This window comes from Emydura macquarii, unplaced genomic scaffold (assembly GCF_026122565.2).
Source record: "Emydura macquarii macquarii isolate MOO-44397 ecotype Brisbane River unplaced genomic scaffold, CSIRO-AGI_Emac_v2 contig_3080, whole genome shotgun sequence".
In the NCBI taxonomy this organism is placed as follows: domain Eukaryota; kingdom Metazoa; phylum Chordata; order Testudines; family Chelidae; genus Emydura; species Emydura macquarii.
In genome coordinates, this window is record NW_027133217.1 from 1,660,119 (window position 1) to 1,732,207 (window position 72,089).

General features: G+C 42.5%; 2 long non-coding RNA genes across 2 annotated transcripts; both read left to right on the forward strand.

Moving 5' to 3' along the window:
* Positions 1-7,796: 7,796 nt before the first annotated feature.
* LOC137141554 (uncharacterized) lies at positions 7,797-11,529 on the forward strand. The gene is made up of 2 exons (XR_010916666.1): positions 7,797-7,972; positions 9,940-11,529. It is a non-coding gene; the product is annotated as an uncharacterized lncRNA (long non-coding RNA).
* A 7,988-nt stretch (positions 11,530-19,517) lies between these two features.
* Positions 19,518-38,892, forward strand: LOC137141553 (uncharacterized). The gene is made up of 3 exons (XR_010916665.1): positions 19,518-19,850; positions 33,391-33,448; positions 38,493-38,892. It is a non-coding gene; the product is annotated as an uncharacterized lncRNA (long non-coding RNA).
* Positions 38,893-72,089: the final 33,197 nt, after the last annotated feature.

Below are 72,089 nucleotides of genomic sequence, written 5' to 3' on the forward strand. Positions count from 1 at the left end.
AAAACCAAACTAACAATTACAAAGCAAGTACAAAAACCAGATATTCCAACAATCACAATCACTCCTGGAATACAAGTAGAATTATTGCTAATTTTACATTCACATTCACTACTCACCACATACAGAGATGAACTCAGCTGCAGCAAAACAACAAATATTTTATGACCTGGTCTTTTTATTTAGAGCTCTATTTTTCATCCCGGTGGCACCTCTATCGTATTCGCACCTAGGGGATTTTCATCCAGGTGGAACCTCTATCGTATTCGCACCCAGGTTAGCATCCACAGGACAAGTCCCAATGGGTTATCATCCCAATTACAATGGGCTGGAGAGAGGCAGGATGGCTTATCAGACCCTCTTGCAGGCACGATTCTGGTGTACCTCTTGGGGAGGCTGGGTGGTCCTCATGACAAGGCTCCCTAATTTTTGCTTTGTCTGACAACCCTTTTATCTCCACTCCAGCCTATATGTCCGCCAAATCAATTATGGGCATTTTCTACGACACTTTGTCGGTCCCTCCTTGAGGAGTCCCTAGGCCAGGAGTTTATCCTTGACCAGGTGTAATTTAGCAAATAAAAGTTACAGTGTCTGCAAACTTCCAAATATGGGCCCGGAACTGCTGAATTCACAAGTCCCCCTTATTTCAAGTTTAATCGGTCATTTTTTGGTCAGGCCAGGGTTCTTTGCTGCCTTTGAGTTTTCTCCCCCATGTGGCTCATAACTCATACTTCCTTATCTCAAAACTAACAACTTCCCCTTATCTATTATAAGAAGAACAAGAAACAACTACAAAAATAATTGGTTACAAAACCTTGAAGCACAATTAACAACCTTCAATAAATTTCTTCATTTATCACATATAAATTGATTACTTGTTCCTTTCTCAACCTGGACTTGGGGCACCCACATAATACAATGATTTTAACCCGTTACGAAGTTTCCCACAGTAGTTATATTCCAAAATGAGAATAAGTTCTGGGGAAAAAAATCTGAAAGAAAGTGCATTGACAAATGCAAAAGAAGGCTTAATTTGATGAACCAGAGGATATGTGCAGTATGAGACCACAGGGAGGGAGATGCATGGTGGAAATTACCGTTGTCTTCTAGATCTCATCATTACATCAGAGAACTGTCATGACAAACACCATTGTACATGATCGTCAGACCTGAGAAACAGGATGCAGTGAGTAGCAATTTGCATCAGTCAGTGGCAGATGTGCTTAATTATATTCCACTGAATTGCAGCAGGCCCTGCTCTTTGACTACTTCAGAGTTCAGTGAATACATTCCCCCTGGTGTCTCAGCAAGTCTATGTTATTCCACACCATGGGATGTAATCATAGGCACAGTCCCCTCAAGATTTGGAGGAGAGTGAATTTAAATTTAAAAGGATAAAAAGGATGTGGGATAAATATTTCTAAGTAAATGCATCCATCCCTGCACTCTTAAATTCCAGTAATGGGAAGCTGAGGTTTTAGCATGTGTGTTTAGCATGAGAACATATTACTTTTGTGTAGCATAGTGCACTGGAAATGATTACTGCCGTGAACATTCCTATGAGAGAACAAAGAAACTGCTACACTGTGTTCTAATGCCACCCACAGCCAAACACGCAAAGGAACAAAGCTGGAAAAATCTCAGGGCATCCAGACGGCGACAACAAACACCTTGCAGAAATGTGAACTCGTTCAACTTCTTAACAGTGTTCTTTTGTCCCCTGTAATGCAAACTTTCACCAAAAATCCAAGGGGCCAAATTCTCCTCTCGCTTACGCTGGTGTATATCAGGACTGACACCAAAGCCAAAACACTGGTATAAAAACAGTGTGAGGTTCCAATCCAGTAAAGCCCTTAAGCACATGTTTAAACTTTTTGCTGAATCTGAGCCTATGTGAGAGGAAGACTCATCACTAGCATATCCACATCTGTATTCTATTGTAGATAGAGAGAGAGCGATAATTAATGCAATGTAGAGCTGATCGGAAAATGGGATTTTTTTTTTCCTGTGGAAAACTTCAGTGAAAACGGAAGCAAAATTGTTCCATGGAAAAGTTTGACTTTTGGGCAAAATGTCCAAAACAGAAGTATTATGTCCAAGAACTGAAATATTTCAATTCTAAAATGACACCTTGGTTCCTCGTGGGAGTTGTTGTTTAGGTGTTTCGGGCCCTCATTCTCCTTTATAGACCAAATTTCCTGACATGGTGGCATTGATTACACTCAGGTTACATACATTCATAGACTGTAAATCCAGAAGGACCTACCAGTCTGTCATCATCTAGTCTGATCTCCTGTTTAACACAAGCTAGAGGACTTCCTTGATTAATTGCTGTTTGAATTAGAGCATAGCTTTTAGCAAAACATCCAATCTTGATTTAAAAACTGCCAGTGTCTGAGAATCCACCCACAATTCCTGGAAAATTATTCCAGTGATTAATTACCCTTGCTGTTAAAAAATTGATCACTATTTCCAGTCTGAATTTGTCTAGCTTAAACTACCGGTCCTTGGGTCTTGTTAGACCTTTGTCTGCTCAACGAAGAGCCTGTTGTTGAATTTCTGTTCACCAGGTAGATACTAATAGGCTGTTATCAAGTCATCTTAGTCTTCTCTTTGTTAATGTTAGGGGACTGTTGGTCCCTTACTGAAACTTAATGGGTTTTTTTGGTTGGCCGTCTCCCAGTACCAAACGAAAGGGGAAGGGTCGATGAGAAATCAAGATCCTGAGACTGACGGTCCCCAGGGCCAGATGGGGACAGGCCAACTCTCCAGGTCAGCCCGATTGGACCAGTGAGGTAGTCAGGAACCCGGGGTCCTGTCCTCCACTGGAACTGCCTGGGCAGGGCAAAGATGAAAGCATCTGTCTGAGTTGGCCAGAGCAGAGCAGCAGCAGCCAGAACCAGATGGGCCAGGGAAGCAGCCCAGAGAGCAGAGCTGAGCTGGGAGCAGAGCAGCGCAGACCAGCTGCACCGACGGCGAGCCAGGGTTGAGCTGAAGTTAGGAGCTGAGGGCCCAGTGCTGGGGAGTGGATGTCCACTGTGCAAGTAACACCAGAGCCGAGTACGGTGAGCAGCTGCGCAGAGTGAGAGGGGACCCTGGACAGTAAGGGCCCAGCATAGGGAGACGCCACCAGACAAGAGATCTTGCAGGCTGGACTTGGAGGAAGGTTGTAACCTTGACAAGAGGGCTGACGCTGAGGAAAAGGGTCCTGCCTCCTAAAGTCAGAGGGCATGCGGCAGAGCAAGTGTCTGACCCACAGTATCACTGCAGTACAGCCAGGACCTGGGAAGCGGGCCTGGGACATGTGAGAAATAGACTGTGAACTTTCCTTACATCCCAGAGACTGCTGTTTGTGGTTTCCCCATGCCCAAAGGACAGGTTTACCTATTTCCTTTAACCATTTCCATTTTTCCCTTTTTTTAATAAATTGTATTTGCTTTTAACTATATGTAATGATCAGTGGGTCAGGGAAGCGTCTTAGGGTTACCCCCTCCCTGTTTTTTTATGTATTTGCCAGTTGCCAGAAAAATAATTTAATTTGTTGGGGTTTTTTTTATATGGGTCTAACAGATTTGCATTATTATCACAATACACTGGGATAGCTACTGTTAAGTTTCTGTGCCCAGATAAAGATGCTGCAGTGTTCCCACTTCTGCAGTTTAAGCGATAACAGATCAAAACTGTTGAAAATACAGCAGATGTCTGCCCACCAACACGCAAGTGTACTGAGCATGTGTGTGAGAAAGGGAGGAGATGTGCAAGGCATATTAAATAATGGAAGATCAGAGCGATGGTGTGAGTGATCCTACTACACCCCTGGAAAAAAAACCTGGCAACAGGAACTGCACATTCAATGACAAATGGCTAAACGAAACAGACGACAAAGACTAGCAGGCAAAATGTGCTGATAAAATAAACATCCGTTTGTTATCATTAATGTTATCAATCTTATTTATATGTGTTATTTCTCTAGATACTATAAATGGCTTTCGGGGGGGGGGGGGGGGGGGGGGGTTGCAGAGTTGCCTTGTTGCAGTGATGGCGGGCTTGCCTTATGGAGGTGGGGTGCTAGTATTTTTGCATTTCAAAGATGGTAATACTATGTCTGTTGCTAAGAGAGTACCCCGGAGTGGGGACACCACAGCCCCTGTCTTAAGTGATCGTAACAAGACTGGAGGGTAAGGCTCCCAGGAATTCTGGGCCCAGCCTTGTTGTGGTTATGACTCTGCTGTATGGAAGAGTAGAAGGGGAGCCCTTGAGGTCAGGCAGGCCTCTGGGTAAAAGGAGTGGGAGCAAGGACTCAGATTCTTTCGAAATCCGATTCCACCGGGGCAGTGTATAAGTCAGGAAAGTGCCCCACAATAGTAGGACTATTCCCCTGCTTACATTAAAGTAGAAAGATTAAGCTCCTTGAGCCTGTCATTTAAAGATGTTTTCCACTTCTTTAATCATTCTCCTGCCTCTTCTCTGAACCCTTTCCAATTCATCAACCTTCTTCTTAAATTGTGACATCAGAACTGAACATAGTATTCCACTAAGAATCATCCCACCACCAAATACACAGGTAATATAACCTCCCGGCACCCACCTGATATTCCCTTGTTTATACATCCGAGGATCACACCATCTTTTCTGGTCATAGAGTCGCAAAGGAAGCTCATGTTCAGCTGATTATCCACCTTTATCCAAGTCTTTTTCAGAGCCATTGCTTCCCAGGGTAGAGTTCCCTGTCCTGTAAGTATGGCCTGTAGTCTTTGTTCCTAGATGTATAACTACATTTAGCTGTATTTAAAAGCACATTGTTTGCTTGTGTCCAATTTACCAAGTGATGCAGATCACTCTGTATCAGTAACCTGGCCGCTTCGTTATTTACCACGTTTTCTTCACAACCACGAGGACTAGAAACATGGCATCATCATGTGAGTCTAGGAGCGGGTGCGCTCAGTCTTTGGTGCCTGTGCTTTAATCCATCACAGGCCAGTTCATCTCAGTTTAAAATTTCTGTAGATCTGAGAAATTGAAAGTGATCAAATGTTATAAATTACTGTGAGCATTAATAGATGTTTCTATGGCGCTCAAAAGAAACACAGCATAAGACTTAGGAAATGTGAGTTTCTTTATATTTCTTTCCCATGAAAGGAAAACTCCAGTTTCCATGCATATGGTAATAAACTCAAATGATCAGACTGAGCCTGTGACCTGAGAATGCTCCTCTTCATCTCAGGTGGGAAGTGTTCCCATAATGTTCTTCACATTCTGTGCCTCATTAGACCTGTTAACACTAAAGACTCAGCACTGTGATCTCTGCACATTTCACACATCTGCCATCTAATAGGATGAGCTGATATGTTTACCCAAAATGCTTTGATGTAGTATCGTGCACATTTTGTTCTTTTCTCTGCCTAATAAGGAGTTTTTAAAAGGGTAATTATGAAACTATGTTAGCAAATGAGTTGTAGTGGTTACTCATTAAATGAGAAAATAAAGTCCTAACCCCTAAACCCAACACATTGGCATGTGAAGCCTGAATACCAGCTCATCCGCAGCCTCGTAGCTGTATAATTTATTTATATTCTATTGTCTTGGTAGAAGTCATATAGAAACATTTGTCTTTGGAGAAAGAAAGAGAGCAGGGCCACCGCACTTTCACAATCAAATCCAGAACACATTTACGAGGACATTTTTTTAGGATCACGAAATATTCAAACAAAAGACAAAAATACATTGTTCAGTTTTGTCTTCTGCCAGATGTTGGCCCAACAACAACACACGCATATGTAGTAACCCTGCTCCGGCACTTGTGCCTGTTGCATTTTGTGTATTGAGCTGCTACTAGTGATACAGCAGCCTGGAATGCTGTCCTGGGAAGAGAACAGCCAATAACAAAATAGCTCCAGCTGGGTGAGGGGCTGGATGATGCTGGAAGGGGGGGGGGGTAACTGTTGGAGGAAAAGCTGTTGGACAAAAAGAAGGGAATGAAAAGAATCTAGAGTTAGCTGATGAACCAGAGCTGGAGGAAGAGGTGAGAACAGGAAAATAAAAATAGGAGATGGGGAAGTGCAAAGCAGGAAAAAAAAGGGAAAATGGGAAAGGTTTCAGGGCAGGAAAAGCAGAAAAGAAATAGAACTGGATATAACAGCAGACACTATTAGAACAGGGAAGTACGTGGAACTAAAATCTACAGAGGAACCAGATAGAGAGTATCAAGGAGAGAGGAAAAAATGGAAAGGAAATATAATTGGTAAAAAAGGGAATTGACTGAAAAGCTGAGTTAGATGAAAATTATATTTCATATAAAATACTGACAACAGTCAATGAGAAGCACAACTGCAAAGCACCTGAACTTTATGAACAGAGAGACAATGACTGTTTGAACATTTATTGAAGGAATCCAGTTCAATGGCACCTAAGGGCCAGTAGGTGAAGAAACACTGCTTGTGGATAAATTTAATGAAAAAAGACACAGTCCCAGGAACATGGAATCTAAGGAGCATGACGCACCCAAAAGAAGCAAAGGATAGGACTGCAAGAGTGGATGTACAGCCAAGGAGAGGAAAAGTTCTTCTCTGAAGTGACACAGAATACTGTTGATGAATTTCTTTTGTTCTTGTCAATAACAATGCATACAACATTAACTGCACAAAGCAAGGAAGAGTAGTATGAACAAGCTTACAATGGTGAATGAGTTGGTAATTTAGAGTTTATTATTATAAGTAGTATGTACTTGGTAATATTCAATATTATTTATATTCCTGCTGTATTTTTGGGGTTTTCCCGTAGAAAGTTATAAAAATTTCAAATGAACCTTTTTGTCTTCATTTGCTTCTGTTTCTCTTCATAGTTGGCCTAGCCTGGGTCAATGCACATATATCTAGTAGAAGAAAATGTATTTCCAGTAATTTGACATCCTAAAATGGGTTTATTATGTAACATGGAACAGGTGTCATTTCACAGATTTGAAGGCCAGAAAAGACCATGACGATCATCTAGTCCGACCGCCTTCATCACACAGACTAGAGAACCTCATCCAGTTTTTCTGCAGCAAGCCCCTAACTTCTGTTTGTGCCATAACATAACTCTTAGAGAGCTACCAGGTCCTGATTTAAAGTCTTCAAGTGATGGAGATTCCACCACCCCTTGGTAAATTGTTCAATGGTACTTTCCCTGTTAAAACATTGTGAGTTTTTTCTTGTCGATGTGTCTAGCTTCAGCTTCCAATCACTGGATCTCATTGTGCCTTTTTCTCATTCACTCTAGAAAAGAACACCTCTGATTCTGCTGATAGGTACTTGACTTCTTTTCTCACTCCAGACATTGTTCGTGACACACAGTGCTCATCCTGTTGGACTGTTTGTTCTTGTTATACATGACAAGTTCTACTTGATAGAGCCATATATCTTGGAGAAACATTCTATAGTTGGAAAACCATTTTTTTTTTTTTTTTTTGAATGATGAAATGAAGAACTGGGGCAATTCAGGTGTCCCAGACGAAGTTACTGGGATACCAGATGAAAAATTGGGACTAGTAAAAGTAGGACAATGAGCAGATGCTAAAAATAAATATTTTAATGAAAACTGAGATTCTGAAGGATAAGATGCTGGACTAAAAAGGTAACAGGTCATCTCACCTGGTGTGATCTGTCCAAGTTTGATCCCTGGTACTGTCCAGTTTACCCATCCCTATTAACAGCGGTGCCAGTGTTACAAATCAAACAACTCAACTTGCACATATGTCTTTTCTTCCCCACAATTTTCAGATGACAATTTTTTCTTTTCAAAGTAATTTGTCCTACAGAACAAAGAAAGAGGAGCAGCGGGAGCAACAGCGGCTGCCTGGTTAAGCTTTTCAAACCTGGAATGATAGCTAGCCTCGCTGTACGTGGAAAAAACCCTTCAAAGTGCTTTCGACTTCATGTGTCTAATTCTCTTTCTCCACTAAGGGCACTTATACTCCAAACCCATCTCCACTGCAACAGTAAGTGCCTATATTTATTTTCAAGATGTCCTTGTCATTTTCACACTCTTCATGTGATGCATGAAAAACAATTTGCTTCTTTATTGCTAGATGTCAACACATCCTTCCCATCTGTCTCTATAAGCAGTGGTAAAAGAAGAGTGAGGGCAATGTTCCTGTATTATACATCTATATAATTTCTAAATGTGAGTGAGTTCACTGCTCAGAATGAGGAGATTAATGGCACTGGCTTTAGCTAAGCATAATATCTGATGTTGCTGTGCTTCCTCCATGCAGCTCTGCCAGCCAAGTTCCTCACTTAGAAACGAGTATTTGAATTTTGCAGGTTTGAAATTTTCTTCCTTCTACTCCTTTTTTTGCACACCTCCCCCCACCTCATGGCACCATGAAGAGGCTGAAATAACAGACGTGCTAAACTTGTTACCTAATTGTTGCTATTTTAGCAACTGAAATACCACAAGGAGACCGGATTTCGTTCTCTTAGCCCCATCGATCACTCCTCCTTGCAGTCTTTTTGAGAAGCCAATGGGTGACAGGGCAGCCTGCCCCTTTAAGACCTTTTTAAGCCCTGCCCCACCACATCTGGGCAGTGTGTGGGACTTTCACGGAAGAAAGCCCAGCTGTAGGAGGCTGATTAGGGAGTAGTGTGGACTGATCACTTCTTCCTGAAGCCCAGAAGCCAGTGAGAGGGTTTTCCTGGGACTCTTGTAGATCCCTGACGTCAGGAGGACTGTTCACAGACCCTAGTCAGAGGGCTCCAGAGCAGTGTTTCTTAATGGCCAGTTCGTGGACTGATGCTGGTCCCTGAGATCACCCTGACACAGTTTAGGCAGGCAGCAAGCCGGTCCCTGGTATCAAAAAGGTTGAGAAACTCTGCACTAGAGGACCCGGCACCCAAGGAGAAGAAAGAAGGTGGTGTGTCCTGATGCAAGGGAGGAAGAAATATTTGCAGGCTGTAGTGTACGGCCTGCAGACACTGGTGTCCCAGGAGAGGTGGGAACACATATGGCTCTGATGGAGGGGTAAGCAACCTGGAAGGCATTGGCGGGCTGGGCAGAGAGGCCAAAGACCAAGGGGATAGCAAGAGAAAGCTGCTGCAACACCCCACTGGCTCGTGAGGGGGCACCCCAGGACGGTGTCTCTCAGAACCGTGGGAAACAAACACCTGCGAGGCCCTGGTGTAAGTTCTTAGCAGCAGCAAGCTCCGCTATTCCACTTGCAGACCGGGCACCTCCCAGTGAAACACAGCAGAGGCCAGATTTGGGACTTATTCTGCACCACTGACGTCAATGGGAGTTTTGCTATTGCCTTCAGTGGGTCAGGATCAAGCCCTTTGTGAACTGCACAAGTGGGGCCTGGAACGAGATTGACAAATTTATTTTCACCTGGGACATATCAGGATTTGAATCTAGTTCACCAGAAACACCTCTTGCACTCTTTAGTTTTTGTTTTGGTAATAGGTAGCATTATGTACATATTTGATCATAAATATCAGTAATGTACATTATTTGGGAGGTGACAGAGCCTTTCTTTTATTTTTTTTATTTATTATATATATTATGCTGGTGTCTGGAGGCCTCATCCCTGTAATGGCCCCATTATGCTGGGCCCTACACAAACACATAATAGAGAACAGTCCCCCTGAGTCCCTGCACCAAAGAGCTTTAGGAAGTGTCGTCATCATTACAGAAAACCATACCTGCATATAGGCTAGAGATACAGTAATGTATTTTTCTTTTCTGTAATGAACAGAATATTATAGTAAATATTCTATATATATATATAGTAAATATCAACCATATCATTAGCACATACAGTAAATGGTGAAAAGTAAATTAGAGCGCAGATACTCAGCTAATGTAAATTGGCATAGCTTCATTGAAGTCTGGCCTGAGATTCTTAATTTTATTTTTGGTTTTAATGAGCTAACCTGTTGTTATTGACATGTGTCGGTTTTATCTTCACAGTGGCACCTTAGTGGCTTCAGATTTTGGGACAAGTCTTCTTCTGAGGTTACTCCATTAAAGACAGAGGAATTAGGCCAACAGAAAACTGTGAGCTTGTTGCCGGGCTAGGTGGGTGAAATTCTATGTCCTGTGTAATGCAGGACAGTGGACTAGAGGATCTTCATGGCTCCCTGTGGTCTTAAAATCTATGACGCCATTCATTTTACTCATCATTACTGTAAAATATTTCTGTTCTCCTTTGAACTGGTCTTAAACAATTGCGCCGTAGCTTGAAGTTCTCATGCATGTGTATCTGCTATTGAGGCCAGGGGGAATTTGATGTGCAAAAAGTTTCTAGGTTCAAGCCTTACCCTAATAAAAATGACACACTTTTTTGGAGGCAATCACCCCAATTCCTGCTGTATTGCTGTTGTAATATGTAGGGCCTGATTCTCTGTTTCACCAACACCCCTTTGCATTCACTCGGGTTGGTCAAAATGTTTCTCTTGAACATGCTTTTGGATGGAGAATTGGGCTTTTGAGTAAAAGACCTCACCCAGAATATGCAGTGACACTCAAACAGCTTTTCCAGGCAGTAGGGTTTATATGTCAACTGGAAAACAGCATAGGAAGCCCTTAGGTTAGCACAGAAAAATGAATGCTGATCAGCCCACAGCTTCAGCCAAGCTAAGGTGAACTCCATTTTCAGGCTCTCTCACTGTTTCTCTGACTTCCTTCCTTAGTTTCTGGGTGACAGACCCTGCTCCTTCCAGAAGCCAACCCTTTATTCCCCCACCTCATACATTCCAGTCTTTCGTTTGTGAGCTGGGAATTTCGTGCTGAGCAGTGGAAATATGAGTCATTGGAGCTTGCATTGTCTTGCTGGCCCACTTGTTGATCAGGATCAGTTTCAACCAGTTCCTTAATGACCCTTCATTCCACCTGGACAGAGAGGTCACATTCATGCCTATGTCTCTTAGCCTTCGGCCTGGTCTATGCTGCCACTGGCCATCAACGGGACATATGCAAGTGAAAGGAGTAAAAAGCACAGTTCTAACGGTCAGTAGAAGTAGGCAGCTTAACCGCAAGGCACACAAGGAGCTATGCATTGCAAATCAAGTAGGTAAAAGGGCAGAGATAAGACAGCCCTAAAGTAAGACAGTTATCCATTAACATAGACAAATAGAAGCATTTTATGATTCTGGTAAAGCCATGTATTCAGCTGTTGTAGGGCTATGCTAACATTTTTTAGAGTTTGTCTTAGTTTCCCTGTAGCAAGCATTTGTATAAAATTTTCTAGCTTAAGCAGTTTGAAACAAACAGGAAGATTCTAGCCTAACCGCAACATCCTTTTTCCTGTGCAGAGGCTAAGATAAAAAGCTAACAGATGCATTTTTGTATAGATAAGTAAGAAATGTATGTACGAGGCGATCGGAGAGATTGTACGTCCTAGTAGCTCAGCCAATGGCAAACGGACAGGGAAGCAGCGTCGGAGTAGGAAGTATGCTATGTATAAATATACCTGTTGCGCAGTAAAAATTTGAGTCCGTTTCCTGACTATGGTTAGGGGCGGTCTCCCTTTTGTTGCAATAAAAGAAACCTATCTCTGAACTACGACTATTTTCTTGTGTGAACAGGGGAGTAGGCTAAAGTGCCGTGATTCTCAGGCCTGTTCTCAAGGGGAGAACAGGGGAGTAGGCTAAAGTGCCGTGATTCTCAGGCCTGTTCATAACACAAGCTACATAATGTAGCTTGCACATCTCCTGTCGACTTGCTTACATTGCCATACCGCAACGTCTCCACTGTGCAGCATCGATGGGAGATGCCCTCTGGTTGACGCAGCCTTACCTTTTTCGGGGGTGGTGGATTTAACGTGTTGACCGGAGAGCACTTCCAGTATCGATTTGAGCGGGTCTCCACAGCCCGCTCAATTGATCCCACTGCATCGATCCCGTGCAGCCCCGGCAGTGAAAACATACCTTCAGTTTGAGAGCAAACTTAATCCTTTTCCCCCCACTGGGTAGCAATGCAAAATATAGGGGAAACCGAGGCATACATAGGATCCATAAAAAAATTATCAAAAAATCCCTTTTCATCACACATATATGCAATATATTTGTCTTTAAGGATAATTAAAATTTCTCTTTGTTATCTCTCAGGGGTTTTTTTGTTTGCCGATTTGTTCCAGTTAATTTAGAAATGTTTAGAAGCTTTGTTTCTACCCCATTGTTGTTACCTGCACGACAATTTCATCGCGCCTCGGGGAGCTAGACAGAAAGTTTTCCCATTCCGCAAATGTGAATAGCTCTGATAAATAAAACTGCCTTTTTGTTTGCTTTTAATCTCATGCATATAAATGATATACAGAATGGGAGCCGGTAACGCTCGCACTAAAATAAATAGCAAACAGAAGCCTCAGGGAAGCAAATGGAAAACAGAGAGCAAAACCCTCCTGCTAAAAACATAAATATGGCAAAGGATGAAATCGATAGCATTAAATGGACTGTCTCTGGGACATTTCTGAAGGCAACAAGAGATGCATTCACCAGTAGTGCCATTGTCATCACACTTAACACAGATTGACAAAAGTATTGATTCACCAGCTGGCCACTGCAAATTAATAGGAAATGGAACTTCTGTGTTCCGGCACTAATGTTTGCAATGTACTGACACAGAGCTTTCTTGGGCCCCATGCTGCTGCTAGCGGGATGTATATTACTTGTCCGGGGCAGACTCGCTCTGAATGCTAAAGCAGCTAGCATAGCATGGGCAACAGGCTCGTGTTAAAACACATTTTGTGCCACCAGGGAGAAATGAGAGAGGAGCAGTGGAGAATGTCTTCCCTTTAACAGCCTCGTTAGACTTCCTGGCTCTGAGGCCCTGATGGCATTGACCTTCCCAAGCAGGTAGATTCCTAATAATTATTGCTACTCAGGGGTAATCAAGTAATGATAATTAGCATTCTACTCCTGCAGCCTTCATCTAAAAATGCCAGTCGGGTTCTATCTTTCTAACAATTATTGGCTGTGCTTTCATTACAACTGATGCTGGGGGCACAATAATGGAACATACAGGGCCTGATCCAAAGTCCATGGAATCTTTATATTGATTTCAGTGGGCTTTGGATCCGGACAACACAATGCGATCTGCCTTTCCACAAGTGGATGAAATGAAATCTTTATTTAATTTTTGCTGCTCAGTGCAGATTCCTGAATTTAGCAGTAAATTGTCTTGTGTTTGGGTGAACTGACCCAGCTGTGCATCCAAAAGGTGGTGAAAGTCAGAGATGATACCCAGCTTGTTGCATCACTTGGCCTTGACCTGATATTGTATCTGCAGGTTGGCTAGATTTTGTGGTTTGCTTGTGCATCATGGTGCATCTTGGTGTTTTGTCCACGTTTCGTGATGTGACGTGACGTGACGTGATGCAATGATATATTCTCAGAATGTTGTCAAAACATCATCTTCTTGTCACTTGATATCACAGTATAAGGAAGTTTTGATGAACCCCCAAAAGTGATTTTAGCAATCAAAAGGCAGGATTGTCTCATTAAAATAGGAACAAGGCCAAAATATCAACAGGGATGGTAGTCTAGCAGAGTCACTGTCTCAGCAGGGAGAATCTAGAAGAGAAAGGAGGCAAAGAATGATGTAGGGTCAGTTTAAGAATAAGCAATGCAGCTGACAGCTTGTGGCTCAGTGAAGCCTCCATGCAGGCTTAGCAGCTCACAAATAGTCTTCATTTCCTTTCCTTTTGACAGCAGAACTGAAGAATGACAGAACTGTTTGCCAGATTCTCCTTTGGATGACAGGATCTTAGAGGGGAAGTAACTAATGGGTCACACGATATTTCTCTATAGCAGTGTGATATCCATCTTTTGTTTGTGGGTCCAAAGACTGGCTGGAAGGTGGACACAAGGCAGATAAAATGAAAAGAAAAACCTCTTCATTTTAAATGATCATCAAAAATACGAGATTTTTAACAGGGCAGAATCTCTCCCAGGAAATGTGGGTAAAATGATGCAGTTTGCTGATATTTGCAGACAGTACAGACAGCCTATTCATTGTTCATTTCCTGTTGGGTCGTTTCCATTTATGGCAAAAGCAGGGCATCCAGTGGATGATTCAGCTTCTGATGGCTCCTACATGAGAATGATTAGGCAGGTGTAAACAAGTGGCTTACTCCTGCCTTGTGGCCATTTTGCACATGGCTCCTCGCCTCAGTTTCCCTCTGAATCCCCAGTAACTCCATGGAATCTTGTCCTCTAGTCCAACAACAGTTTATTAATAAAACATCATGCAGACATCAATTACCAAAAGTCCCATCACAAAATCCATACCCCACCCTCATTGCCTGCAAACTTTAGTCCATCAGCATAACACATATCAACTCTGGTGTCTTTCCCCACATTCAAGCTCTTATTCCGCAAGTAAACAAAATATTCCTTTTTTCTCCCCCATTGTTCATTCCATTGTCTTCTAGCTGGGAGAGGTTCATGGCCTTTCTAAAGATGCCAGCCTCATGGGGTGAAATTTCCTGGGCTGTGGTTCATTAATACACTGTGACCAGGTAGTTTTTATGATAGAAAATAAGCTGACAGTTCTAGGTGAGTGCTTCATCTGCTAACTCATTGAACCTCTCATTTCCAGCCAAGCCAGTGTGATTCTTCATGACTCTGGAAATGTATTTGACTGTGGAGGATGGTAAGTACTTGCTGCAGAGTTTGCAGTCGTTCAGGTTAGAAGTGGAATGTGTACATCCAATGGGTCTTGTATAACTTAGGGGCTGCAGAGAATGTGGGAGGAAAAGTGGCATAGATGGGGAGCATAAAATGGGAGGTGATAAAAATACTTTGTATTTCTCTAGCCCCTTCCATTGGAATATCTCCAAGCCCTTTTCAGATAGTAATTCATTCCATTCACAGCACCCCTTTTAACGGGGCAAATTAAATCCTTATTGTATCTTTGTAGAAACTAGGGAAAAGAGAAGATAAGTGGTATGCCCTAGGTCTCACAGTGAATTAGAGACAAACATGGAACTAGAACTCCAGAATCTCAGCTCTTGTCTCATCACTAGGCAACCCTTCCCTCATACGGGCGGTTGGGCTATGGGGGTCCACTCTTTCGTTCAGTGAAAAGGAAAGATTTTTTTCCTCCAGAGATTTTAACAATTGCAAACTCTTGTGAAAATTTACAAAAATCTGAGTGTTCAAAGGGGTCACTCATATTTTCCTCCTCCCTATTCCTGGACCCGATGTCTTTCTAGAGAATATGCTATAGCACAAGCAATAGATATGAGCTTGATGCAGAAATTGTTGGGTGAAGGTCTTAGGCCTGTGTTATTCAGGAGGTCAGATGGGATGTTCACTCTGGGTCCTCCTCACCTTAATATCTATAAATCTATGTGCTAGATTCAAGCGTTCTATGAACAAGCCAGAGAGGAAGAAATTTCCCACCTGAGTCCACTGCAGTTGGTCCTTGTGTGTGTAAGCTGTGTTTCCTCCCCACATAGTAACAGATCTATCGCCCTGGTTTTCCTTGATCTGCAGTATTTTTGCAATTTTTTTTCACACTGTTTTTTTTTTACTATTATGAGAAAGATGTTGATGAATGCTGGTACCTTGTCAAGCTGGGCCAGCCTAGAGCTGGACAAATTTGTTCATCTCATACTTTTTTTGTGTGTGTGTGTGGGGGGGGGGGGATGAGATTGAGCAACACTAAAACATTCTGTGAGTTTGTGTCAATTTCACTCAATTGTTTTGACTGGAAAAAAAACAACCCCTAAACTCTAAAAAAATCTTTCAATTTTTTCATTTCAAAATAACTTTTCGTTTCAAAATTTCCTTTAATTTTTTAAAAAATGAAAGCATTTTAAACTAGTTGAAATGAAAATAAAACATTTTGTTCAACCAGAAACCAGTTTGTTTGTTTGTTTGTTTTTCAGAATTGCCAGCAAAGTGAAATTACATTATTCACACCGCTCCAATCTAGCTGCCTCTCTGAGTACTTACATGACTGTCCACAGCATAGTTTCTGACTACTTCCCATGACTTAACAGAGGACAAAGTCAGTCAGCTGTGAAAGGCCATATGTTACATGGTGTTGGTGTTTATTTGCGGATTGGCTGAGCCTGCTCTAAGACGGGTATATGTATATGCGTGTGTATATTTCCCCCCATTACTATTTAAATATGAATATATAGTACTATAGTAAATGAAACAACGAATTCACACTGCTGGCTCTTTTGGATAATGCTGATTGCTAATTTGGCTCCTGAACCACTGAGGTTTGAATATCACTGTTCTAGAGTCATTTTTTTTCAGATTCATAGACTCCAAGGCCAGAAGGGACCATTGTGATCACCAAGTCTGATTTCCTGTGTCACACAGGCCACAGAAGTTCCCCAAAATAATTCCTAGAGCAGATCTTTTAGGAAAACATCCCATCTTGAGCTAAAAAGTGTCAGTAATGGAGAATCCACCTCAACCCTTGGTAAATTGTTCCAATGGTTAATTACCCTCACCATTACACATTTACGCCTTACTTCCAGTCTGAATTTGTCTGGCTTCAGCTTACAGGCATTGGAACATAGTCTTCAAGGCAACTGCCTTCCCAGTTTGATCTGGCTGGATTTTATTCCATTGCCATGGTTATATTTCATATCCCGCCAGCCTGCGTCACACTGAGTAGGCCGTGTCCCCAGGCCAATGTCTTCTTACCACATGAAAGGCATCTGCCCACTGGGTGAAATCAGCAGGATGTTTTGTGCAGTTGGGTACAAATCAGGGCGAGTATGGGTGGCAGAATCAGATCCTGACTGAAAACATTGCCAAAAGTTTCACACAAGTTCTTTGCACAGCTTCCTGTGGGTTAAATCCTGATACTTTCACTCACACTGAGCAGTAGTTTACTTCCCAAAGAGTCCTGTTGACTACTCCTCTAGTAAGGTATTCCTCATCGTGTGAGGGTGTTGGAATCTAGTCCTATATAAGTGTAAGAGTTCTTCTCCTATTTTGCTGAGCATCCAGCCCAGTGCTCATTTGAATACAGGGTGCGCTGGAGCCATAAAGATTTCCCTGGGGTGATCTTTTCATGTGAGAGAGGAAGCTGATCCGGTGATTAGGGCACTACTGGTAGAATCACATTCAATTCTCTGTTCCACCAACAACTGCCTGTGTGACCTTGGGCAAGTCACCTAGCCTCTCTCTCTGCCTCAGTTCCCCATCTGGACAGTGGGGATAATAGCCTTGCCCTACCTCACAAGACTGCTGTGAGGATAAATACTTTAAAGACTGTAAAGAAGCTTTGAGATCAACTGAAGAAAGGAATTATAGGAGAGTCTTACATAAGAGTGTAAAGTGGAGTTGTTATTATTTTGTCTACTTGACCTCGCTGTCAGGAAAATTGTCTAATATCTATCTTTTGTTTTCCCTTATCTAGCTTCAGGCTCACACTCCCAACTCTCTCTTCCTCTTTGGCCACTGTGAATAATGTTCTGTCTTTTCTTTTCCTTTTATGTTTCCTTTCTGGGTTTTTATAGATTTTTACCATGTCCCCTCTCTGCTGCTTCTCTTCTAAACTCAGAACATGACTGAGAAATGAAATCATCTGTGAGCCGAGAAAGAATAAAGCAAAAGCAGATACACTCAATAAACCAAAAAAGTGCCTAAGACAGATCTTGTGGCCAGGAATGAGATAGAGAATACATCCAGGCTTGATCACAGCAGCATCCTGAGAGCGTTTACATCAGTTGGGCCAAATTCTGATGTGAGTAAGGGTAATAGAATCTGATCTTATGCTATTTCATATTGATTGAATAATTGTGTTACTCTAAAATCTGCTGGGCTTCTTCTCTCCATTCCCCTTCCCTCCGGAAAACGGCTTAGCCTAGTAGGGGACAGGACCTGTAGTGAGTCAATGGGTCTTGACATTTGAAAAACAACACAAATGTCAGGGGATCTTATTCTTATTTCTACTAAGACCTCTTTACACCAAATGAGCAATGTAAAGGGGCCCTACACTGAGAGTAAATGTAAAGAGCTTTGTCTGGATGGATCTTTCTTTCTTTCTTTCTTTCTGTGGCTACATCTTCACCGACGGCGGCAAATTCACCACCATCAGATCGATTTCTCTGGATCGACTGAGTGGTCAGTGAAGACCCGCTCAGTCGATCCAGAAATCAACACATTAAGACCACCTTCTCAAGTGGTGTAGTGCTGCATCGGCGGAGTGCAGTGAAGACGGCGCGCAGAAGAGAAGCAGAGAAGTCGACAGGAGTTAAAGCACGTTTTTTGCGTAGCTTGCGTAACTCCGGCTGACTGCCGCAGAATCTCGGAGGTAAGTGAAGACAAGCCCTTAGTTTTAAACCAAACTAAGGAGGGACAAACATAGATGAGCTAGCGGGAGGAGAAAAAGAGAAGTTTGCCATAAATCAAACTGCTGATTTTCTTCACACATCTAGTGAAAGGCAGCATCTGCCATTATACGTCTCCCGGACTACTCATTCCTATTCCATGGGGGCTCAGAGGCCATGATGATGGGCAAATAGGAGTTAGGAAGGGAGCTGGAGAGATGTCTAAGTCCTTGGTCCCCCAGTGGAGAAGAAATCAAGCAAACAACCTCATCTGGCTAGCTGCAAAAGACTCTTGGAACAGTTAATTACAAATAAACTTCGCTGGCTGTAATGTGGTAGTTCTAAGGACAGGCTGTGCAATGGAAGGAAGTGCTGGTGTATAGCAAGGGACGTCCGAGAGACTTCCTCAGGCAGGATACTGAGTGACACCTCGCATGCTCACGGTGACATCTCTGCCATGGATCTATGTGAGAAGGGGAAGCCAATGGAGAATAACTCTGGAGATGGCACTGTCACTTTGATAGAAGCAACAGCATCACAGAATAGGTAGCAGGCAATCCTAACCCCTGTGAATATTAAACAGTCTCTCAGGGAGCCCCTCCAAAGGAGCGAAGTGCCTAGAGGCAGCTTTGTTGTTCCGCCTTTGAGTGTGTTGCATACAGATCTTCATCAGCAAAGGAGTGTGAAAAGTGTCTGCACACCGCAGGAACTGCAAAAAGCTCTGCAAAACATCTTTCTAATTTCTGTTCCCCAGCAGGGAATCCAGTGATTTTTAGTTTGACAGCACTGTATCTTCCATTAACAGAGTTTCGAAAGAACCTAGCACAGAAAGATAATACCTGCTTTCGAATGCCACAGTGGAAAATACCTTGGTTCTTCCTCCCCTTCCCCAAATCATGCTTAGAAAAACACATGAGATTTTTTTTTTTTTTTTAGCTTTTTGGAATCAGGGCCCCAGATTTCCCCCCTGCATTTGGCCCTCTTCGCACCCATCCACCTGTACACAGTGGCTCTAATGCCAGTGAATCCAGCCTTGGGAGGATCACTTCCAATCATTTCCAGCTGAAATAGTGTCCCCTAGTATAAGGGAGATGGCCAGGGAAAGAGGGAGTGGCCAGAACCTCATACGCCCATTTGATCCCCAGCCACCATATCAGACCCTCAGGCCAGTGGCAAAAGGCACAATTTAAAGCACTGTCAGGCTGAAAAGTGGCAAATTTAAAATGGGTAAAAGGCAATACTTCTTCATGCAATGCAAAATTAGCCTTTGGAATTCACTGCCATATGCTAACCTTGAGGCCAAGAGTTTAGCAAGAATCCAGAAAGGATTGAACATTGATATGGTGTAACAGGGTGGCTTGCCCTGGGGCTGGATAGCCAGGTAGCTAAGACAACTTGATTACAGGATAAGCCCCATCTGAGTCAGGAAATTCCCTATAAAGGATTACAGCAGGCTGCAGAAGGGATATAGGGCAACACCTGGTCAGGCAATTGCAATCAGTGAGGCAGACTCCAGCAGAGAAGAACATGACACCTGGGGCATTGAAAGCCAGAACCAGAAACCCGTGACTGTAGTAAGGTAAGGCCTGGGACTGGTCTGCCAAAGCAGGAAAGGCCCCAGGCAAGAAGGCCTGGGAGTAGGGTGACTTGGAGATTGCTGGAAGTGGCTTCAAAAGAAAGGTCTGAGAGGTGGGGTTTCCCTCCAGACCCCTGAGGGAGGAGAAGCTTGGGGGGCTACCTGAGAAGAGAGGAAAACTGAAGGTTTGTGTTTTGAGACTTTGCACTTTATTTTGGCGCTTTATCTGTGTGACTAGACTTGACCCTTGCAAGAAGTCGTGGCCCCACAAGAAAAGCCCTGTGTTGTATTTGTGTGTGGAGCCTGTTGGGGAGAATTTGTTAGCAGGGGACTGAAGACATGACCTCTCACCATGAGGCGTGCTCAGGAGGCAGTCGCCTGGCTACCCAGGGCTAACAAGACTATTCAGATATTAAAGAAACAAAATCAGGCGTTTTGGAAAAGATGCAAACCCACATGGTTCGGGGCATAAGCCAAGCTCTAAATAACAGAAGGGAGGAAGGAACTCTCCCTGAGAAGGGGTTGTCCTATACCAACCAACTGGGGGGGCGGGGGGGGTATCCTGTTCAGTACCTTGTCTCCACACCTTGTGCTGGGTCTGGAGACAGGATACTGAACCATGCACTGTTCTGAAGCAATGTGGCCGATTCCTCTACTCCTGTGCCACGGCAAGTTACGCCAGGGCATCAGCCTTTCCTTGATCCAGCCCAATATAGAGGAGCAGAAAGGCATCTTAAAGCCACCGTGCCATTTTCTCACTTTGTGTTCTACCCTCCTGGGATACAGCTGACCATCTCGACTGCTAGGTGTTTTTGCTGCAAACGGACCTCTGACAGGATGACATTTCAAGGCTTGGCTTCCCAGCACTCTCCTCGTTCTCAAGGGCATTGCCACCAGATGGGTGTTGGTCTGATGCTATTTAGCCATGTAATTAGAGGTGCACTAATGTAGTCTGAAGCAGTCTGACCAATGGCAATCCCCCTGGTTTTTAATTCTAGTGCATGGGATCTGCAGTGGGAGATTGCTGTCAGGGGAGCGGACTGGAGCAAGCAATAGTTCAGTACTTGGTATCATGGGTTTGTGTAGCGTTTGCCCATGCCCACCTTGAGTAGGAAGACAGGGTTGAAACGAGGAAACGGTATATCGACTTTTAATAGCAGATATACTGGTTGAATTAGGGACTTCCTAGTATGGTAATACCTATTTTTAATTTTTCAACCAACGCTCTCAAAGGAGGTCCGTATCATTATCCCTGTTCTACAGACAGGGAAACGGAGGAATGGAAAGGGGAAAGTGACTTGCCCAAGTTCAGCTAACAGGCTAGTAGTAGATCTTGGAACTGAATCACAGTCTCCTGAGTGTGCTGTTCACAAGGCAACACTAACTCCTTCATAGCTTCTTGCTGTTTCTCTTGTAAGATTGCTGTCGCTTTCTGGTTCTATGTCGCTTTCCAAAGCTCTGAGCTCATTCACCATCGGAAAATCAACCTAGCACTACTGCATAAGGGAATGTCTTTAGGGACCTGCTTCTAAATACTTACTGAAAGAAAGCCAAGAAACACTGATAAATTAGAGGGAGTTCAGAGCAGGGCAACACTGAAACATAGAAATTGGAGATGGAAAAGACCTATTTAGGATATTTCCAGACCGTGTTCCTGACAATATTATATATTTAACATTCTTATACATGTATTTTGTCCAGGACAGTTCTAAAACCTTCCAGTGTGTATAGACTATGATCATGTCTCCCTGCAGCCATTGCTTAGCTAATCTATAAATAATTAACTCAATCTTTCCTCATAATTCACTCCCTTCAAATTTCTATTCATTTTCCCACCTCTTTTCTGAATTCCTTCCAATTTATCAGTAGCTTTCTGTTAACCAGTTAGGCTGGCTCATGGGGAAAGACAGAAAGAGATTTAACTTGGCAAAGTGGTGCTTAAGGTTAGGTGTAAATAAATATTATATTCACTGTTCGAGAGAGAGAGATTTGTTTTGTTACTTGCATTTTAACACTTGGTAGGTGCTGCTATGCTACAGTGATGGGGAGCATATAATTACTTACTTAGATCATACATCAGCAGGCATGATAACCAGTATTTCAAGAGCATTAACAACCAGGAGGCAGATTAACTATACAGGGCAGTACATGAGGATAAAACTAGGAATAACGTGACAAAATTGGAATGTAATTGAAAGCTCTTTGAAACAGGTGCTATCACTTTGTACAGCATCTAGCACAATGGTGTCCCAACTTGACTGGCAATGTAAATATTAAATCATCCTTAGAATTAATAAATGGAAAATTCAGTCTGGTGATCAGAACAAACTTCCCAACGGCGAGATGAGATTTTTTGGCAACAGTTGCCCAGAGCAAGTGATGGAAGGTGCATTGCTGGAGACATTAGTGGACGTACCGTTATAAAATATACTGTAAGGAAGAAGTACATACTGACTAAGAGATATTAAAAAATCTCTACCAGCTATAATAGTTGTGAATTTATAATGGTGCTCTCTGACCCCTGGCTAATGTTTCTGAGGATGACTAGAGGGCAAACAAGTTATTCATTAGTGTGGAGGAACAGACTCATATTAGATTTCCTAGCTTTCTGTTACCAAACCACTCTCCTAGAACCATATACAATTTTTTTTTTTTTTTTTTTTTTTAGTTTAAATCCTTTTTCCCCCAATTAAAAATCTCTTTTCAACCAAAACCAACACTTTTTTCCCCCCGGGAGGTGGCGGGTGGGTGGGATAGGGTTAAGAATAGAGAGAACAGAAACTTTTGACCAAAAATCAAAATTGTCATTGAAAATGTTTATTTCTGTCTAAACTTACTCAGTTTTTTTAACTGAAACAAAAATTGTTTTTATTAGAAATATTTTAGGCTTTGTTTCCCACAGAAATATACCCAAGATCATTTTGATGGAATTTTTAAGGTCAGAAGGGATCATTACAATCATCTAGTCTGACCTTCTGCACAACGCAGGACACAGAAACTCACCCACACAGTCCTGTAATAGACCCCTAACCTATGCCTGAGTTATGGAAGTCCTCAAATAATACCTTAAAGACTTTAAGATACAGAGAATCCACCAGCAAGTGACCCATGACCCATGTTGCAGAGGAAGGTGTAAAACTCCAGGGCCTCTGCCAATCTACCCTGGAGGAAAATTCCTCCCCAACCCCAAACATGGTGATAAGCTAACCCCTGAGCATGTGGGTAACACCCACCAGCCAGACCCTGGAAAAAATTCTCTGTACTAACTGAGAACCCACCTCATCTAACATCCCATCACAGACCATTTGACATATTTACCACTAGTAGTCAAAGATCAGTTAATTGTCAAATTAGGCTGTCCCGTCATATCATCCCTTCCGTAAACTTGTCAAGCTCAGTCTTGAAGCCAACTAGGTTTTTTGCCCCCACTGCTTCCTTGGAAGGCTGTTCCAGAACTTCACTCCGCCTCTGATGGTTAGAAACCTTTGTCTAATTTCAAGTCTGAAACTGGCCATCAGGAAGTTATATCCGTTAGTTCTTGTGTCCACATTGGTGCTGGACTTAATTCCTCTTCCTCCCTGGTATTTATCCCATTGTATTTATAGAGAGCAATCATATCTCCCCTCAGACGTCTTTTGGTTAGGCTAAACAGGCCAAGCTCTTTGAGTCTCCTTTCATAAGGCATGTTTTCCATTCCTCAGATCATCCTAGTAACCCTTCTCTGCACTTGTTCCAGTTTGAATTCATCTTTCTTAAACATGGGGGACCAGAACTGCACACAGTATCATTATACAAGGCGCCAGTGAAACTTCATCTGGAATACTAACATATCCCTATCTCTAGTGCAAATACCTTGCCTGATGCATCCTAGAACTGCATGAGCTTTGTGATCAGCCAATATGCCCAGGTCCTTCTCTTCCTCTGTCACTTCCAACTGGTGCGTCCCTAGTTTATAACAATTTTTTGTTATAATTAGTCTCTAAATGAATGACCTTGCACTTTCCACTATTAAATTTCATCTTATTTCTACTCTAGTTTACAAGTTCATCCAGATCTTCTTGTATGATGTCCCGGTCCTTCTCTATATTTGCAATATCTCTCAAATTTGTCATCTGCAAACTTTATTAGCACACTCCCACTTTTTGTGCCAAGGTCAGTAATAAAAAGATTAAATAACATTGGTCCCAAGACTAATTTCTGAGGAACTCCACTAGTAACCTCTTCCAGCCTCACAGGTCACCTTTCAGTATTACCCATTGTAGTCTCCCCTTTAACCAGTTCTTTATCCACCTTTCAGTTTTCATATTAATCCCCATCTTTTCCAATTTAACTAATTCCGCATTTGGAACATATCAAATGCCTTACTGAAATCTGGGTAAATTAGATCCACTGCATTCCACTTGTCTAAGAAATCTGTTATCTCAAAGAAGGAGATCAGTTTGGTCTACAAAAGGTAAATCGTGCCAAAGCCATGTTGTATTTTATCCCGATTATCATTAACCTTGATGTCCTTAACTACTTTCTCTTTCAAAAATTTTTCTAAGACCTTGCATACTACTGAGGTCAAACTAATAGGCCTGTAATTATCTGGATCACATTTTTCACCCTTTCTTAAAATAGGAACTACATTAGCAATTCTCCAGTCATACGGGACAACCCCTGAGTTTACAGATTCATTAAAAATCCTTGCTAATTAACTTGCAATTGCATGTGCTAGTTTCTTCAATATTCTTGGATGGCGATTATCCAGGCCTCCGGATTTAGTCCCATTAAACTGTTGGTGTTTGGCTTCTACCTCAGATGTGGTAATTTCTACCTCCATATCTTCATTCCCATTAGCCACCCTGCCACTATCCCCAAGCTCTTCACTAGCCTCATTTAAAAACTGAGGCAAAGTATTTGTTTAGATATTGGGCCACGCCTAAATTATCCTTAACCTCCATCCCATTCTCAGTGCTTAGTGGTCTCACTACTTTTCTTTGTTTTTTCCAGTTTATATGGCTATAGAACCTTTTACTATTTGATTTTAATTCACTTTGCAAGGTCCAACTCTACTTGGTTTGGCCTCTACTCCAAGAGGTAGCTTTCCTTGCTGACTCCTCCCATTTTCCACTCCTTGTAGGCTTTCTTCTTTCTCTTAATCACCTGTCTGAGATGCTTCCTCATCCAGCTTGATCTACAACTCTTGCCTATGAATTTTTTCCCCTTCCTTGGGATGCAGGTTTCAGATAGTTCCTGCAACTTTTGACTTTGAAGTAATTCCAAGCCTCCTCCACCTTTAGATCCAGGAGTTCTTCAGTCCAGTCCACTTCCCCCACTAATTCCTTCCATTTTTTTGAAGATAGCCTTTTTGAAGTCACAGATCTATTTTTGTTTTTTCCTTCCGTTTACTTTGAATTAAATTAGCTTGTGATCGCTCAAAGCAAGGTTGTCCCCTACAATAAGCTCTTCTATGAGGTCCTCACTACTCACCAATACCAAATCTAAAATGGCATCCCCTTTTGTTGGTTCAGTAACTATTTGGTGAAAGAATCTGTCAGCTATCACATCCAGGAAAAATCTGTGCCCTATTATTACTACCAGCACTTGTCCTTCAGTCTATATCTGGGAAGTTAGGTACTGGGAACTGTGTGATTATGGGAGACTGACACCCAGGAAAATCTGGGCCCATTTTTTGACCAGCTCTATGATTTTCTCTATTATCACAACCAACAGGTTGTGCATAGCAAAAACAATGAAGAGCAGATTTTGTGTGTGTTGGCACAACTCACTAAATAATGGTTTTTAAATTGCCTTTAGACAGGATTTATTTGGTTTAGTACTAAGTTATAAAACTGATTCTCCTGAAGCTTACACTAGGTTCACAGTGGGCAACTCCACTGATGTCAGCAGTTACTTCTGATTTGCCCTGGAGCAACGGAGAGCAGAACCAGATTCCATATTATTATGGGTGGCAGAATCGGGTCCAATTTATGTTGCATAGTTCTGTAATCTGTGAATAGCTGTAATGCGCTGAATCGAGCTACTCTGCTTTGCATTAACTGAGGAATTAGTCCAAAATCTGTCGTCTTTTTGACTAGACTGCTTAAGAGTTTAAGAGACTAGACTGGATGTATTCTTGTTATTAACATGTTTATATTATGGTAGTCTATAAAGGTCACAGCCAGATAGTGCTCAATTATGATACGTGCTGCACAGACATTTAATAAATGGCCTTCCTGGCCCCAAAGAGCTTAGGATCTAAAAAGCAAGACATAACAGATGAAAGAGACAAACAAATGGGCCAAGATGGGATATGGGTCAGACATGGTAACAAAAATAATAGGATGTGCAGCCTCATTGAGTAGCAGTGATCCCCATTATCCTAGTACTTCTGACAAGTTAATCTGTGCGCATCTCACTTGCTGAGACAAACAGAAGGCATTTGAAGTGTAGACCCAGACTTCCCCTTTCAAACAGACAAGTCAGGGAGTCAATGCTGCCATACAAGGCATTTTAGAAACCAGCCAGGTGCCCAAGCCACTACCAATTATTGGGATGGACTGCCTGGTTAACAATACATAGGTTTTTTTTGTTTTGTTTGTTTTAAGTAACATGTCTCTGTAACGTCTGCGTCTGCCCAGTGATTCGTTTGTTTGGTCAGCTATGTAACACTTTTCTTGATTGACATGTCTCTGTAGCTTTTGGTGTATAAGAGGGAGGTAGCGAGTCTAAGTCAGGCAGATCACTTCATGGACACATTGAAAAGATCTCCAGACAGAGACAGAAGGACTGGCCATCTGGAAATCTGACTGATTCACCCAAAGACTGCCTTAGACTTGTGGGATCAAGTTTTGGGATTCTCTAACCACGAACTGAATTTGTATGTACTTAAGACTAATAAGTGGAGACTTGAGGTAAAGGTAATTCCAGTGGGAATTGCTGGAGACCAATAAAGTAAAGCTTTAAGAGCACTTGGTTTTTGACCTGTCTGTGCCAGCCATATAGCAGGCAGAGCTACTGTATTTCCTTTGGTTTATTTCCTGATACCAGTTCAGAGACTAAAAGTTACTGGGTGGCCGAACCTTGGGTAATACTCCTGTGATGTGAACCTTGGAAATCCATGAATGGTTTCTGGATGTGTTACCTAGGGTTTTCAGAACCTAAAGCAGTGGTAACTTGACTATTTTACTCCAGGTGGTTTCAGGAATAAATCAATGGGAACAGTGCTTTTGACTGAAGATTAATACAAGCAAGTGCTCTTATCAAAAGCTACTATTTATTAGATTTAAGCACACACAGACATAAGCAATAGATTATCCCAAATAATTACCTAGAATCTGGGACGGTTTTGAATTTGCGGCAGAACAGCAATGGCCAGTTGCTTCCCTGTCTAGGGAGTAAAGATGCCAGAAAAAAGTCTCTCTTGCGATCACTTGTGAGAACTGCTCCAAACTACTCTATAGTCTAGCATTTTATAACTATAAAAAAACACACAGGAAAAATGATGACCCAACAGAGGTCACTAGCAACTTCAATAAACTATTTATCAAGAAAACATTCCTAACAATTTTAGTCCTAATAAGCTTCTATATCAAAGGCACCCATATTCAAACTCCCATCCACTTATTTTCTTTGAGTCTTAAATTGTTGACTTTTCTTTCCCCTTCTCCCATTCTGATTAGCAGAAACTGAAGTCTCCATCGACCATGCCACCAGAAGCCCTGCTTGTTCAAATTAACCCTTAACTATGTGGTGGTCTCTTATTAATTCTTGGTGGCTAAATGCACACATTATGTTGCAGTGAGCTTGATCGAGTTCGGGAGTAATACCTCCCTCAAACCCAGGCTAACAGATGCATCTCAAATGTGAGTGTGGAATGGACATGATACTGGGGCATTTTGGAAAGGCTCCAGTGTGAATCTTTTTGGGCCCCAGGTGAAATAATAGCATCACTAACTCTTTGACCCTTAAATGTCTAAAACTCAGGAAAATAAAATCCATCCACCAACAGCTATCAAAACTGACGTGGAGCTGGCAATGCCAGGACTGATTGCAGTGCATTGACTCACAGCTCGCGCTCTCATGTTCACCTGTGCTGATGGGTGTAACGTGGCACCTGTCTGCTTGCCACTTAGTAATGCTGCCCCTTCCTCCTGTGGATTAAGGCAGGACTCTGGAATCCACAGATCTGGGCATGAGGCTGAGAGAAAGCCCCATAGTACCACAAAGTCAGGTGTGTGGCATTCCCTGAAGGCAGTAGGGAGCAGGTGGTGTCATTGGCAGGAGCAGGGAGCTGGTCACAAGTACCATGAATTCTTTTGCAAGGGAAGCTTTTGATTTGGTGTGTTTGGGGGTGGGGGTGGGGTCCTTTTGGTAGGATTGGGTGCAGTTCCCATTCAGTCTTGAGCCACAGCTGTTCCTGCCACACCTTGCTCCCCGTACACTAAGCAATGGCAATGCTCAGCAAGGTGTTTTGAAAACCAAGAGAGATGGAGCTGATTAATGTGCCAGTTGCCAATGTCTTATCACCCGATGCCACCAGTGACTTTGCCATCCAAGCAAGCTCTTTAAATTACTCACATTGGATTTCATAGAGAGACTGTCCTTTCAATTTTAACACACTGCCACTACTGGACTGTCCATGAAAGGAGATGGACAGATCTAGAAAAGTATGCAGTAATATACTGCTTTCCTTGAGGAGCACAGGCTCTGCCTAGAAACAATTACAATTACATTGGATTCTTGGAAGTCGGAGATGGCAGCTGGTTATTGACAACTCTGTTTGCTGTGCACAATGTGACAAACTCCCTACACTTTCTCTTCAAGCCTTAAATTAGCTGCTACTCAGCATGCAGTGTCCTACTTCTATCAGACATTTCAGATCTCCACTACATGCTTCATGGAATTTATATAGGCATCATTTAAAAATAAGAGTCCATATTCATGAATTTGTCTGATGGATCTGAAGACTCAAGGCCTGATTCTTCACTAGTTTGCCCCCTGTGGATTCATTTATACCAGCGCAAATCAGAACTGTAGCATTTTTTGCATTCAGTGGGCTCATGTATGTGACTACCAAAGATGCAAGTCAGCAGAAGATCAGGCACTGTTTTTAGATCTTTTGCTTTCAGGGACAAAATATTCCTTGCCTGGGAAAAATCCACATAAGAATGGGGAGAATTTTCCATGATTCATCTCATGATTCCATCAGTGGGGGAGGGGAAAGAATTTCTAATTGTACCGATGTCTCAGTATTGGGGAAATTCTGCAAATCGTAGGCCACTCACAGAGAGTGGGGGGGAGGGGAGGGGGAATATACAAGACTAGTGACTTCCCATCACACTGATACTCAACGGGCTTCTCTCTCTCTCTCTCTCTCTCTCTCTGGAACAACGGTTCCTTTCAGGTGCCTGCACTGTCACTGAGTGAAAGTGTGCCTGTATAAACCTTTTTCAACAAACTTAACCTTCAGTCCCATGACTAAATTCCCATGAGTTTGCAGAAGGACAATGCTGTAGAGAGGGGTGATTCCTCTGGCCCTATCCTAGTCATTTCCCTCTGCAACTCTAGGATTAGGATCAAAGAGGCTTCTGTTGTAGCAGAGAAAATGAGGAAGCATGCAATGGAGTTGCTACATCCCAGTATCCTACCCGGGGGCTGATTTTGCTCCTCACCACGGATGTCTGGAGGACAGAACAAAGGCATACTTATCTTCTAATCATCCAGTGATGAATCTTGTGTTCAGTGGGAGTTGCAAGTATTCAGCGCACACTCAGTACCTCTCAGGATAGGGCCCAATCACAATGTATGCCACATTCTCAGAGAAGGAATGTGTGTGAGAATGCAGTCCAAGAGCTTAAACATTTCTCCTGTTTTCGCAGGAGATTTCTTGCCCTACAGGAGGAATTCTATTGAATCACTTTCCTTTCTACTGCACAGGGGACAATGTTATGATAGTTCCCCAGGTATGCCCAACCTATGGAGATCTCAAAATCCATATCCAAAGTGCTTTCAGTTTGCTGGAATTTAAGCGTGGAATCAGCGAACTTCTGTAGTTTGTATGTCTTCCTCTATGATTCCTGTCATTTTAGGGCACTCAGACTCGGCATACAATTCTCTGCAACCATTTTTCTTTCCTTAGAAACCCTGTATTCTGCTTACATTCAAAGCTGCCTCCATAGCAACCTCTAAAAATATTGTTCACTGCTAAAAATAAGTGTGCTCTCCATGTTTAACACATTATTCTTTGTCACAAACCACACTGTTCCCATAGTGATTAAAGCCAGACTTGTAAACTTTGTCATTTAAATAACTTCCCAGACAACTTCTCTAACAAAATCATCCTTGAAGAGCAGTGGCAGGAACCCTTTCGTTCCGGCAAAGTGTACTTCCCCTATGACACTGAAAGCCTTTGGAAGCAATAGTTTCTATCATTATTCACAATCACAAATCTCAATACCACTCCCATTGAAGTCAATGGTAAATTTCCATTCTTGAAACAAATGGGGAAGAATACAAAACTATATTACATGCTTCAAGTGATATTCCAATTGTGTGGATTACTGCACAGTAAAAAATAACAAGCCCCCTAGACCAATAGGACCAAAGACGGTAAATGTTTCTGAGTACACAGACACAGAATGTGTATTGTGTTGGAAACACCCCCACACGTCTAAACTGTATGAGTAGGGAAGAGCAAATTGATTCAGGGGGAAAAAATATTTTGAATCTCAGGTCAGAGGTTCAAATAAACACCATCCTACCTAACACCCAGCTGTGTTCTGCTCCCAACCACTCTTCTCTTCCTGTTTGTATTTATAGCTGGGTGTTTATGATGGGTATTCATAAAAGCTGTGTCTAGCAAACAGCTAGGATGATAAAGTCAGAGGCTAATAGTAATAAATGGCGATAACACTTTCTACAGACAGCATTTTTTCATCCATACAATACCAGCGTAGGTAAAGCATTATTATAGTGTTGAGGCTTGTCAGGGTCACAGAAGTATCAGATGGATGGAGATAACAGGAAAGCAGTAATTCTGGAAGAGAACTAGGAGTACAAAATAAATGACTTTTCGATGCCATTTGGCCTAGTATTGGCAGCGCTCATAAGTGTCAGGGTATTTAATGTTTTTCTTATAATAACATCTAGCTCTTATATGGCACTCTTCATTGGTAGATTTCAAAGCACTTTACAGAAGGTCAGTCTCGTATCCACCTTTAACAGATGGGGAAACTGAGGCTTAGGGGGAAACTGAGGCTTAGAGGGAGGTGAAAGTGACTTGCTGCAGATGACTCACCAGACAGAATCTAGTTCTCCTGAGTCTTACTCCAGTGCATGGTGTCCACTAGGGTGCACTGCCTCCGTTGTATTAATGTAGCTAGAATAAATGGTACAAACATTTAACATAACCCAGTCCAACTTTACTAAACCCCAGACTTTGTTTAAAACAGTTTAAACAGAGACCTCAGCCTGCTTAGTACCATGGCAAACATACCATGAAACATCCTTTTAGCTTTTTATTAAAGATACAGAAAAGGGCAAACAGGTAAAGCATTTGAAATGTGAAGTATTTAAATAAGGCTTTTATTTGAACATCCCTTGTTCCCCTTCCCTTTAGCTGGCAAGAGTTTTAGAAGGAAAAATCCCCTTGTTTGATAGTCTTAGATGGTATCAAAGCTGTAGCTGCTGCTGTTTAAAGTCCTTTCTTCCCATGGGGTGGGATTCAGCCTGAGCTGCTGATGTCATCTGGGTACTCTTGCCTGATCCGGTTAGAACATTTCTCAATATCAGGATGATGCAGGCCCAGGGTCCCAAGAAGCAGTTGGGGTGGCAGCTGTGGTAGCTTTCATCTTTTCTTTTGGGTGTAGAGTTGTGGGTGGGTTTTGTTGTTGCTCTTTCATATTTCCCCCCAAAAATCTTTCTTTTCAGGACCCAAAAAGGCATGATCGGTGGAATAGCTTACTTCCCCATTATTTTGTCCACCAATTAGGCCTAATATCCAACATACCAATTTTGGCTCATTAACGTCTGGCTCCATCTCCTGTTTTTAAACCAGCATAATTTCAGCACAGTCCTTGAATCATATCAACTTGGCCACTTGGTTAAGACTAATTTAGTTATTCTCTCTCCCCTCTGTACCTTTTCCCATCAACATTTGTTATAGGATATTGCAACATCGTATGAACTTTCACATCTTACAGCTGAGCTCACAATTGGGGTAAACTTGTAGGCCCAGTTGTCACAACACCTCCCCTGCCCCACTCCATCCCGAAGCCATCTGAAACACCTAACCTCTGGGCTAAAAGTCATAAAGGGGGCAGGTCCCAATGCTGCCACCACCAGCAAAAAATACATTTCAGATCATTTGCTTGGCACAAAGGATTTTTTTCAATTTGCTGAAATTTTTTTCCAACTATTGTTTGGTTCAACCGGCATCAAAAATTTTTTCAGTGTTTTTTGGAACTCCCAAAAAACTCCTATTTTGCCTAGCTGTAGAGAGGATGTTGTCATGTTTGAACGCAATCTTCTTTCTCTCCTAATGAAGCATACTCCGTTTAATTGCTTGTTTTAGCTTTGAGCACATGGCAGGTGGCCAGGCCCAAAATGAAGTGGTTTTGTGCCATGAGAGCAAAATTGAAGCTTGCAAAGGATGGGTAGTTACTTGAAGCTGTTGTTGGAACGAACATGAGGTTTCTGGGCACCTTGTCAGCGGAATTCAGGAAGAGATTTGAATTCTGTGCACATGTGCAAACAGAGGGAAAAATAGAATGAAAATGGAAAAATGACAGGCTGAGGCCACCTAAGTAACAACAACAGAAATGTAGATTACAAGAGCATGGGGGGGTCTCTAAATATTTATCAGAACCTGACCCTTGATGCTTTGCCAATCCCTGCTCATGACACAAGATGGCTCATGGTAACATGCAGTGGAGACACTCTGATCAGTTGCATGATGATCTATTTCTGAAAAAAACCCATTCCAAAGAGAGAACCCATTTACACTGGCCTCTTTCATCTATCTTAGAATAGTGAGTCTATATCTTTATAGAATCACCTGTAGCGAAATTTGCAGCTACAACTTTCTTTGAATGGGGCAAGCAAATTAAGGTCTCCTGTTACCTAATTAAACAAAATTCTCTGGAAAAACTCCATCACACTTGTCACTCATAAATGTCAGGAGGATTCACAGAGTCATAGGTTTGAAAGCCATAAGGGATCAATATGATCATCTAATCTGACTTGCTGTATAACACAGGCCATAGAATTTCAAGCACCTGGCTTGGGTTGCCATTTTTTTTCTATCAGGTTGCTTCATTTGCTGCTTTGTTGAAATTTCTGCTTTCCTGAAGCCAGACTACTCATAAGGTTATGATCTCAGCAGATCCCATGAACCAGCCAGCCTCAGCCTAATGAAATTCATTTGTTGAATAGCATTTTCTTTGCCCCCTACTTTCTCGGATACAACTCCCATGAACTCAATGGGATTATTTTCCCATTGACTTCGAAGAGATTTGAATCAGACGAGATGTCAGCTGCAATTTGTGTCTTGTTATTTCAGCTGGAGAAGTGCCATAATGGCCATTACCCAGAAGCTCTGGTGTGCTACCTACTACCAGGTAAATAGCTCTTTATGCAACCTCCCTTTTATTCTGCAGATCATATTCAATTTTCAGAGAGCTCTGCTTCCCTGAAATAGCCTTTCCTATAGTGTAAATGCTATCCCCAAGATTCCATCTTAGCACATTAATCACGATAAAAACAACTGTGGAATTTCCTTTACTATCAATATAGTGAAAGGCAGAACTGGAAAACTAGTTATCCCAGGGTCACTGTGAATTACTCCAGCAGTACCCACACTGGCTGAGAGCACGGAGTTCTATTCTATTCTCTATGGGATCTTATACTGCCCACATCACCGTAGTTATCTGAGCACCTTCCACTAGTACATCAAATAACGGGACTGACCTCCTATGGAAAGGATTTTGGTGCATGGGAAGCTTTCTAGCTGGTTTTGTATTTTCTTTTCTCATTTAACATTTGGATATTATAGTGATTGGGCCTTGACTAAGATATATAGGCATTAAAATGACCCTGACAAGAAAACTAAGACCTTCCCACTTAGAATCCTAGAAGTGTAGGACAAGAAGGGACCTTGATGGGTCATCGAGTCAAGTCCCCTGCACTGAGGCAGGACCAAATATTTTCTAGACCATCCCTGACCGGTGTTTATCTAACCTATTTTTAAAAACCTCCAATGGTGGAGCTTCCACAACCTCCCTAGATAACTTGTTCCAGTGCTGAAAAGCTTTGACCAGCTCTAATTATTATCCCCATTTTACAGATGGGAAAGCAAGCCACATGGACATAAACTCTTACCCCTGATCACACAGGAAGTCTATAGCAGATCTGGGAATTGAACCCAGCTCTCCCATGTCCAAATTCAGCGCTAGCATTCCTTATTTGCATTCCTTAAAACTACGGCTACACTGTAGCTCAATTTATACTGTAATGAGTGAGCACTTGCACACAGTGCAGGAAGTGCATCTCTTCAGATGTTCTTTTCACAACAAAGTGCTGATGACTCCACACCAAGTGGAATGATACTGGTTTTATTCACAGATCTTGTGCAGTTCTTGTCATGAAGCCTAAGTGCTTAATGGAAACAATTCTTCTGTGTGTACTGCTGCTGTATGTTGGCTAGCTCCTGGTGATTATATGGGATCAGAAGGCCTGAACCACACTCATGGTGGGGAAGGTGGGGAACAGGATGTGTGTGAGCACCATCACCCCTAGAGCAGCGGATAAAAGCAATGTCATCAAGTGAGTGTGTAAGACAGGAATTAGTGCTGAAAATTTGTTGTGATTTTTATTGACCAGATTTTTTTGTGCTAATGTTGAAAATTCTTGACCATCTCGAGCAGGAAAACAGGGAAAGTGACTAGGCACAAAGTGTCATCTAATGCACCAAGTAAAGAAACACAAAACAAAGAGGAAAATTCAATTTTTGAGCCAATTGCCTTCTGATAATCATAGAAGATCAGCGTTGGAAGGCACCTCAGGAGGTCATCTAGTCCAACCCCCTGCTCAGTGCAGGACCAACTCCAACTAAATCATCCCAGCCAGGGCTTGGTCAAGTCGCACCTTAGAGGTTTTTAAGGATGGAGATTCCACCACCTCCCTAGGTAACCCATTCCAATGCTTCATCACCCTCCTAGTGACAGTTTTTTCCCCCCAATATCCAACCTAGACCTCCCCCACTGCAACTTGAGACCATTGTTCCTAGTTCTGTCATCTGACACCACTGAGAACAGCCTAGCTCCATCCTCCCTGGAACCCCCCTTCAGGTAGTTAAATGCTGCTATCAAATCCCCCCTCATTCATCTCTTCTGCAAACTAAACATGCCTAGTTCCCTCAGCCTCTCCTCATATGTCACATGCTCCAGCCCCCTAATATTTTTTTTTTGTTGCCCTCCACTGGACTTTCCAATTTTTCCACATCCTTCCTGTAGTGCGGGGGCCCAAACTGGACACAGTACTCCAAATGAGGCCTCACCAGTGCTGAATAGAGGGGGAATAATCACTTCTGTCAATGCTCCTACAAATGCAGCCCAATATGCTGTTAGGCTTCCTGGAAATACGGGCACACTGACTCATATCCAGCTTGTCCACTGTAACCCCCAGGTCCTCTTCTGCAGAACTGCTGTCTAGTCAGTCGTACCACAGTCTGAAGCAGTGCATGGGATTCTTGCATCCTAAGTGCAGGACTCTGCTCATGTCCGTGTTAAACCTCATCAGATTTTTTGGCCCAGTCTTCTAATTTGTCTAAGACACTGGAGGGTAGGGATAGGATACAGAGTGAATCTACTGCTCCCCCCATCTAAGTGTCCACTGCAAACCTGCTGAGGGTGCAATCCACCCCATCCTCCAGATCATTAATGAAGATGTTGAACAAAACCAGCTCCAGCACTGACCCCTGGGGATCTGTACTTGTTACCAGCTACCAACTAGATAACGAGCCTTTGACTACCCATTGAGCCCAATCTAGCCAGCTTCCTATCCTCTTATAATCCATTCATCCAACCCTTACTTCTTTAACTTGCTGATAAGAACACTGTGGGAGACTGTACCAAAAGCTTTGCTAAAGTCAAGTTATATCACGTCGACCACTTTTCCCACATCCACAGTCAGTCACCTCTTCATAGAAGGCAATCAGGTTAGTCAGGCATGACTTACTTTTGATGAATCCATGTGGACTGTTCCTGATCACCTTCATCTTCTCCAAGAGCTTCAAAATGGATTCTTTGAGGACCTGCTCCATGATTTTTCCAGGGACTGAGGTGAGGCTGACAGATCTATAGTTCCTCAGATCCTCCCCCTCCTTCCCTTATTTGAAGATGGACACTATAGTTGCCTTTTTCCATTCATTTGGGACCTTCCCCCAGTCACCACAAGTTTTCAGAGATAATGCCCAATGGCTCTGCAATCACATCAGCCAACTCCCTCATCCCCCTTGGATGTATTGTATCCAGCCCCGGGGACTTCTGTATGTCCAGCCTTTCTAAATAGTCCTGAACCTGTTCTTTCACCACTGAGGGCTGCTCACCACCTCCCTATGCTGTGTGTCCAGTGCAGTAGTCTGGGAGCTGACATTGTCTGTCTGTGAAGACCGAGCTTAAAAAAAGCATTGAGTACCTCAGCTTCCTCCACATCTATCACTAGTTGCCTCCCACATTCCCCATGCCTTCCCTGACCACCTTCTTGTTGTTAACATACCTGTAGAAACCCTTCTTGTTACTCTTCACGTCCCTTGCTAGCTGCAACTCCAATTGTGATTTGGCCTTCCTGATTTCACTCCTGCATGTTGACTAGAAAGGAGTATAAAATACTGCACCATCTGTCCATGCTTCCACTTCTTGTAAGCTTCCTTTTTGTGTTTAAGCTCCCTGAAGACTTCTTTGTTAAGCCAAGTTGGTTGCTTGCCATATTTGCTATTCTTTCTGCACATCAGCATGGTTTGTTCCTGTGCCCTCAATAAGGTTTCTTTAAAATACAGCCAACTCTCTTGGACTCTTCTCCCCCCCCCCTCCCTCCATATTCGCCTCCCAAGAGATCCTGCCCATCAGCTCAATGACTAGGTTGGTGGGGAGTTGTGATTGCTGCTGACTGCCTACAAATTTGGCCACAGCCAGTCTATGCCAAAACACCCTATTCAATTTCTTACCACCTCCTCCCTCCCCCATCTCTCTCTTGCCCTCTGCAACTTGCTTGCTTTTTTTTCATCCACCTGCTGTTGTAACCCATGCCTGCTTGGTGTGGCACTCTGGCCACTTCTAGTGGCACCTAGCCTAGCTAGAGATTGCTACAGCCTTAGCTAAGGGCTAGGGGGCTTCCAGCTTAGTCTTTGAGCCTCTACGGCATAAGCTTCAAAAATCCGTCATTTGATCTTGCCATCCAATGACTGGAACCTGTTGGTGTTGCACGATGTCTTTTCTCTTACCTTATAAATTCTTCATGGAAGGGACTCTTATTTACTATAGGGTTGTACGGCACCTAGCACAATCGAGCCTCAATCTGATTGAGGCCTCTGTGCTATCTCAGTAAAAATAATAATGGAAACGTAGATAAGAAACAGCACAGGCTCCCTTGAAATATTTAGCAGACCCTGTCCTCTGACTCCTTGAATGCTTGCCAATCATTCCTCACAACGCAAGATTGCCAAGGTTAACATGCAGGGTGGGGTGTAATCATCTGTTTAAAAGGATTTAATCCAGCCCCCAGTGTCCCTAGGTTGAAAGCAGTCATACCTGACAACAACAAGCACAGCCTTGCTCTAGTCAACATGCGCTCTCTTTGCTATAACTCTTAAATTGATCACGAACCAGGCTGTGATGCACAGAGAAAATGTTCATGCCATGCCTGGGGACACGATGCTAGGAAGGCTTTGTTTGGCATCTTATAGATTTGCAGAACTGTCGTTCCTCCCGCAGGTAATATTGATATTACCATTTTATACACTTCACTAATGAATGTAGCTGCCGCTTTAATCACCGCTGGATAAATAAGCGAAAAAAATTAGAGGGAGAAAACAGGTGAGTGGAATGCTAATCCTCTCTTAATTAGGTCCCCCCCTTTGGTCTCATGGGGCACATAACTTAAAGTTATGAAGGCCTATACCAGCGTGTGAATAAAATTACCCTATTAGAAAGGTGACTAGATGAATCACTGATTGGCTGTTAGAACAGGAGGAAAATGAATACTTAGGGAGGTTGTTTGCATGTTTTAAATACTGTATGTAGTAGGTCAACTAACCCTGTACAGAAAGACAAGGTGGTTTTATAGATAATATCTGAGATACAGGACACCTGGGTTCCATTCCTGGATTTGCCACAAACTTCCTGTGTGAGTGTACACTGTTAAATAGTCTACAGCTCACAAAAGAGTCATCTGTCTGTATTTAATTAGTGGATAACATTCAGCAGGCCTGAATTTCCATGGAATTATACTGCTCTACAATGGCAATAGTGCAGCCATGAATAGGGATGGTCAAAAGTGGTCGGTCTTGTGTGTGGTTTGTTTTTTTTAAATCGAAACCTAATTTTCTGTCAGTTTTCAGCTAAACACATTTTTTTTAATTTAGATTTTTTTTTTTCCCCATCGAAGAAACAACTGCCTCTGAAGTGAAATTTCCCAAGAGGGGCGGGGGAAGTCCATATTCTGAGTGACTTTAGCAGTGAATCAGCATTCTAATTTACCCATAAGTCTTCAGAGTGCTTTGTAATCATTTGGGATAAAGGTGCTATATAAATGTAAGACAAGACCTCATTAAATCGATATCGTTCTCTACTGTATCTGACCATGATGTAACTGAAGGATAAACTAGGATCGTTCTACTTTAAAACAATAGCTACAGTTCAGTCTGATCTCAAATTTAATTACAATAGCCGAAAGACTGATCTGTGTGCACAGCATATTACAGTCTGGATTCACAGATATTTTCCAGTTTTAAGGTGTATTAATTTTATATTAATCTAATACAAGCAATGAAAATAAAGCTTGTTTATGAAGAAAAATCATTGCATTCTTTTAACATGAATATTCAGAGTAATACTGGAGAATCCTCATGTGGCGGGGTTGAAGAGAAACAGATAATTTATACCCCATTTGGGAGGAATTTACAAGAGAGATTTCAGCCAGTGAAGTGAGTGACCCTGTAAGTGTCAGATTCAATAACTCCATTTGGCTCTTGGACTACAGAAGCCCATGCAAGACCTGATGAATGTGTCGAAGGTAGGGGTGGGAACCGAATGGATGGGGAAGCAGAGCAGTTTAATCTATAGCACAGAGTTGCTGTTGCATATGGCAGCAAGTCAACATTTTAAAAAGGACACAAAGCCTATTTGTGAAGACAATGGGAAGCAAAGATCCACATGAGAACTTAATGGTGAAAGGTAATTCTGTTTTGCAGAAGGTTTCAATGTTTCAAAATTTGATTGCCTTTTGTATTCAGAACTGAAGTATGCATCCTTTGGGCTCGGAAGACCATGGGTATATGCCCTTGAGAGTAGGGGGTGTGTGTTTTTTGTTTATTGGGGGGGGGGGAATGTTCAGTTGGTTGTATGGAAGCCGTGGCGGGGCCTGAAGAGACCCACTCAAGAAAGACCATCTCTGTGACATTTGTCACATTTAAAGGTGGTGTTTTGACCGTTTGGGCTCTGCCTTCTGTGAATTCCTTTTTCCTTTGCTAAGCTGGACTGCTTCCTCTCATGGCTTTGGAGACTTTTTTACTGAGCTATTGTTTCCAAAGGCTGCAGTCCTGAGTGCGATCTTCCCACTTATCCATATTCATGTCCATTTCTTTGAGGTTGCTTGCACACATCCCTGAAAGGCAATTCTGGGCATTGTTTAGGTCTTTTTCCAGATGTCAGCTCACCGTAGAGGATGTCCTTTGGGATGCACCCGTCATTCATTTGGCACACCTGCCCAAGCCAGTGGAGGTGTCTCTGTTTTAAGGAGTGTTTGCATGCTGGGTATGTTTGGTCCACTTGAGCACCTCAGCGTTAGTGACTCTGTCCCACCAGGAGATTCCAAACATTTGAAGACAAAGTATCTGAAAGCTGTGAAGCCTTCTTTCCTGATGGGCATATAAGGTCCATATCTCACTCCTGTACAACAGTGTACTGATACCCACAGTTCTTGGTGTGTTCTGTCAGTTTGTTTTGCCAGACCACCTTGCTCAGATATTCTTGTGGCAGCTTTTCCGATGCTTGTGTTTGATTTCCGATTCAAGTGAAAGGTTGTCTGTGATAGCGGACCCCAGGTATGTGACTTTGTTCACCACTTCAAGTTCATAATCACTGATGTCAATGGAGGGTGCTTCTTCAATGCCTTGGCACCTTATGTTCAATTGAGAACGAACCCCCCCAAATTTCATAATGTTGTGACCTGGAATAGAGGCCTGGATCCAGAGCAGTCCACCTGGTGAGCTGCCTGCCCTAGGCTCAGGGACTCTGGCAGCCCTGAGGTCTGCAATTTGAAGGCAGTCCACCTGCAGGCTGCCCCAGAGTCAGTAGGTAAGCTGGCAGAAAGCCAGGCAAATTCTGACAGAAATCTGCCTGGTAGGAAGGGTTCCTGCATCCCTTCACTGAAATCAAACCCTCTCCATGAAATATTTCGATTTGGACAATTGTCAATTTCCTATGAAATCATGTTTTATTGCCATTTTTCTAACCAGCTCTGCTCCAGGTGGACCCAACTGTAATAGACTGAACAAGAGCTGAGAATAACATAACTTAGAATCATAGAAGTCATCTAGTCCACCCCCTACTCAAAGCAGGACCAACCCCAACTAAATCATCCTAGCCAGGGCTTTGTCAAGCTGCATCTTAAAAACCTCTTGGGATGGAGATTCCACCACCTCCCTAGATAACCCATTCCAGTGCTTCACTAGGTTTCATTAAGAGGATGGTGAGCAAAGTTATCAAAGCAAGGATGGTCTTTGTGGTCAAGGCATAGGCTAGGATGTCAAAGATTTTAGGAGTAATTCACACCTCTGCCACAGATGTCCTGTGTAACCTTGGGCAGTATATGATTTATCCTTATTCATTCAGAAATGTTGTTTTAATTCCTTTATTTTTCTGTTGATTGGTTATAAACAGGTCTCTACAAGCCCCTGAGATTCCAAATCTGACTTCCAGAGGGGTAGCTGTGTTAGTCTGTATACAGCAAAAACGAGAGTGTACCAACTGCACCTGAAGAAGTGAGCTGAGGCTCACAAAAGCTTATGCCTGCTGAAATTAAATGTGTTAGTCTTTAAAGTGCTACAGAACTCTCGTTTCAAATCTGACTTGGTTTCCTTAACTGTGATTGGTCAGATAAGTCACGTGACATTGTTTGCCCCTGATTGGCCTGGCATTCATGCACTTATCAATGCAAATTGTCAAACAAACAAAACCGGAATATGTTTGTTTTCCTAAATACTAGTACATGCAGCTTTTGATTTCCTCCCTCCCCCCCATTATCCATTTCAGAAAACTTGATCACTCAGATATTCAGAGGAATCTAATACAAGAGGGGAGGAAGTAAAGCCTAAATTAACAGATGTAAACATTCAAATGAATGTTAGCAGGAAAGTAACAATGATGGGCTAACCTTACAAAAATATTTTGCAAACTATTCCTCAAACTGGAAATAGGATTCTCTAGTTTTTTCCAAATTCTGGGTACTGTTGTGTGCGCATAAAGAGTTGCCATATTTCACCCCAAAGTTGGGTGCATTTCAGTGGTGGGTGAGGTAAACCCATGTGTGTTGTGAAATGCTTTGAGATGAACTGGGATGAAAGGTTCTCCTGTATCGAAATCTAGGACATTAGTCAAATTGTTAATTACACTGATTCTTCCTTTCATAAGAAATGTGTGACAATTGTATAGTGATCCTGGCAAAGACTTCGAATGCAACCAACCAAATAACCAATCTTTCAATTCAGTGGCTGAACCAACAAAAAATAAACAAAAATTGATTTGGCTTGCCCTCAAAAGGATTTTTTTTTTTTTTTAAAGATTTTTCTGGTGAAACAAAAGTCAAACATTTAGACTCAAAATGTAATGTTTCATTTCATTTTGAGGGGTTTTAACCTTTTTTTAAAAAATAAATAAATAAAATTCCTAATCTAAATGTCTCTGAAACACACAGTCAAAAAGTTTCATTTCAGAAACTGAATAACAAAATCACGCTGACCTTTCAAAAAAATCTATTTTTTGGTAACCAAAATTTTGGAAAAAATAGACCCAAATTTAAATTGTTTAAACCAAAACTGCATTTTTTTTTTAATTTTATTTTTTTTTAAGCCAAAAAATAACATGCATGAGAAATTTTTCATAGCTCTACTTTCTGTTAGTAATTTTGGGTACCTCAATATTTGGATGCTCAATTTGAGACATCCTTGAAGGGGTCTTATTTTTCAGAGTGCAGGCTGCTCAGGACCCTTTAAGATGTCTTACATCAGATACTCTCAAACTGAGGCAGTTGTGTTTTAAAATTCTTGGCCAAGTTGAACTTGCTGGGAGCCAGCATGGCCACCATAAAGTTGAAGGCGGTGTAACATATCACTTGTTCTCTGCCTTTCCATCCATCATTTCTCTAACCATAATCACATTCAAGTATTTTATAGAAACCCTAGTAATGGATCTTTGTTAAAATATGACATTGTACAAGTGTTTATGAGTAGGCTTTTTTGGCATGTTTAAAGTGTCACTTCGTAATAAGGCTATGAAATATTACAGCAATTTTACAGCATATCATTTCTGAAGTCATCTTTCTTTGACACTTTAAACATACTGGTACTGTACAATATAATCAGCTAACACAGTACGTTATGGAGTACATTTTCATCCTGTGTTTTAAGTTGTTTCAATATTTTCCACACGCATTTGCCAAGTATCTCATTCCCCTGAAATAAGACATTTAAAGAAAGAAAACAATAAGACAGCTAGAAATGCAGGAAATCAACAGCAATGATGCTTGTCTTAGGAAAAGTAGTATTTACAATAATACTAGGACACATCCTAGTATTTGCCATGAAATTGCCAGACTGCTAGAGAGGGTGTCATTTTCCAATATGACTCTAGGAAACGTGTTGTAATTCCTTTCTGTTCAGAAACGGTTTCAGGGGACACTTCAAAATAATGTAGCTGGTGGCTTTTGGGAAGCAGTTACTGGTAATAAGGCAATCTACGAGGCCTATTTTCCAAATGGGCTCCCATGTACACCAGGGATTATTTTGCTGGGAAAGGAGATGGATGAGAGAAATAGATGGAAAACATTCCTGCCATATAACAAGTTCTTTACATTTTTTCATAGACCATAGACATCAGCAGGTCAGTAAGTTAGATAGGCAAGCTGTGGATTGTTGCTATTGTATCAACCTGCTGGACATATGGACTAAAATCATCTGATCTGAAACGAGATCTGGATGAGAGACAGGGCTTATCACACCAGGTCCTGATGCCATCTCTCCATTGACACATGTGACTTCCTCCTCTTCAGAGAGAATGGTTTATTGAAAGCATTGACAGCCAGGAACTCCTGAGCGCCAACGCTGGCTCTGACACATTCTCCCTCGGTAACCTGGGGCTAGATTGAAAGATTCCAAAGCTAGGACCCTGGTGATCATCTAGTCTGACTTCCTGTGTGACGTAGGCTACTCATTTAACTTTTCTGCTTCGCTTGATAGAAATAAGAGATGAGGTGGTGGTATTTGGATGAAGGGCAGGGAGTGACAGGACTCTTAATAAATCCTACCTTGTTCTGAAAGATATACATTAAGGTGTGTTCATCCTTGACCTGGCCAGCATATTTGTCTCCATAAACCCCTAATCACAAACAGCATCTCCATCTGTATATTCTTGTCTGGTAAGAATTTGATTACTAATATTTGCAGCTGCATGGTATCTAATTAAGGTTTTGTTATTAATCAGTTTAAATGTGGTAGATGAACCCCCCTATGCACATTGCTCCATGTCCCTTTCCAGGAAATGTATGGGGTCAAATTCTCTTCTGGCATAATTCAATTGAAATCAGTGGGATTAAGCAGCAGATAATTTGGCCCATGATTTCTAAACTGTTCTTGTCCATCCTGCATTTATGGAATTAAATGTTGACACTAACAGACACCAGGTTGTGATTTTATTTTGCTCCGTCCCATATAGGTGGAGAGTAAACTTTCTAATCTGGGAAGTGACAGGTTGCTTTTTTTTCCTGATAGAGACTTCTATCAAATTCATTGCTGCTCAAAATACATCTCCCACTACTTCTGCAGGATGTGCTAAAGCTCACTTTAGGAAAATGTTTCTTTTTGCAATGGTGTGTTCACTTATCCAGTTTTGAATGGTAGATGGACCGAAACTGGAATTTTTATTCGAAACCCCTTCAATTCCAGGTGAAGGATTGGATTTCAGAATCCAAACCACCCTCTATAAATTTCATTCCAGTTTGGATCCAGCTACTGGAAAAGAGCTAGCTTCTGGTTTAGAAGCAGTTGAAATCTCAGAACAGCTATTTTGATTCATAAACTTTCAATTTGGGGAGAAATTGGAAACAATTTGATTTCTCCCCCCATTTTTTCACCAGCTGTAGGTAGCAAGTTAAATGTCTGCTAATTACCAAGTAGTGCTACCTAATGGCATTAAGGTATCCACTGTTAGGATATAGCTTTCAAACCCTTAATAGTAAATTTGTTATAGTTCTTTGCTGACTTTTTTTAAATGGCACCAACTTCATTTAATTAAAATACCATTACATACTCCATGAACTTGCTGGTTTCCAGGGGAATGTCTAACAACTTCTAGTTAAAGTCTTGCCTGGACGTCTATCAGGTTTTACTTCTTCTGGACATTGCTTCCTCTCTGACATGGGATTTAGGATCATAAAACAAGATGATTAATTGTATTAGATCTGAAGTACAAAAGTTGTATACTCCTCTTCAAGGCTAATGTTTTTGGAGTAGCTAGATACTAGAGCAGACGTGATCAATTAGCACAGTATCCAATTCAGTAGCTGATACTATGAACAACCCTTTAATGGCTAAAAGGGCTCCGCAATCTTTGAATGGAAGGTGATAATGGGCATGATCTATATTATCTCAGCCAGAACTCCAGTTCTTTTGAAGGTTGCCCATCACTAGTTTCAATATCGAATTGTAGCAGTAGTGAAATATCCTTTGTATTATACTATGAAATGCTGCATTGTTGGAATCTGAAATATATATATATATATATATTCCCGACGTGTGACATTGCTAATGGCCCAAGATAACTTCAGACATAATTTTCCTACTGTGCGCCACTATGGTGGTTTAAACAAGTTGCTTCATTCCCTTCTTCCTTCACTTGAACTGAGGGCAGGCCCTCTGACTTCAGCATGGACAACAGTGGAATTAAAGACTGGCATTAAGTTCTTTGGACTCGTAAACTCTGGTTTAAAAACTGTTGAGTGTAAATGCTTTATTCCACAGTAAGGACACGTTTCCTTTGCCCCTCAGTTTATACTATGGTGGGCACTGCTCTTCACACCCCAAAGTGCTATGCTCTATTTCCCCCGTGTGGATGCTGTGGGAACTAAAAGGTTCCTGATGTGCATTAGTGTAGTCCTGTTTGAAAAGGATGTTGACGGAAACTAGAAACTTGTTAGTTGCACTTGCAGAGTCCACACAGGGGAGAGACAGCACAACACTTTCGTGCACACTGCTATTCACATCCAGTAGCCTGAACTGCTGGCCAATGTAGACCTGACTTATGGCTGCTCATGCAAAATGAACTACTTTAATCTGTGTGCAAGAGTCAGAGGGATAACAGCTCTTGTTTCCTACGAAGATTTTCATCTCTGCTCATCCATCCCCCAAAATCCTGGCCTCCAGCTATGCCAAGGGTTTCTATGCAAGGTTACTGATTCTGAGAATCATGAAGGGAACCAGATATCTGCCAGAGACTACCAACACCAGGGAAGCTTGTTGTGCAGTACTGCCAGCCTGGCTGGCTCAAGAGATCCCAAGCTTACTTGGAGTGGATCCCGGTGACCTAAGAGCTCTCAGAGCCAATTGGCAAGAGGGTTACACAAATATCTTTATCCTGGTGTGTACGTTCCGGTTCACCAAAGAATATCATGTGAGATCTTAAGTGCAAACCAGGGTCATACTGGTCATTGATATCATTGTGAAATGTATGCACAGATACCATGTAAGGAATTCTGTATGCATTTGGAAAATATGTTCCTAAAGTCTATATCCAGGCAGAGTTGACACCAATTTTCTGCCAGACAAAAGATGTGTTCACCTGTCTCTGTCAGCATGTAAATTAAGCATCGTAAGCCACTGGAATGGAAGCCTCATTTATATACATAATCCAAGAGTTCTGAGAGGTTGTTCTGACTCTGCCTACAAACAAACTCAGGGGATATAAGGAGAAACCAAGGAAGACAACCCTTTATCCCGTACCTAAGAAGTAATAGGGCAGTGCAGTTACATTCATGAAAATGGGATCACAGCCAGCCTTGGTTGAAACATTGTAAAGGACATTTGGGTGAGAGACACTTCCTCAGAGAGAGGGTAAGCCTGTTTAAGGAAGTTTGAAATCGTGTTATGAGTTTGGATTAAGTGTAACCCTTTTGGTTCCATTACCCTTTCCCACCCTCTTTTGAATTTTGACCCTTGGATACTAAACCTGTTGTGGTTTTCATCATGACTATATCTCGTTGCTGCAGTATCAGACCAAGGAGTGGATCCTGAGTTGAATCATTCAAGGTGGTGTGTACACTGGTCCCTTGGGGACAGTAGACCTGGTACTACTGTGAGTGGTCAGCGGATAAGGGGCTGGACACTACAGGGGAATGCTTCAAAGGGGCTCTGTGATGGGGGTGCGCTGTTTACCTGCAAGGCAAAATAAGGGCTGGCATAGCCCCAGGAGGTTGTTTGGGTGGTGAACAAGCTGGTGGGGCCAGGGAGTTGACACCCAGTTCATCTCCTCTTCTAGGGGCTTAACAAGGTGACTCAATCCTGGGTACCCCAAGAACCAACAAAACCTTCACCAAGGGCTATTTACTATTGGGTGGTAACTAGGAGGTTCTCAAAGGGAAGATGATCATTAATTACGTTGCGATTTTCTTGAAAGGTGACCTGAAATTGTCCGGAGGTGCCCATGCAGAACAGAGATAAATGAGCATTTCCATTCTCCCTGGTAAAACGTCACTTACAGCTGGAATGCAGCTGTGATTTCATCATGACAGCAACAAATTGCCTGAGGAGGAATTTTTCAAAACTGCTTTTTCTAGGCAGTGACTGTGGGGTCTCTCTGCACTTTTGAATCCCCGTTTGCATGCACAGTTCCCTGAGTTGGTCACACAAGTGAGGGATTTGTACACACAATGGGAGTACACACAGCCTGCTCCAGAAATGAATGAGGGTCTTGCCATTGGTTGAAATAGGCACAGAATCAGGCCCTGGTACAGGGAGCACGATTTAGATGTAGATGCTTTTAAAACGTGGCCAACACTGCATACTACAGTTAATGGAGGCTCTCCATCTGGGCCCCCCTGAGGTGTTAAAAGTGGAACAAAGGGGCACTAATGGCATAACTTTCTCCATAAGACCCCTTCTGTTGTGGAATTCATGCCCCAGCCCTTTTAAAATTGGTTCCAATCCATTGACTTTCACGGCACACTGTGTGTGTGGACGAACTGAGCCTGATGTTTCGCAGTTCTGTTTGTAGGCCATGGAGCAAGATGGGAGCAGATACTTAGGAATGAGGCCTCGTGGACAAAGGGGCAAGGCTGGCAGGGAGCAGCTTGAGTTCTAGGTCCGTCCCGTGTGATGTCAGGTGAAGTCATGTTAGGTCTGATTTCAGAGGTGCTAAGCGCCCCGGGGCTCTAACTGAAGTCAACTGGACTTGCAGGCGTTCAGCATCTCTGACAATTGTACCTTATCCTCTGCGACTTAGTTTGCTCAACTGTAAAATGTGGAGTATGACACTTACTTGTCTCACAGGGGTCCTGTGAGGCCAAATCAGGTAGGGCTGGGTTGCAGCTTTTAACTAAAGCCCTGCACTGGAGGTGGTGCCGAACTGCACTGTCCCAGGGAGAATGGTCTGTCTCAGAGAGGTCATGCAGAGGGGGAAGCAGTCTCAGAAAATGGTGCCTCATGCTTGTCTGTGCTGGCTGGCTTGTTGAGCAAGCAGCCATGACTGCCTACATCTTTCCCTTTCCAGTGAGTTGCACCTTCTGGGGAGAATTCCTGTTACAGCACCTACATATCCCTGAGTTTTGAGGCTGCAGTTCAGAGCAGCGTTACTGGGAACCTCACTGGAGGGAGACTCCTGACTCTCCTTTTGCCTACTGTGTGGAAGGAGCCGCCAGTTAGGCCACCATGTTTGTAAAGCATGATGCAATGCTGGGATGGAAGGTGCTAGAGAAGTGCAAAATATTGCTATTATCTTCCCCCATTTATTCTGATATCCAAGGATATCCGGAGTAGCATAATCCCAGATCTTCACTAAGTTACACTTACTGACATCTTTAGAACAGTCTAAATCACTCTGAAGGTATTTTTTTCCCCTGTTGGCATATCTTCCAATTCACAGCATGTTATTTATGTACTGGCACTTCCCAGAGCTCAGTTCAGAGTCTGAGCTTCTAATATTAGACCTCTTCATGTATGGTCATAGAAAACGTTAACGAATACCAATGGGAAAACATGGCGGTAAGGGCAGAGCTGTTAGACTCTCAGGACCAGATCTTTAGCAGGGGTAAATCTGGCACAGCTCCATGGAAATCAACTGCAATCAATGGAGCTGTGCTAATTTACACCACCAAGAATCTGGCCCACAAATTTGTGTGTGATTGTTCATTTCCTTATATTTAAAGCAACATGAGCTGACGTGAACAGTGTAAAGAAAAATTGATTGTGCATCTTGATAAATGCTGGCTGACTTGGGTTTGGTCGTCTTAGTATCTGCAAAGAGATTTCACTGCCAACTAGTTTTGGTGACATGAGACTGTAACTATGTTGAGAGGGATTCAAAAATAAAAAGTGATTACGCCCGTTGGAGAACTTGAGAAATATACATGGGTAACAGGGTGGAGGCAAATTTAAAAATCCTTTTTTATTTAGTTTGATGATGATGATGATATTGATGATAAAGCTAAAACTATTGGATCAGTGTATTTGAGTTCAGTCCCGAATGTTTTTCACGATGCAAATGAAAGATTTGTGTTTCAATGTCCTGGTATTGGGACTTTCTGGCTTACCGTGGATTCTTTCCCAACCCTAACAGATAAGTAATACTTACAGAGTGCTCATATTTAATGTGTGGCTGTTTAATATTTGCCCATTAAATAGTGGCATGATGGTGGCGAGAATAATGGACGATGGAGATTTCCACTTGATGTTAGAATAAAAAGAAACAAAATATTAAAATGCTACCGTTGTAATTACTAGTGGTTGGTGGGGGGAGGGAGCATCTACAAGTATTTGAATAAACTGTGAATTTGCTTTGACTGGCTTTCCAACCTCTTCTGTTCACTAACAAAGAATGTTCAGGCAAGGGAAAGTTTGCTGTACATACAGGAGAAGTGCTGCAGATTCAGGTGTGTGGGTATTTGTGTTGTGTCGGTGTTGCCATTTTGATAGTGCTCTGGGGGGTATGGGAGCAGGCCCAATGTCAATGATTTCCTCCGCTCTTGGAGGAAGGCCCTCACTCAGTGAGTTGAGTTTCTCTACAGCTGGCCAGTGGGATTAAGCTTCAATTGCAAGTGCTGAATTTTATCAGATAAAAACATATGTAGCAGTCTGTCAGATCCAAGGCTCTTCTAAATCTCCAGCCAATTAGTATGAAGAACAGAGGTACTATGGACTGACTAATAGCACCACCTTCTTTGCTTATTTCTCTTTGCTTTTTTTCCCTCCCGCCTCCTAATGACCCCTTTCAAAAACAGGAGTGCTAGGGATCAATTATGCAAAGCCATTAAATCATCAGCAGTACTCACCCTTGTAAAAACATCTGCACTATAAACTCTTTCTTCCTGAGAGACACAGATGTAATTGATTAGCTCATTCCTGCATAATTGTATGGCTTCTGGTTTGTGTAATGCTGGAGAGCTGGGTGAGGGGCAGGGGAAATTGACTTGATTGCTTTAAACTGATTCATGCTCATCTAGTCATGAAACACATCTCTAGATTGAGAGGCAGATCACGGACTTTATTACAGCAAGCAACTTCACCTCCTTTCCGCACCAACGCCTTTGCCTATGCTCTTAATCCTAAACGTATACATAATTTCACAGCCAGTAAACTAGGTTTTAATTTGCATTTGGGAAAGGGAGGTGGCACAACGCTGGGAAGGCAGCAGCACAGCTGCAATACCAGAATTCCTCTATAAAATTCATCCATTCTTTCTCCAGTTGTTGCCTTAGTGACAACACTAATCTTTGCTTCGACTGTTGCTGCAGATAGGAAAAAAACATGTACACTGTTCTACCAATCCACTGCTAGAGAATCTTTACATTAAATGAGCTAATAAAAACAGCATTTCTGGTGTTGGAATAATGCCTTGGGAAATAAGGCAGGGCAAAAATCTTCACCCAAATGGTTTTTTCCCCATCAAAAATGCAGATATGGGTCAACCAAAACATTTTATGAAGTGGTGTTGAATCAGCTGGATTGTTTTAGTTGCGAGGGGAAAAAATACAAAAACAAAAATAAAACAAAACATTCTGAAAAAAATGGAAATGGCTTTTGTTTTGACATTTTCAAGATGAAATATTTCTATTTCTTTTCAATTTAAAGTGACTTTCTTCATTTAGAAATGTAGTTCATTTTTATTTTTTTTTTTTAAATGAAAAAGGTTAACTAGCTTAAAATGAATGGCAAGATTTCATTTTGGGATAAATGTTTTGATTCAAGTCAAACAAATTTCATTTGGGGTTGAATCCATTTTTCAGTTTGCTTGAAAAAATTCATTTTGAGTTGACCCAATACAAAAGTTTATTTTGAATTTTTTTCTCATGTATTTATTTTTCAATATGGCCAAGAAATGAAAAAATCAGTTATTCTCACAGCTCTGTGGGAAAGTGCGACTAGGATATAATTGTTTTCTCACACTAGTGAAAATTACCCCTTCACACAACACAACACTCGGGTGTCGCCCAATGAAATTAATAGCTAGCAGGTTAAAAATAAAGAAAAGGAAGTACTACTTCATACAACGCACAGTCAATCTCTGAAGCTCATTGCCAGGAGACGTTGTGAAAGCCAAAACTATAACTGGGTTCAAAAAGCACGTAGATAAGTTCATGGAGGATAGGTCCAACAATGGCTATTATCCAGGATGGTCAGGGATGCAACCCCCATGCTCTGGGTGTCCCTAGCATCTGACTGCCACATGCTGGGACTGGATGACGGGATGGATCACTTGATGATTGTCCTGTTCTGTTCATTCTCTTTGAAGCATCTGGCACTGGCCACTGTCTGAAGACAGGCTACTGGGCTAGATGGACCATTGGTCTGACCCAGTATGGCCGTCCTTATGTAGGAGTACCCACATTAACCTCAATAGAGGTAACTCCAGCCTAAAACCCAAGTAAGTGAGAGGACATTCAATCCCTCTGTTTTTCAGAAGGATCAAAAAAGGCAATTGTTACAATTGCCAGGGTTGTGGGTTTAACATCAAAGCTACTATGTAATGGCCGGATCTTCCCCAGCATGGGTGAGGGAGGGAGTACCTTGTTCCCTGTTGAGTCTTTTGGGGGAGTGAGGCCATTCTCCGTGTAAATGAGGGAAAAAGAACCTGACTATTTAAAAGGATCTGTTCATCTCGGGCCAAACAGGTTACCTCCTGCTGGTAAAAAGTTACTTCTTGTGTGAGTAGCTGTTCATCAGTCTGAGTGAAGGGTGCCCCAATCTGAGCATGTAGAAATGCTTGTGAGGAAGCTGGGTTTCGCCATCAAATAGAAACAACTACTTCCTCCATCCTTTAAGGAGTTTCCTAATATTGAACCAAGGTCCGCTCCAGCAGTCACTTATGCCAGGGAAGCACCTGGCACTGGGTCTCTAGTAGAATTTAAGCTGACTGCATAATACATATAGGTGAGGCACAAGGATCAGAAATCTGGATGAGATGAAATGTGAATCTGGCAACATATTTCAGTACTTATTAGGGTTTACCCTGACCCTGGGGTCAGCTGAGCTGTCTAATGCAGGACCTGCAAGGGCAGAACAAATGAGAGCTGGTGATTAGGATTTTCTGAGCAAGGTGCCTGAGTTAATCACCCAACTAACATTGAATTCTCATGGAAATTGGGTTCCTAATTCCTTTAGTCAGCTTTGAAAACCCCAGTTGTTTGTCACATTGCTACAGATTGTGGGAGTACATAGCCCATGACTGGTTAGCCCCAGTGTAATTTAGAACAGCCTCGGACAGGCCTTTTCCCTCACCACACTCGCCAACATCCCTTGATATTAGAGGAAGCAGGAATAGCCATTTATGGTAGAGCTACACCAAATAATTACTGCCTTCTGACTGGGAAATTCACAGCTATCTCTTTATATAACCCATTTGCCAATAGAGCTGCCCTCAGGGTTTTTTTGGAGGTGAAGATCTGAGCCATTATATTTAGAAACATGTGTCTGCATTCCCCCTCTTAAAAAGTAGGGTTCTGGGTTTATTAGGCAATATTTGTAACACAGTATGACCTAGAAGCCCTACTTGCAGGCCAGGACCCCCTAGTGTGTTGTACAAATATGTGCAAAACCTTTAAACTGAGATTTTGTGAGTCTTCAAATTCTTACTGAGGTTTTGCAAAACTAATCTATTCCCCACCCCCACACACACCACTTAAACCCAGTTGTCTTCATGTCTAATTCATTTTGTAAACAAACAGTGGGAGAGAAAAAACTGAACTCCTGACAGGCTTTTTCTTTTACTATCGGTGGTAGCTTTTAATCCTGTGAGAGGGAACAGGGGCAGCTAGGCCCAGATCCTCACAGGTATTTAGGCTTCTAATTTCCATTGGTTTCAGTGGAATTCAGGGCCTAAATGCCTTTAAGGATCTGGGTCTGGGTCTCTGCTGGAACTGGTCTGGGTCCCTGCTGGAACTGATATTCACAATCACAATGAATTAAGGGGGTATGAATCCAAATTTAGTTTCTAGTTCAGTGAAACAACACAACTGATGTAGAGAAAGCTAGGTGGAAAAGAGGGAATAAATTTGGCCTGTTGGCAATTATTTACTATTCTTCTTGAACAACTACATGGGGTGTTTCCAACAGCCGCAGCGATGGACTGTAAGAAATGGTGTAGAACAGGAAATAGTTCTCTTAAAGACAGATGTGTGACACACATGGAAGTTCCTTCTCTTGTCTTGAGCAGCCCTCTCTGATTAGACCTACCAGGAATGAACATGTAATTAGGGAACCACCGTTCTGCTTCTTCTCTGAGTGCATCTAAAATGATGGTGGTGACAAGTCAATTGCCTGGCATCTACTCTATAAAAAGATGTGATTTCACAGCAGTGCTGCGGTAACTCCATTGGCACAATGCTAATTATGTGGTAACTCATGGTGGTTCTCAAGTGTCATCTCCTGAAAACTGTGCAATTAAGTCGTGCCATTGCTATACTATTTGGTAGATTCTTGCTTGCTTAAAGTGACAGCATCCTTATTATCACCCCTTGACCTATTCAAAGAGTGTCAGAGCTTTGTGATAGCATGATCAATTAGACCATGGAATAGTTTCTCTTAATGGAAGGGGTAGAAGCCCCATCATTTCAGATAGCTAACACAGGACATGACTAATCATAAGATCCTATGCTGCTGGGAGCAATCCTTCAAGAGCGTGGTGATGGAGTTAAAGCCCTACCATAACCAGACTTTCCCTTCTCTAGGGTCTGATTCCATGAACTCAGCCAAAGAAAATACAATCTTCAACGGGTTGAATTGTACAAGTCTCAGCACAGATTTATACATTTATTTTAAAAATGTCAACAATTATGGCATAGCCTATTTATGTCATAAGATTGTAGGAATAAAAAAAGAAATAGAAAGGCCAGGCTGGGGAGCGGAGTCTTATGTCCATCCAGAATATGGAAAATATTCCAGCGTGACAAAAGGGAATAAGGATTTTTTCCCACTTGCTCACCTCTATTTTTGAGGCAAAGATGTTCTGCATCTCCTCTGGAAACTCCAAACGCCTAACCTTGTAGACAGTTGCTGGATGGGCCTGCTTTCTTTCATCAAATTCCATCCATATTGACTCAGAGTCAGCCAACTGCTTTGCTATCAGTAGTGCTTTTCAAAGTGGGGTACGCCAGCTCGCGTCAGGGGCTATGCAAGATAAATCATGTCATGGCACACAATGCATTTTATTTAGTAAAACTTGGCAATCTAATCACAGGTATATTATGACCCTCTCTCAGATTGGGGCACATGGTGCTCCATTATTCACGGTGTTCCATTATTTGGAAAGTGGTACGCAGCCCAAAAGTTGGAAAACTACTGCTATAGAATGATCTCTCTAAGTATTTATGTGACCCAAATCACCATGGTATCTGAGTCTCTCTTGATTTGCCCCTGCCAGTAAGAGTAAATCGTATCAAACCAAGGCTGGTACTCGGCTGAGGAATGGGTACATTACAAACACCCAAGTTTATGTCACTGAGATGATATAAATCAGCCTCAAGCCTTTATTCAAAATCCAGGGGAAAATTACCTTTGAAAGCCCTTACCTCGAACCGCTTAACATCTGTTTAGAACTCCTAGTCTAAGTGTGTGGTGGGTTTATGATGTAACAATGAGGGAGGGGAGGAAGACATCAAATATTTTTTTCACCTATGCTCTAATGCCAGCTACTCAGTTGGCATACATCCATCAGTATATAATCAGCTACTTCACAGATTAGCATGCTGCCAAAACATCCAGCCAGCCACAGAGGGATAAGAATGATTCAGTTCAGAGCAAATAAAACTCGCGGAGAGCTGGAATTCCTGCCGGGGGAAGGCTGCTCTTTCTGTCCTGTGGGCAGGATAATAATTGCATTTAGTATTTCCGCACAGCTGTACCTGATTTAAAGTGCTACATAAATGTTAACAAACTAGTCTTCACAACATCCCTGCGAGGTAGAAGTAAGGAAATATCACCGCTATTTCAGGAATAGTTAACAGAGAGAATGAGAGCTAGGGGCTGATTGTTCACAAAGTTGTGGCATGAGCTGTGCAAACACTTTTTGTCCCGACCCTGCACACCCAGTGACCATGACTGAATCCACAAACCCTCTGTCTGCATGCACATGCATGATCAGGTGTGGTCTTTTATCCCTTCGGATGAGCCAAAGGCCAGTTTACACGTGGAACAGCAGTAAGTGCAATGCTGGTGAGTTTAAGCGCACTGTGCTGTGGGCCAGCCAACACTCCCAGGAAATCAGGGGCTTGCCCCAGACAACACCCTGAGTCAGCGGTGCAGCTGGGGGGAGGACCAAAGCGTTCCTACCTCATAGGATCACATTCCGCCCACTGGATTAGTGCAGGGCTTAGTCTGTTTCAGTGCTTCCTTCTCTCTCTCCTAATGCAGTTCAAATTTCCCCTTTTGATTTTTAAGCCTCCCTCCTCCCTGCCTTTTCGACCTTGTATCCACTCCTTGCTCATCGAGCCCCTTGAGCCTTAGACTCTCACTCCTCTGTTTCTTTTAATCTTTCTTCCTCTAACCCTTCTGCCAGGCAGAACCGGCAGCAGCATCAAAAGGCTGGCTTCTAAATCTAGGGGTCCCTGTCAATGATAGAACACCAAACTGGTTTGAGCCCCCACCCACTCAGCTGGGCAATCCCACACTATCTCCTGGGCGCCCCCAAAAGGCAACACTTCCCCTCTCGCAAGCACAGAGAGTCTGAGTGTAGAAAGTAAATCTTTTAATACAAGGAAGGAAGTAACACAGCACTGGTTTGGGAGAACCGTGCTAACAGAATTCATAAACACAATGAGCAGAACACACCCCACCCCAGAGTACGTGGGGCGTGTCCTTCGCCTCTCCCTTCTCGCTCTCCGTAGCCCTACTGACTGTTGTCGTTGCACTGTCCACGTCTCAGTTGTGGGGCTCCTGTCACGGGCCAGACACTGGCTTAAATGGTCCCCTCTGCTGCAGCTGCCGCCTGCAGGAATCCAACTGCTGCAGGCTCCTGCCACCGGTTGGTCCCCTCTGCTGATGGCTCCTGCCGCCTCTGGGCCCTGCTGAGACCTCTCTGTTGGCTCCCGTCATGCTGGCTCTCACTGCCTCCAGGCCTCGTCGAGTCCCCTCTGCTGGTGGTCGGTCTCTCGAGGTTCCCAATTCCTTTAGTGATTTCAGCTCTTCCTGAACTTCAGCTGTCATTCATGGGAAAACCTTCCACTGATGCAGGAGCAATGCCCCTGCTTTTTTAACAAATCAAAAGACTCCAAAAAGGAATAATTAATTCTACCTTTTAACAGTGGGAGGCAAAAATCAGTCTACACCTGAGGGTAGCCCTGGGCCAGGACTAGTACAGCCTCAGCAGGGTGGTGATTTTACAGTCACTGGCACCCAAACGCCTCCTGTGCGGAGTTCAGTTCAGATGAGAGTGAATCTTTCTTCAAAACAAAAGCACAGTTCTGCTGCCATTTGTTCATACAGTAGGGAGACAACATTTCATTACCCCGGCAGTTAACACTCCAGTGACTTGTAACCCAACACCAGCCAAAACTGACCATTTCCCATCCTGCTGCTCAGCACCTAGGTGTGCTTATGCAGATATAGAGCCCATGCAAATAAGGTGCCCTCCCCTCCCCCCTTCAGCTGGCTGAACAAGGGGAAGGCCACTCAGGTACTCAGACCTTGCTTACATTCCCATAACCTCTATAATAATCTCCATCTTTGGGGGTGGGGAGTGACATGCTGGTATTCCAGCATGGTCTAGCAGACTTAACACCAGCCCCTCAGCCACGCTAAACTCTAGTGCATGACAGGATAATCAGGGAACTATAACTAGCAGCCGGATGGCCCCCTTCTATCTATGCATTGTGTGTACAAGGCCCCCTGCACTGTATCTGAGCCCCTCGTGATCCGTCAATTTAGTTATCCTCATGGCACAGCTGTGCGGAAGGGAAGTGCTATTATCCCCATTTCACAGATGGGGTACTGAGGCACAGCGGGTGGGCTCCAGGAAAGGACTCAGGCATTGCAATGCCGAGTATCACGGCAGCTAACTTTCAGAAAATCACAGGAACAACGCTGTGGTCCGCAGTGAATGGGTAAAGTTTGAATGGGACCCACCCGAGTCAGCATGCTAGAAGGTGAGGAGCCCTCTCAGCTCACCAATGGGAAATGCCCAGGAAAGGGGTGTAGGCTCAGCCCCGGCCCTGTCTCATGGAATGGTGCCCAAGTCCTGGATGCAGGGAGGCACCTATCTCTGCTTTGCAATCCACAAATGGGAGCTTTTCTCCTGCAGGCAGGCAGTTTAGATGCTGCTTCTTGCAGGAAGGCCTTAGGTGCCTATAGAACAGCTGGAGCAGGAGGGACTGTTGCCACTGTTTGCCTTATAACCTTTATCATAGTGATCGGAGCCCTCACCTAGCATGTGGGAGACTCCGGTTCACTCTCCCCCTCCCTCCCTTCATTCTGCCAGCAGAGGAGAAAGGATTTGAATAGAGAACTCCCACCCCCCCAGGGGAGCCCTCTAACAGCTAAGCTATGGGATGTGTTGATGTGGGACTCCCTCAGTCTCTCCTGTTGAAGCCATTCCACTGTGTATAATTTATTAAAGCGTCATTGGATCAGGGACACTGGACCCTGCTTCTTCCATCTCTGAGGTGGTTGTGCTAGCCACTGGACTATGGAGACATTCTTGTACGCTCTCTCTCTAGTTCTCTCTCTCACTGTTCCGTGGTGGCTAAACACCTAGCCATTGCGCCAGAGAGGGAGAAGGTTGCTATAACCACAGGCTAAAAGCTCTAAGGTGGGCACCAACACCACCTCCTCCTCTGTCTGGATTTTGAATGGGACCTGACCTGGTAGGCGGCCTCTGGGAACACCTACCAGGTCAGGCACTGCAAGCAAGTTAGACGGACGTACACCTGTCTTCCAGAGTGATTCACAAACCAGGGGGCTCAGGCGGGGAGATAAGTATCTGGATGCCTAGAGGGAAGCAGCAGTGCATGTATTCAGAGGCAGAAACTTAGGCACCTAGGGAACTTTTACCTTGAAAACTTAGGTGCCTACATGATTTGATGGGAGTCTTGTGGATCACGATGGAGCTAAAGTTGAGACTTGGGCACCTGTGCATCCTTGTGGATCTGGACCAGGGGGACTAAGGGACTTTCCTATGGTCACAGGAAGGCTACAGCAGAGCAAGGAACTAAACCCAGGTCTCCTGAGTTCCATATCATTGTCACTCACCCCTGAAAGACGACTCCTCTTACCTAGCACAGCAAATCTCCAGGAGAGCTAGAGCACAATCAATCACTCACTTCGTAAGATACCGCATCTGAGTACAAACTGGTGGCTACCTCCCACCATGCCTTTGCAGCAGGTAGGGGGATTCCTAGGTTTAAAGGTGCAGAACATAGATGACAGAATGGCAACATCGTCTTTCAGTTGCACAGCTAGATACATAATGAAGTTGTAAATTGTTTTCTGTGCCTGTAAACTTTTCGGAAATGAAACCCTGAAGACTTGGAACCAGACTGAGTTAAATGATGAGAGATGTTTTATGCACAATAAATGATTGAAAAATGTAATCTCTGATGCCCTTACACTAGAGGAAATAACATTCCATGATGGATGTTTTCAATAGAAAGCCTTCTTTAATAATATAAACTTCATTGCGTTTGCAAGTTAAATATTGAACTATTCCTCAGTGGGATGCATAAGGCAAATTTGCACTGGGCACTAATTAGTTAAAAAAAAAAGTGCACTCTGAGGTAAATATGAAATAATAGATTCGCTGGCAGTTTACAAGTGATTGTTTCCTGTTTATATTTGCCTAATTTACAAATAATGTACAAAATCCAGCTCGAAATAAAACTAAAAGTGACTCACGGATTTTTCACATATTAGGACCCGCTGCACGTAGTGTGGGGTTGTCATGCATTCAGTGAAATGAAGACTAGAGATGTATTGCCATGTAAATGACAGGACAGTTTTGCATCAGATAAATATGTTTTCAAAAACAAAACATGGGAAATCACTCTGAACAGCTCCAGTTATCCGGCTTCATGCAATACAATAGAACAGTGGTTAGTTCTATAGAATGTTTTTAATAAAACTTTACAGAGAAAATTCAATGCAGGAAACATTCTCAGGCCTGTGTCTCTAAAGGCAAGACAAAATTCTCTGGCCTGTGATATGCAGATGATCAGAGTAGATGATCATAATGGTCCATTCTGGTCTTTAAATCTAAGGGTGGGCTTTTTTCAAAAGCACATTCACTGTTGGTTTATCTGAACTCCCACTGAAGTCAATGGTAAAAGTCCCATTGACTTCAGTGAGAGCAGTGTTAGTCCAGGTATGTGAGATTTGTAAATCCCACCTATGGATCTAGGTGAGCTTAACAGAGAAATCTTCAGTGAGCTTAAATACAAAAGTGAAGCTTACAAGAAGTGGAAGCTTGGACAGATGACTAGGGAGGAGTATAAAAATACTGCTTGAACATGCAGGTGTGAAATCAGAAAGGCCAAAGCACAACTGGAGTTGCAGCTAGCAAGAGACATGAAGGGTAACAAGAAGGGTTTCTACAGGTACATTAGCAACAAGAAAAAGATCAGGGAAAGTGTGGGCTTCTCACTGAATGGGAGAGGCAACCTAGTGACAGATGATGTGGAAAAAGCTGAAGTACTCAATGCTTTTTTTTGAGTTTGTATTCACAGACAAGGTTAGTTCCTAGACTACTGCACTGGGCAGCACGGTATGGGGAGCAGGTGAGCAGCCCTCAGTGCTGAAAGAACAGGTTCAGGACTATTTAGAAAAGCTGGACATGCACAAGTCCATGGGCCAGATGCAATGAATCCGAGGGTGCTGAGGGAGTTGGCTGATGTGATTGCAGAGTCATTGGCCATTATCTTTGAAAACACGTGGTGATTGGAGCAGGTCCTGGACGATTGGAAAAAAGGCAAATCTAGTGCCTATCTTCAAAAAAGGGAAGAAGGAGGATCCCGGGAATTACAGACCGGTCAGCCTCACCTCAGTTCCCAGAAAAATCATGGAGCAGGTCATCAAGGAATCCATTTGAAGTGCTTGAAGAAGAGGAAGGTGATCAGGAAGAGTCGGCATGGATTCACCAAAGGCAAGTCATGCCTGAACAACCTGATTGCCTTCTATGAAGAAGTGACTGGCTCTGTGGATGTGGGGAAAGCGGTGGATGTGATATACTTGACTTTAGCAAAGCTTTTGATGTGGTCTCCCACAGTATTCTTATCAGCAAGTTAAAGAAGTATGGGTTGGATGAATGGATTATAAAGTGGATAGAGAGCTGGCTAGATCATCAGGCTCAGCAGGTAGTGATCAATGGCTTGATATCTAGTTGGCCTCCGGTATCAAGTGGAGTGCCCCAGGACTGACCCCTGGGGCTGGTTTTCTTCAGCATCTTCATTAATGATCTGGAGAATGGGGTAGATTACACCGTCAGCATGTTTGCGGATGACACTAAGGTAGGAGGAGTGGTAGATACGCTGGAGGGCAGGGATAGGACACAGAGTGACCTGAACAAATTGGAGGATTGGGCCAAAAGAAATCTGATGAGGTTCAACAAGGAGAAGTGCAGACTCCTGCACTTAGAACGGAAGAATCCTAAACACTGCTGCAGACTGGGGACCGACTGGCTAGGCAGCAGTTTGGCAGAAAAGAACCGGGGGATTACAGTGGACAAGAAGCTGGTTATGAGTCAACAGTGTGTCCTTACTGCCAAGAAGGCTAATGGCATATTGGGCTGCATTAGTAGGAGCATTGCCAGCAGATCGATGGAAGTGATTATTCCCCTCTATTTGGCACAGTTGAGGCCACATTTGGAGAACTGTGACCAGTTCTGGGCTCACCACTACAGGAAGGATGTGGACAAATTGGGGAGAGTCCAGCGGAGGGCAACACAAATGATTAGGGGGCTAGAGCACATGATTTATGAGGAGAGGCTGAGGGAATTGGGCTTATTTAGTATGAAGAATAGAAGAGTGAAGGGGGATTTGATAGCAGCCTTCAACTACCTGAAAGGGGTCCCGGGGAGATTGGAGCTAAGCTGTTCTCAGTGGTAGTAGATGACAGAACAAGGAGCTATGTCTCAAGTTGCAGTGCAGGATGACTAAGTCGGATATTAGGAAAAACTTTTAGGAGGGTGGTGAAGCACTGGAATGGGTTACCTAGTGAGGTGGTGGAATCTCCAGCCTTAGAGGTTTTGAAGGCCTGACTTGACAAAGCCCTGGCTGGGATGTTTATTTGGGGTTGGTCCTGCTTTGAGCAGGGGTTGAACTGGATGACCCCCTAAGGTCCCTTCCAATCCTAATCTTCTATGATTCTATCTATAACACAAATCCTCAAAGGTATGTTAATGTTAATTGATGTTAATTGATTTCAATGGAAGTCAGTTGCCCTCTTGGCTGATGCACTGGGGATTGAACCTGGGACTTCCAGAACTAAAGCAATAATCTCTATAGCACCAATCCCTGTAGGTGGTTGCTATAGCAGACTCATAGGGTTTGTAGATTGGGCATAGAGGGAAATGCATAACATGCTCTGACCCTGACTAGTGGGTTACACATGTAATGTATTAGTTATGAAATGAGAGGCATGCGCAGTAACTCAGTAATTTAGCTAACTTTCTGATTACATGAATTAGTGGTAATTGCATTTCAGTGTCTGAGTTGTACTTGCTCTCATGACTTCTAGCTGTACACCACTTCTCCTAGCATGTTCTCATATCACTTTAGCCAATGTTTATGATTCATTTGCAAACACTGTCCCTGTTCTGTGATCCCTGAATGTGAAGGAGGCAATGTGTCTTTAATCACTGTGGCTTATTCTGGCCATCTTGCCAAATTCTAACGGTGCTTATTTCTCAACTGTGATAAAGGTCTTTTGTCTCTGTTAAATAATCACAATCTATTCTGATTTGTGGGATCTCTTTGCCAAACGGACAGAGTCATCAGTCATCCTATTATTATGTCCCACATCTGGTGTTTATACATCCATTATATTGAAGTTCTGCAACTGGTGATTTTCCACACTGCTGCAATGTAGCGCGGAAAGTTTTAACTTTGTCTTGAATCCTTTAATTTTCCTGACCACCTTCTTCACTGCACCACGAAGGCTGCTTACAAGAGTGATCATGGCAAAAAGGAATGAAATGTCTAGTGCCAGGCATGATCTGCTTTCCTGCAGGTACTTCAGCCTGATGCCCTGCTGGTAAACACTCCACATTCTGCTAGCCTATTTGTGTTGAGCTGGTGATAAAAGGGGGAGGGGGGAATCATGAAAAAAAATGATTTTTTTTGAAATTTTGATAATTTGTTTACAAAAGAGAAAACTTTCAACTACCTTGACTGATATGCATCAAGAGTTGGACCCTTTATGTTGAAATTAATTAATTTAAGCAAAGTCCAGGAGTTCTTTATTCTTCAACTGTCGGCCATTGTGTGCCATTACAGTCCTCAGAATTCCATAGAAACATAAGAATAGCCATACTGAGTCAGACCAATGATCCATCTAGCCCAGTACCCTGTCTTCTGACAGTGGCCAATGCCAGGTGCTTCAGAGGGAATGAATAGAAGAAGTAATCATCCAGTGATCCATCCTGTCGCCCATTCCCACCCTCTGGCAAACAGCAATCACTGCCTATTCTGGCTAATAGCCAATGATGAACCTATTCTCCATGAACATAACTAGTTCTTTTTTTAACCCTGTTATAGTCTTGGCCTTCACAACATCCTCTGGCAAAGAGTTCCACAGGTTGACTGTGCATTGTGTGAAGAAATATTTCCTTTTGTTCATTTTAAATCTGCTCCCTACTAACTTTATTTGCTAACCCCTAGTTTTTGGGTTATGAAAAAGGAGTACATAACACTTTCTTTTTTACCTTCTCCACACCAGTCATGATTTTATAGACCTTTATCATGTCCCCCTCACTTGTCTCTTTTCCAATCTGAAAAACCCCAGTCTTATTAATCGTTCCCCATATGGAAGTGTTTCCATATCTTGAATCATTTCAGTTGTTCTTTTCTGTATCTTTTCCAATTCCAATATATCATTTTTGAGATGGGGTTGGGGACCAGATCTTCATTCAGTATTCAAGATGTGGGCATACCATGGATTTATAATGAAGCAATACGATATTTTCTGTTTTATTATCTATCCCTTTCCTAATGATTCCCAACATTCTGTTAGCTTTTTTGACTGTTGCTGCACTTTGAATGGATGTTTTCAGAGAAATATCCACAATGATTCCAACATCTCTTTCTTGAGTGGTAACAGCTAACTTAGAACCCATCACTTTATATGTATAGTTGGGATTATGTTTTCCAATGTGCATTGCTTTACATTTATCAACATTGAATTTCATCTGCCATTTTGTTGCTCAGTTTTGTGAGATCCCTTTGTAACTCTTCACAGTCATGAGTAGTTTTATATCATCTGCAAATTTTGCCACCTCACTGTTTACCCCATTTTCCAAATCATTTATGAATATGTTGAACAGTACTGTTCCCAGTACAGACCTCTGGGGGACACCACTATTTACTTCTCTCCATTCTGAAAACGGATCATTTATTCCTACCTTTTGTTTCCTATCTTTTAACCTGTTACTGATCCAGGAGAGGACCTTCCCTCTTACCCCATGACCACTTACTTTGCTTAAGAGCCTTTGGTGAGGGATCTTGTCAAACACTTTCTGAAAATCTAAGTACACTATATCCACTGGATCACCCTTGTTCACATGCTTGTTGATCCCCTGAAAGAATTCTAGTAGACTGGTAAGGCATGATTTCCCACTACAAAAAACATGTTGACTCTTCCCCAACAAATCATATTCATCTGTGTCTAATAATTCTGTTCTTTACTAAAGTTTCAACCTGTATGCATGGCACTGAAATTAGGCTTACTGGCCTGTAATAGCCAGGATTGCCTCTGGAGCCTTTTTTAAAAATTGGTGTCACATAAGCTATCCTCCAGTCATCTGGTAGGGAAGGTGATTTAAATGATAGGTTACATATCACAGTTCTGCAATTCTACATTTGAGTTCCTTCGGCACTCTTGGGCAGATATCATCTGGTCCCGGTGATCTATTACTGTTTAATTTATCAATTTGTTCCACAACCTCCTCTAATGACACCTCAAGCTGGGACAGTTCCTCAGATTTGTCACCTGAAAAGAATGGCTCAGGTTTGGAAATCTCCTTCACTTCCTTAGCTGTGAAGACCGATGCAAAGAATTCATTTACTTTCTCCGCAATAAACTTTATCTTCTTAGAATGCTCCTTTATCATCTCGATCATCCAGTGGCCCCACTGGTTGTCTAGCCGGTTTCTTGCTTTTGATGTACTTAAAACAATTTTTGAGTCTTTGACTAGCTATTCTTCAAATTCTTTTTTGGCCTTCCTAATTATATTTTTATACTTCATTTGCCAGAGTTCATGCTTCTTTCTATTTTTCTCAATAGGCTTTAACTTCCACTTTTTAAAGGATGCCTTTTTGCCTCCAACTTCTTCTTTTACTTTGTTGTTTAGCCGTGGTGGCACTTTTTGGTCCTCTTACTGTGTTTTTTAGTGTGGGGTATACATTTAGATTGAGCCTCTATTATGGTGTCTTTAAACAGTTTTCATTCAGCTTAAAGGAATTTCACTTTTGGCACTGTAACTTTTAATTTCTGTTCAACTTCTTCATTTGTGTGTAGTTCCCCTTTCTGAAAATAAATGCTACCATGGGGGGCTGCTTTGGTGTTCCCCTCCTCCCCCACAGGGATGTTACATTTTATTATGCTATGGTCACTCTTACCAAGCATTTCAGCTATATTCACCTCTTGGACCATGTCCTGTGCTCCACTTAGGACTAAATGAAGAATTGCCTCTCCTCTTGTGGGTTCCAGGACTAGCTGCTCCAAGAAGCAGTTATTTAAGGTGTCAAGAAACTTTATCTCTGCATCCCGTCCTGTGGTGACATGTACCCAATCAATATGGGGATAGTTGAAATCCCCCATGATTATTGAGTGTTTTTGTTTTTATAGCCTCTCTAATCTCCCTGAGCATTTCACAGTCATTATCACCAATCTGGTCAGATGGTCAGTAATATATCCCTACGGCCATATTCTTATTATTCAAGCATGGAATTACTATCCATAAATCTTCTATGGCACAGTTTGGTTCATTTAAGATTTTTATTTCATTTGATTATGCTTTCTTTCACATATAGTGCCACTTCCCCACCAGTATGACTTATTCTGTCCTGATATATTTTGTACCCTGGTATTACTGGGTACCATTGATTATCCTCATTCCACCAAGTTTCTGTGATGCCTATTATATCAATATCCTCATTTTAATATGAGGCACTCAAGTTTACACATCTTAGTATTTAGTCTTCTAGCATTTGTATATAATCACTTATAAAATTGGTCAGTATTTTGTTGTTTTCCTTCATGTAATATAATTGAATGTCACTTTTTAGCTGTCTGCCATTATGTGAGGTAATTGAATGGGACTCTTTCTCATTTGACTGTTTCTCATCAGATCTGACCCATATTTTATCCTCTTCCGTCCTCTCCTCCTTATGAGGATATAGAGAATCTCCATTAATAGATCCTCCCCAAAGGGATGTGACTGTCCGAACCACATGCTCCTTGGCAACTGTCGGCCTTCCCCCAGCCCATAGTTTAAAAACTGCTGTACAACCTTTTTAATTTTATGTGTTAACAATCCAGTTCCATTTTGGTTTAGGTGAAGCCCATCCTTCCTGTATAGGCTTCCCCTTTCCCAAAAGATTTCACAATTCCTAATAAATGTCAGCCACCCTTCCCTACACCATCGTCTCATCCACACATTGAGACCCTGCAGTTCTGCCTGTCTAACTGGTCTTGTGTGTGGAACTGGAAGCATTTCACAGAATGCTAAGAGGTCCTGGATTTCAATCTCTTACCTAGCTGCCTAAATTTGGCCTTCAGGACCTCCCTCCTATCCTTCCCTATGTCATTGGTACCTACATGTACCACAATCACCAGCTCCTACCCAGCACTACACATAAGCCTTTCAAGATGTCCTGAGAAATCCACAACCTTCACACCTGGCAGGAAAGTCACCATGTGGTTCTCTTGGTCATCGCAAACCCAGCTATCTATGTTTCTAATGATCAAGTCTCCCATTACTATTACCTGTCTTTTCTTAATCACTGGAATTCCCTCCCCCCAGAGAGGTATCCTGAGTGTGAGAGGATACCATGACATCATCTGGAAGGAGTGTCACAACTATGGGATCATATCCCTCTGCTCCAGTTCAATGTTCTACTTTGCTGATACCTTCATACTCCTCAACGGTACAGAGACCGTCAGACCGGGGCTTGGGGCAGGACCATTCTATTGTGTCCCGGAATGTCTCATCTATGTACGAACATGGATATAACATGCCTAACTGTAGATGAATATGTGGTATTTTCAAGTATGCGTATGTCTGGAAAGGATCATAGAATCATAGAAGATTAGGGTTGGAAGGGACCTCAGGAGGTCATCAAGTCCAACCCCCTGCTCAAAGCAGGACCAACCCCGACTAAATCATCCCAGCCAGGGCTTTGTCAAGCAGGACTTTAAAAACCTCTAAGGATGGAAATTCCACCACTTCCCTACGTAAGCCATTCCAGTGCTTCACCACCCTCCTAGTGAAAAAGATTTTCCTAGTATCCAACCTAGACCTCCACCAATACAACTTGAGACCATTGCTCTTTGTTCTGTCATCTACCATCACTGAGAACAGTCTAACTCCACCCTCCCTGGAGCCCACCTTCTGGTAGTTGAAGACTGCTATCAAATTCTCCCTCACTCTTCTCTTCTTCAGACTAAACAAGCCTAATTCCCTCAGCCTCTCCTCATAAGTATGTGCTCCAGCCCCCTAATCATTTTCATTGCCCTGCACTGGAGATTCTCCAATTTGTCCACATCCTTCCTGTAGTGGAGGGCCCAAAACTGGACACGATACTCCAAATATGGCCTCACCAATGCTGAATAGAGGAGAATAATCACTTCCCTTGATTTGCTGGCAATGCTCCTACTAATGCAGCCCAATATGCCATTAGCTTTCTTGGCAATAAGAGTACAGTATTGACTCATATGCAGCTTCTTGTCCACTGTAAGCCCAGATCCTTTTCTGCAGAACTGCTGCCTAGCCAATTGATCCCCAGTCTGTAGCAGTGCATGGGATTCTTCTTTCCTAAGTTCAGGACTCTTCACTTGTCTTTGTTGAACCCCATCAAGTAGTTAAAAAATAAGTAGTTACAAGAGTCTCCCTTGATCAAGGTATCTCATCTTTACAGGGCAGATGATTATTGATTTTTTCCCCATGGCAGAGGATATAGATCCTTCTGCCTTGGAAATTAATAACTAAGCAATCATTCATCATTTAGATGGCAAAATTGATATAGCTCCAATGACTTCAGTGGAACTACACTGATTTACATGAGGGGGAAAATATGGTCCCTTAGCTTCAATGGGAGCTGTATTAGACTATGTAGTTCAAACATGTTTCAGATGTATTGACTTTTTCTTTAATATTTTGCTCTTCAGGTGTAACCAGAACGCCACTGCTCCATTCCTCTCTTCCACTTAGTGACTCCAAGATGGCCTATATGAGTTCTTTCTATAAAGCCCCTCCCTTCCGCACAAAAGTGCTTTTGCGAGTACTTCCAAATGCTGAAAAGATCATATTTGTATTAGGAATTAGCAGGTGGAAGTGTTGATTTCTCCATTTATTACTTATAATTTGTATCCCTCTTTGTAGTGTTTCAACATTAGCTCTCCAGCTGATCCCTTCTTCCTGGTGATAGAGAACATGATGCTAATATCATGTTCACACATAGAGTTACTGCTTGTTCAGTTATGTGTTGTTAAGTGAAACATATTGTCTTGGCAGCATGTCTGCAATTACTGTGGGATGTTCTGGATAGAATTCAGGGGTCATGCACTTTTATACTTCCAAAAATCAGCTCTGTACCCTCAGAGGTATTTCTTTAAGTCCTGTGTTGTGTATTACAAAGATAAAATGCAATTTAAGTCACCAATTGAATCTACAATGATGAAGAATGATCATGAAATCTTTGATTTTATGCAATCTCTTTTTCGATTTGCACATGGATTTTACGTTAATATATTCATCCCTTAAGAAAGATGAATTCAAAGTACAAGTAGAGAGAAGGACTACTGGGATAATCACAGGAATAGAGAAACCTAGCTTACGGGAGAAGACTTAAGGAGCTTGGCTTGTTTAGCCTAACAAAACAAAGGCTGAGGGGAGATGTGATTGATCTGTATAAATACATCAGCGGGATAAACACCAGAGAGGGAGAAGAGTTATTTAAGTTAAGGGTCAATGTTGGCAGAAGAACAAAGGGATACAAACTGGTCATCGACACATTTTTGGCTTGAAATTAGACAAAGGTTTCTAATCATTGGAGAAGTGAAGTGCTGGGACAGCCATCAAATGGAGTAGTGGGGGCAAAAACCTGACTTGTTTGAAGACTGAGCTTGATACATTTATGGGGATATTATGATGAGGTTGCCTACAATAATGGCATATGGCCTCTCCACGTCTGCTATTACCAAATATCTCCAGTGGGCATAGATGGAATGCTAGATGGGGAAGGCTCTGAGTTACTACCAATTATTCTTTCCCAGGTGTTTGGCTGGTGGATCTCACTCACATGCTCAGGGTCTGACTGATCACCATATTTGGGGTCAGGAAGGAATTTTTCCCCCAGTCAGATTGAAAGAAAGCTGCAGGTTTTTCACCTTCCTCTGCAGTGTGGGGCATAGGTTTGAACTAGAGTAAATAGTGGATTTTCTGTAACTTGAAGTCTTTAAATGAAGATTTGAGGACTTCAGGAACTTAGTCAGAGTTATGGGCCTATTACAGGAGTGCGTGGGTGAGGTTCTGTGGTCTGCATTGTGCAGGAGGTCAGACTAGATGATCATGATGATCCCTTCTGGCCTTAAAGTCTATGAGTCTATACATTTTAAATTGAAAATGAAAATGCCCCCAAAATTCAGTTCAGATCCATCAGAACGTTTTGTTTTTTAAAAGTTGAATAACTGTATTTAGATCATGTTGAAACGTTTCATTTAGATAAAGTCAGAGCGTTATAATATAGAATATTAAATGTATATAAAATGTGAATATAATATAATAATATTTGAATATCGTAAAACAAAACAGAATGAATTAAAATGATCATATCAACAGGAAATATTTTTACCTTATCTAAACAAAACAAAACAGTTTGACATTATTGAATGAAATGAGAAAGTCATTCATTTCTCTGGGGAAAGGAAATGAAACCAGCAAAATCAATACTGCTGCCTTTTCAAGTTCATTTCTATCCCCCAAAACTGGAAGCACTAATGAATGAAGACTTTGTGGATAATGTGGTACTTTGCAGAGGAAGAATTGAAATGTTTTACTATCTATGTACAAAGTATCTTAGTAGCACAAGGAACTATTAGAACAATCAGTAGTGTTTTCCTCCCAGACATGACACTTCATCACATTAAAGGATTTGACAAAGTCCTTATCATTTTGTTCACTTACCTAGATGTTTGGTGAATGGCTAATCATTAACCAACTGCCACAGGAAGTCGTGCCAATGGCATAGGAAGTGATACTCTTCCTCTCCATTAATACTGAGTCAAAGTGCCTATCATGGGGAGCACAGACCCCCCTCCATCCATTATCGCTAAGGAACATCCCCTGAGAGGAAGCCCCTTCCATGTGTCAAAACTCCTTTGGGTCACACTCTCTCACTGGGGTAAGCCCCTTGGCTTCCCTGCTTCCTGGGACCAAACTCCAGAGCCTTCAGGAAATGCCATGAACTCCCCTCAGCAGGTCCACCTAAATTGGATACCTAGGGGAAGACTTACCCACACAAAGGGAGCAATGCACCCCCAACTCAATCTGGAGTGACTCTCAACCGGCCTTGTAAAATAGAAGGATTTATTAGTTTTCTGGAACATAGTGTAGAAAGTCTTTAAAGATAAGGATAGAGCATAAAGAACGGAAAAGTTACAGCAAAGTCCATCTGGGTGAGTCCTGAGCCTGGAGGCCCTCTCCATTGACTCATCCTGAGTCCCAGTTCTGAAGCATGAATCCTACTTCCAGGAGTCCACACTCAACAATCCCCCCCAAGCCCTGCCTTAGTTTTTTGTTCTTCTTTCTGGGCAACCAGAGTAACTTGGTCTCCCCCTTGGATCTTTGTCCTCCAGCTGGCCAAAACTGGCTAGCTTCTTGCAGAGGGCCACAAATGTCAGTTGCTAATAATAAATCACCAGGCCATTGTCTGCGCCCAGGCCTCACCCAGATCTCTGGATTCTTCTGCAAAGTAAACACCTTTTCCCCTCCCCCTAGTTAATCATGCAGTACATAGGGGAATCTGAGGCACACACAATATTCATACAAAAAATTATGAAAAACTATTCCACTTTGTCACATGGGGTTAGGCCAATGCTGAGCGCTTTTTAAAATTCCAGCTGATGCCTTTTGGATGAGATGTAAATCTCAGGTTGTGAGTCCAGATGGGTTGTGGTCAGTAAGACTTTATGGCACTTGATGCAAGAGTAGGTGTTAGAGCTCCAGCAACCTGGTCTTTGGTTCAGATAATGAGACCTGAATCCCTACGTTGTCTGCATTGCTCCTGCTGTGTCCATTAAGTTATTCCTTTCACTACTGTGCTAATAGTGGGCAACATGAAAGACTTTAATGTTATAGGTGAAAGGATTGGACTGATGGGGAAAACCAATGATGGCATCTTTGGCAGAGAAAATTACGTGATTTGGAGAGAGTCCTCAGAGACAAACAATCCCTCAGAATCCTGAGTCTCAACCCAACAGCCTGGCATTAGACAGGTACAGCCAGCACTTGGATAGGAGAATTCTACAGTACAAGTAGGTGCCCAAGGAGGCCATGGTGGTGAAATAATGGGTGTCATTATTCCCACTGGTGAAGCTTGTGGTACTCGGTGTGTTGGTCACTGGTGTTTATCAGTGTAGGCTGCGTGTGTGTGTCCCTGTGTAGATGCTGTCCCAGCTCTGGCCAGGAAACTGAGACGGCTCTCACGATCGAATGAGTCGACACGACCACAGATTAGCTGAGTAACAAAGGCGCCCAAGCGAGGTTTATTGCGTGCGGCACAATGAGAAATGACTTACAGAGTATTTCTGGGTCAGTTTCATATCGGCGGCGTTACAATGGTCTCGGCCCAACGGCGGGACTTTCCGTTATCCCCTAGTCCGGACACGGGTATTCCCTCTGACATCCTCTTTTATACACTGTTACATACATTTTCGGTCTGCCTCCTTTCACGTAGGTAGTTGCCACCCTCCTGACGTAGTCTAATACCACCTTTTTCCGTTGATTGGCTGATTTGGACACCGCCACTCCATGTATCATTTCTACCCATCAAAGTGTCATTTCAGAGAGTTAGTATCTTGGTACCTCTTATACCCACTACATATTTTAGTAATATTTTGGCAGTCTTACAACCTTGCAGAATCAGCACTTTCCTATACCAGTCTCAGTTAACTTGAGTGACCCCTTATACTTCTGTTCACTCGGCTTTTTCCATTTAGGCCTTAGCCTGTTTTACAGGCCTTAAGCTCTCACTTCTTACTACAAAGCTATTATCAGGCTGCAACTTATCTCTTTCTGTTTAACTCTTCGTATTTTTTTATCTCCCACCCTTTCCCATATTTGTTTGTTTTCAACCTCCTCCTGCATCCTGTCTTTCAATGGGATTGTGAGCGTCTGTTTTCTTCGTTATATCTCTGTACAACGCTAAATACAAGGGGGCTCTGAGTCTTGACTGGGGTTCCAATGCACTGCTGTAATACAGATAATAAATATTAATGAAAATAAATCAGTTCCTCAGCCTGGTGTCAGGAGGCACTGTGGGGCTGGAGGTGCAAATGGAGGTATTGACCACTTGTGGTCACTAAAACCCCATGGAACTATTCTATCTTCTCTTATCTATTTATTTATAGTTTACGGGTGATTTATA